This window comes from Calliphora vicina, chromosome 4, assembly GCF_958450345.1.
Source record: "Calliphora vicina chromosome 4, idCalVici1.1, whole genome shotgun sequence".
Classification (NCBI taxonomy): domain Eukaryota; kingdom Metazoa; phylum Arthropoda; class Insecta; order Diptera; family Calliphoridae; genus Calliphora; species Calliphora vicina.
This window is the reverse complement of record NC_088783.1, coordinates 29153004-29220292: the sequence shown is the minus strand read 5'-3', so window position 1 is coordinate 29220292 and position 67289 is coordinate 29153004. Positions and strand designations below refer to the sequence as shown.

Genomic DNA, 67289 nt, shown 5'->3' with positions numbered 1-67289 from the left:
ATTAAAATAATCTGTAGACCGTGAGGATTCTTATAAAAATAATTTTAGTTTTATTGGAGACCTATTTCTTATATTTTACAATTTTGAACTTATTTTCTTTTTCAATTTAAATGCAGTTTTGGGAATATAAGCTTTTTAAGATATGTTCGAAAATTCGAACTTAAGTTCGAAAAGTTTTTAAAGCTGCCAAAATAATCTCTGTCACTTAAGCATACTTAAAAAAATTATTTAAGTCTGATTTTACCACTTTTTAGAATTTCGAACTTATTTTATTTGTTAAAAATGCTCTAGAAAGAAGAAAATAAATTTTAAATTAAATCAAACCCATCAATTAATTGCATTATAAAATTTATGTATGTGTGAACATGATACAAAAACTTGACCTTAAATGAAAATATTGAAGATCGAAATAAAAAGAAAAATTAGTTTGAAAATTTATTTTTAGAAATAAAAATTTTATATTATTATTCGCGGAACATATTTCGTGTATTAGATAACAGAATTATTGTTAATTAAAATATGGAGTAATGGTGTAAGATTTTTTGTTATGAATTACATTCCGATTGAAAGGAGAATAAATAAAAAAAAATTATTTTTAAATCATTTCATAATCAGAAGGAATTTGAAGTAATTAAAAAAAACGAACGGAGTAATAACTTCGGGATTGAAACGATTCCGAACGGAATGTGTGTTATGCCTGATAAAATAAAACGCGATGTTTAATCGGTTGTTCAAAAAATATGTTAAAATTTTTGTACTCCTTCATCAGAGAAAGAGCTACGAAACTAAAATCATTCTTAATCATTTAGAAATTAATCAAATCAAACGGAATCTGAATTAGCTAAAACAAAATCGACCGAAATAACAACACGACATTGATATCATTCCGAACGGAAAGTGTTGCATGCCTGATAAATTGAAACGCCTGAAAGACATTCAAAACATCGTTTGTACAAAAACCAAGTTAATATATTTTTTACTATAACTAAACATTTTAAAACACTCACTACTTTAGGTAGTAATAAAAAGGATTTGAATTTGAAAAAAACATACTATATTTCCACAAATGTTTGAACATATACAAATATAATCTAATCAACTGAAAACGTTTTAAGATTGTGATTTATTTATTATACACATGTATACAAATAAAAAATTATAAAAATAAAAACCAATTTCATTAACATTTAAGCTAATCTTAAAGTATTTATTTACATATGTATATCAAATAAGTGAAAATTAATATTAAGTATGATTTCATTTATATTTAATAACCTTCAGTAGAACCTTAACTTTCACCTCGCTTTTAGCATATATTTACCAAGTTAAATCTCTTTTTAACTAATAATATTGGTTAGTATAAATTTCATGTTGTAAGAAATTACAAAAGCAACATTTTTAATGAAAAACTAATATATAATTTTTTTAAACAATCAACAAATTTACAAAATTTTTTTAATAATTTATGAGTGAATTTTAAAAGAATTGCTATGTATTTAAATATGTTATATATCATACGTATACGTATAAATAGCATTAGAGTGCTTCAAGATTGTATGACTGAACAAAAATATAAAGGCACAAATTTACACCCTCTTGAATTGTTCTATCGATTGTAGAAACACGTTTTGTAAAATATTAGGATAATATGTTACTTAGGCCCGGTAACTTATCAAAATTTTTAACATAGTTCAGGCTTAATCAATGTTCAAATACATATATTTTTTCAATACAAAAAAATATATGTATTTAAATGTTGATTTGCCTTAACTATGTTTAAAATTATAATAAGTTACCCGGCCTTAGTGGCTCAACGGTTTCATAAAAATAATTTTCTGAATAACTATTACATACATTTTAACAAATAGATATTCCGGTATGTTCTGACACTCGCATGATTGTGAAATCGTATGTGAGTTGTAAATCGCCAAAGTTGTTTCAGCATGTTCTGAAACTGACGCGATTGGCTTGTTTTCAAATTTCTAATATTTTTATAGATTTTTTTAGGAAAAATAACCCAGTACTTCTATTCACAGCACTTACAACATACATTTTTCGAATATCATTTAGATCAGCTTGTTATTTAATTCACCAGTACATAAAAATTCAAAGGACAGGCAAAATTAACAAAAAAAAAAGAAAATTTTTTAAATATTTTATTTTTTTGATTCAAATAAAAAGAAAACACATTTAGTTCAATTAATTCTTAATTTTATTGTTTATTTTAAGTTTGGTTTATTCTAAATACCACACTTCACCATACTCTTGCAATTTGAAATCGCCAAGAGTCTTGCGATTTACAGAACACCTCTCTTGCGAGTTCAAGTTAGAATCTCAAATGTTATGCTAAATGCGAGTGTCAGAACAAATACAATGACATCCTCAAAAAATCTCAAACAAAAAAAAACAGTTAAGAATGTTTGGTCGGTCAAGCCCGATAATACCCTACACTGAGTAAATGAGCCAAAACATTTTTTTTAAATTTCAATCATTTATTTGGCCTTATATGGGAGCTATGACTAATTATGGACCGATAGTCATGAAATTAGGTTGTGTGACTTATATCTATATGAAACTTATTTCTGTTGAATTTTTGAATGTGGATAACAACATTTTTAAGAGATTTATGCTCGTTAAAGTGATTTTCGGAAGCTGGCCTTATATGGGAGCTATGACTAATTATGTACGGATTATCAAAAAATTATCATAAAATTACCAAGACAAATCGAAGAGTATCGTTTAGGCATGTTTCCACTTTTTAAAACTTTTTGTTCAATCTTTATTTGTGTTTCCATACTAAAAGCATTACATTACGGTTTTGGCAGAAACAGCCATCTGAGTAAATAATTAAGTGATGGATTTCTGGCGATCGAGTTTGGATCTTCCTCAAGTGTTTAATAAATACATGGTGAAAACAAATCAAACAAATTCAAAAATTGACTTGGGGCTTTTTTTTGAAATCGTTTGAAATCTGTTACATATATGCAATTATATCCCCCATAATTTTGAAGCAAGGTGCATCTAAAAAAATTAATTACGCCTTTTTTATATTAAGCCATCGACATACAACTTATTTGGAGTAAAATTTGTGTAGATACCAATTTAAATACAACAGTTATGACTGATAAAGTCAAATTTCGGGGGGACATATGTATGTATGAGGGCAAGGTGAAATAATAGACCGATTTCAGTTAGTTTCAATAGGATCCGTTCTTGGGCTGAAACAAATATACATATGTACCAAATTTCTTCAAAATTTCGACCTGTTTTTTGTGCACAAGACTCAGAAAGTCGACATTTATTGACTATAATAGACGATAGGTTATATATTTTACAAGTCATTATATATGGAAATATTTAAAAATATGATAATTTGAAACAGACTGAGACACGTTAATGGCCTGGGGAATAATTGAGTACATTCAAATGCAAAAATAATTATTTAATGCCAACATTTTTGCAACAACTGAACAAATTAATTTTTCCTCTTGTTAACGAATCTACAAATATTTAATGTTATCCTACCATTCAAATATTTTACAGAACGTATTTCTCCAATACATACAATAATTCTAATGGGGGGCGTTTAAAATTCGCAATTTAATTTTTTTGGAGCACTCTAATGAACCTACATATACATATATGATTTATTATCATTGCAACATAATATTTAATTTTAGATCCTTTAAAATAAATATAACTGATAATAAAATGGTAAATTTGGGTTTTTGAAAGTCATATACTAATAACTAATGGAAAAAATCTATATTAATCAAGGTAATAGATTATAACGCCATGTCATGAAAAAAACATTTGACGCAAAGTTCTTGCATTGATAATCCCAATAATCTATAAATTACGTATTTCTTGTGTGCATGTATTCTTAAGGTTCTGTTATACAAATGAAACGTATTTCTGTCTCAGAAAGAAGTGCATTGTAAATTGGTTTACCCAAAATACATACACAATTTTCTGGAGGCATTACCAGTTTTTAATTTTTTTTTCATTCAATAATTCAAAATTTAATTTCGTCTTATATCAATCAAACTCTAAAGCTAAAGTATAAAATTATTCGTGTATTCAAATGTTATCGGGATAAAAATATACATATATAGTGGTACTTCCGAACAAAGTGTTTCATTTTTGAACATATTCATAAGTTAAATATTATTAATAACAATTTCTGTCAATTTTCTAGGTCTCCACGTTTAGATCCTATGGTGTTTTTTTTGCTTTTATTAGTGTTGTCCTTTTCCAATACCAAAAATTTCAGAAAATACTTGAAGAAAATTTCGTTCACCTAGGTCCTTTCCTCTAGGCCATATCGTGCGTATAACATACAGACGTATGGACATACATACATAACTAGAACGTCTGAGAATTTGTAAGTATCCTGAATATATACATACATTTATTTTTTCTTATAATATGTGCAATATATCGATGTATTACAAACGGTATAACAAAATCAGGAATAAAATCAAAACTTTTATATACAATATTAAATACAAGAATGAAAGGACCTTAATAATTATTTTTATTTGAAAAAAGAAAAAACAGCCGGATATAGATAAACAGTTATATGAGTTTATGAAATATATGAATTTATTACTTCTCCATATGATAACAAATATCTTTTTACCACCCAAGGCAAACGACATTTATTAGCATTATTTCTCTGCATTTTATATTTAAATATGTTTATTTAACCATTTCAGTTGATTTATTGATAAAATGTTATTTATTTTGGTTAAAAATACTACCTGGAATATTGGACTTTAAACGGAGTTTTTTTATTTTATTTTTTTGCCTATTGTTGTTTAAGATAAGTATTTTACTTTTATATTGGTTACTATACTAAAACCATTTCATTATCAATAAAATATAAACTTTTGGATTTAAAATTACAAAAACATTTTATATATTGTATGTATATCAGTGTTACTTTTTTATAAAGTTCATACGATTGTTTATTAGTTAATTTGATAACAACTGTATGCTACTTGATTTTATTATTGGCAAAATCTGAATTTTGTCGACGAAAAAGATAACTATAAATTATACAAGGAATTGAAGAGTTGTTATATCACTCATAATATAAAATGTGGTGAAAGTCATGAATTATTTAATTGCAACTAGGGATATAACCCCGAGTTGCAATTTTTAAAATAATCCTAAATTGTTTCTTATTTTTTTATTAATAAATTAAAAAAACAAGTTAGAGAGCTATATTCGGCTGTGCCGAATCTTATATACCCTTCACCAAATTATATTTCAAAATAAAAATTTTAATTTAAAAACAATCTTTTTGGAAAATTTTTTTTGCGAATTGTTTTTTTAAATTTAAATATTATTTTTTTTTAATATTTAGCGAAAAAAAATTCGACTTACAAAATATTTTTTCCGATTTTGACCACGATTAGGACCAACTTACTATGGTCTTATATACGTCGTTGCAAAGGTCTTTGAAATATCTATATCAGTATATATCCATATTGTCTATATTAATGACCAGGGCAACCAAAAATATGCTCTAAAAAAAGTGTTTTATGCGCATAAAATATGCACTTAAAAACGAAAAATATGCTATTAAAATATAAAAAATATGCACTTAAATATAGTTGGTTACTGTTTGAGTTCAAAATTTCATTAAAAAAATATATGTATATGAAGTAAATAAAATATTGAGCTCATAAATTAAAATTGGTTATTATAGGATTAAATTTCGATTTTAGTGAATTTGGCACTACATGAAAATAGTTTGATTCAATTCATTTTATTATATTTAGCAATAAATTATAAATAATTGTGTTTATTTAAGTTTTAAAATTTTTAAACTAAATCTTTGTTTTAGATTTCCGAGTTTCTTAGACAATCTTAATCAATTGATTTGTCTCATCTTTTAAACTGCCTAATACTTCAAACTTTTTTTTTGGTAATTAGTGGCATAATATTTTACTTTCTCAATCCATGTGTCCCAATGTTTATTGGATCCCTACTGAGGATGTACCCAATCAATTACTCGAAATGTTTCTATTCTATATAAAGCTTTAAAAACTTTTTTACCATTTAAATAATGTTTCAAAAACTCTATGAATAGCCTGTGTCATTTTATGGTAAAAATTGCAATGGATTTTGGAGCATTCATCATGTATCTAGATTAATATCTGAATACGGCTTCTAAAATTTAAATAGAATTGTAAAAAAAGCCATACAATAGTGGAATGACTGCAATTAAAAAAATATAAAAAACTTTTTATTCAAGTTTTATCATTGGGACTCAAAATTCCCATGTTTCTTCCTTTCTTATCCATTGTATCGTCTATCGATATCCACGTATATTGTTTTTTAATGATTTCTTAACTTTTTTACAAGTTATGTAAATACATATGTATATCAATGGGTTTTGAACGCGAAATTTTCGATGGATGTTAATATTCTGAACATCTGCTGAATACTTATTCAATTTTACATTAGTGGTAAACTATTAATGCCCAACCATAACTGTCTCAAGCTGACTTAAATTCCTTCTTTTGAATGTATCCAAAAATTTGTTATGAAGTTGCCCATAATAACATACAATTTTGGAATTTTCTTTTAATTTTTTACGTATTTTTACTATTTGTTAAATTTTAATATTTGTGTGTGTATATTTTTAATTTAATTGAAATATATGAAAACTAAGCACCCTTAATGCCCGTAATTTCAACAAATAGATATCTATTAGTGCTTAGTTACTTATGGAGTAAAAATATTTGGTAATTTTAACCCGTAGATATTGATTTGAAATCAATGTCAAGTTACCGATTAGGTAAATTTATCTACTGGTTATTTTACACCGTAGATACCTATTTGTTGAAATTACGGGCATAAGTCAACGAAAATTCTATGAAGATAAGTCGATTACGGGTACTCTATTTTTGTATTTAAGTAGCTTAGACCAATTATCATTGGAACAATAAAATTATATCAGGAAAATAAAATAATGAAAAATAAAAGGAAATATGCAACAAAAATATGCAGTTATGAGTTAAATATGCAAAAATATGCTATAAAACGCAAAATATGCTAAAATATGCAGTAAAGAGCAAAATATGCAAAAATATGCACTAACAAATCGATGCCAAAATTCTTAAAATTGTCTGAAACGGATATAAAACTAACTCATATGTTTATACGACGCACAGCAAAGAATATGATATTGCATATTTTTGGTTGCCCTGTTAATGACTTAGTAATACAGATATAGGTCAAAACTCGAGGTTGTCCTGGTTTTTTCCTTATATCTCAGCCATTTGTGGTGCGATTTTCTCGATTTTACTATGTAATTTCCACAATATAATTTTCCGACCCTATAAAGTATACAGCCCAATTATGAATAAAAAATTCCGCGGGAGTTTGTTCCCCGGGAGTTTTTTCTCATTGAAATTGAATAGGAAAAATGAGAAAAGGGAAAAAACTCCCGCGGAATTTTTATTCATAATTGGGCTGTATACTTTATAGGGTCGGAAAATTATATTGTGGAAATTACAAACGGAATGACAAACTTATATATATCCTTCTCATGAAGGTGAAGGGTATAATAAATGATGCAACAATTAATGTGGCAGTTTGTAGTTATACCACCATAGTGGGAAGGGGTAATAATGCATTTGTACTGATGTTTGTAACGCTTAAAAATATTACTGAATGTTTCTCTAAATGCGAACGAACATTTTATTTCGTATTTTAATTGAAAACCAAAAAATTTTAAATGTATAACACTCACCTTAAAGTATACCGATCGACTCAGAATCACTTTTTGAGTCGATTGAACGATATCCGTTCGTCTGGCTGGCTGTCCATGTAAACCTTGTGCGTGAAATACAGGTCGCAATTCTGAAAATATTTCGATCAAATTTGGTACATACATTTTTGTCAGCCGAAGGACGAATCCTATTGAAACTGGCAGAAATCTGTCCATTATTTCACCAAGCCCCCATAGAAATGTCCACCTGAAATAGGACTTTATCGGTCATTAGTGTTTAATTTATATATCGTTACCTTAACTCGTGTTTTTTGTTAACCCAGATTTTCGTTTATTTCCAAAATTTCACTCCAAATAATTTTATATGTATATACGAAAGTCATGTTACCTAATGTTATGATGATAGGTTCATAATTAGTCATAGCTTCCATATAAAGCCTGCTTCCAAAAATCATTCGCGAAAATAAATTATTGAAATTTTAAAAGAAAAATGTGCAATTATGATCACTTAAAGGCCCAATCACTCAACAAATATTTAAAAATCGTCTAGCTGATATTAAGAATTTATGCATAGATTTGTAATCGATTTTTACATTTACATCATTTTAATATCACTGACATAACTTTAATATCACTAAAACTACTTACAAGTAATGACTTCAATAACTCATTGATAGTTATCACAGTTACCAATAAAAAGATAATATGCATATTATGTAGTAGTCATTGAAAAGTAAGTTATCCAGGTATGTGATGAATTACGATCGTTTTCAAAACTGAATTTTGATTAATTTCATATTCCGTTTTTTGTTTGATACCGTATAATTTTTATAGCAAAAATCAACAAAATAAGCAATTTTGCATTTGTTTACCTTAATTAATGTGAAAATTTAATTTCGATAATTTCCCTTTGAAACAAATTAGAATTTAAAACTAATATGACAAAACGATTCAAACACACATAAACATATCACAAATTTTGTCGTTTGTAAATCGTTTTTGCATCTAAATCGTTTTTCACATACCTGATTGAGTTATTCCAATTTATTACCAAGTTTTTGCTGGGGTAAATTGTGATGAATTTATTACTTGTAGTTTTACGTGGTGTTAAAAATTCCAATTTGAAATAATAATACACGAGCTAAAAAAAATCATATTTGAAATCGAACGAAATTCATCAGACACTTTCAAATCGATCGTTTTGAAACCGACTGATTTCCATCTCATAACTGTATGATAAAAACTAGCCTGATTCCAAGTCGAAACTCACCACACAAAAATCATGTCTTCATGCTGCGATACAGCGGAAGCTGGAGAGCAATATGAATATGTATTTAATATTGAAACACGTAATACTTTTTTTTATTATTTTTTTTTTATTTTAAATTATTTTCATACGTATTTTTAAATTAATTTTTCTTGTACAGTATAATATTATTATCTTTTTTATTTTCTTTTTTTTAATTAAATATTATTTTATAAACGATTTTTTTAATTTTATTATATAATATACAAATAATGCTGTTTTTTTCTTACTAAAAGTGAATGCAATGCATTAACTTGATTATGATCTCTTATTACGTTTTGTTAATTTAATTATTCATCTACACATTACTAAAAATTACGTGAATTTTGTTTAACTTAAGTTTTTTTTATCCTTTATTGTTGTATACATACATACAATTATAAATAACGATGAAAATTATGTTTATGGATATTAATGTTAATGCAGATAGATTACATGCACATACATACACACACATACATTATTTAGTCAATCAATCGTGTATAAAAAATGTGATAGTATTCATTAAATTTAATTTAATTAAATTATTTTATTTTGCTTTTTGAGAATAGGGTTATGTTTGTTTTTGTAGACTAATAAATAAATGTGAGTATAGTTGATTTTTCACAATAAAACCAAACATATTTTTAAATTACTAAAGAAAAATAAAATCATTTTAAATTATCATAGATATTTTAAAAAATCTTGTTTTTTCTTTCTTATAAATATACATACATTTTGAAATGTTTATTAAAAATATCTACACATTCTCTCGGTGAATAATAAATATCAACTATTTTCTTCAAACAGTGGCGGCGGTTGCTTAAACAAAATTGTTAGATATTTAGTTTTCAATTCTTAAAATTTTAACACTTATTTTTTACAACTACATTTCTTATATAAATATCTATATTATATAGTTCAGTGACTTAAAAAAAACTAAAATTAATATTTTTATTGTATGTATTTTTTTTTAAATTTAAAAGTGCAACTATTTTAAAATTTAAACAGAAAAGACATAAAATAAACTAAGACTGCAACGATAAAAAAAATAACTGATTATAGATAGCGTTTAAATTACATTATATAAAAAAGTTTTATAAATATAATAATAAAAATAATTTAAACTTAAATTCATTTAAAATTTTTTGTTTTAAATTTGAATCACAAAACAGTTTTGGAATATTTTTTAAATTTATTTTATATTTAAATACTAATATTTACACATTCTTATGAAATGGATTTAAGGATTTATTTGACTTTTTTTTAAATTTAAAAACAAAAAATAAATTTAAAACAAATTCTTTAAAAGGCGGCGGTAAATTTTAAAGATATTTATTTTAATATTTCCTGTTATTTATTTACATTATTTGTAAGTGATCTTTAAAAGTTAAGGCAAATTTATTTTTATATTTATATCTATATTTTTTGTTGTCGTACTTAGTAAATATATATAAAAAAACTTTACACTAGAAACAAAGATTGGGCGGCTTTCTTTGTTTTTTTATATTTAATATGTCCGTAGAATGTAGTGTGTGTTTTTTTAAATTATTTTTATTTATAACTACTAATGTACAAAATTAAAACACGGCAGTTTTTTTATAAGGGTAAAATACACATTGATGGAGACATATGTATGTGGACAAATCAGTTGTGGATTTTTTGTAATTGTCATGCTTTAACATACTTTGTTCCCTGCTGAGAGCTTACTAATACAAAATAACAACACTACTCAAATTTTTGATATCAATTGGGACTTGGGTTTTTAAAGTAAATATATCTCACAAAAATATAAATAAAATGGAATAAACAAATTTTAGTTTCTATAGAACTGCAAATTCAAGTGAATATTTAATGATCAATGGGCTTTATCCTAGTGAATATCACTTTGAAGGTATTTTATTTAATAAAATTTGACATATACACACAGTTTTCTACTAGAGAATAAATTATTATTGGAATAAATTTGAATTAAATTAAAAAATAGAACTTTTGTAATTGGGGATTAGGAAATAATCATGTTTTAGAATCACATATGTGCAAAAATAGTTGTAAAAAATGATTTTTGTCTTGAATTTGTTCGAAACTCAGTAAGTCCTTAAAAACTTTGCAACAGAACTTGTAATGTAACATGGAATTACAATCGATTAGACACAAACTGTTTGTTTAAGTTTAATCTGCTTGATGAAATATGTAAACTATTTTATTTAGGTTGGTTGATTTTTATATGTTGGTATATGTAATATGGTTTTATCTCCTTTTTTTTTTTTTTTTTTTGATATTTTAGTAGGTAGTGTAATTTTTCAAACTTCTTAAGAGATTTCTATATGAAATTATTTTTGTCATTTTTTTGTTATATTTATATATATTTAACATTAAATTTTCTTAAATTAAAAAAATATATTTACAAAATAATTTTTAGTTTTTTTTTTCTTTTTTTTTTAACAAATCTATTAGGGGGAAGAAAAGTTTAATTAAATTACTTAAAAGCTGTTATATTAATCAATTTATTTTAAATACATGTATCTTATTATCATATTACATACTAGCATATTCTTCTCTATAATCATTAAATTATAATTATTACAAGCTATTTTCAAATTTTTTGTGATTTTTTTTCTTTTTTTTAGTTTTTAATATGTATAGCTCAAAGTGCTAAAAATAAACATTTTCGTCTTATGAATTATAAATAATATACTATATATAGAGAAAAGTATAAAATGCCTAGAATCTAAAACTTACATTTTAATTAATATTTTAGATTTTTAAAATTATTTTTGTTTTACTAAAGCTAGAGGCGTTTATGCATGTATATTGTTGTTTTATTTATATTGTATTGTATATAGATGAATAATGTGTTTAATTTTTAATATGTATAAGCCATTTAATTATTATTAATAATAGTATTCATTTGGTGAAAACTAAAGAAAACAATGTATAACTATTTATAAAATTACGTTTGGAAGGAAGATTTTTATCATTTAAATATTAAAAAAAAAACTCAAATTAATAAAAAACAAAAATATATATATATATTGTTTGGAAAAGCATGACAACTGAAACCTCTATTGAAAATATTATAATAAAACAAAAAATTACTTTTCCAACTTTTTAATTGTATTAAAAATTATTATAATCATAAAAACATTTTAAATGTTATTATATGAAACTTAAATTACGCAAACAAGAAAATATTGAACGAAATAGGAGGAAGTGAAACAAATAAAACTTTTCTTTGCGCAAACAAAGGTATAAAGTGAATTGATTGATGAAAATCTTAACGAAAGTATTGTTACTAATTTTTAAAAGAAAACTAGATTTGTTTTTAAATGTCATTGTATATGTTGAATTGTTTAGTTTTGTAAATTTTTTACAGAAATAAGTAGTAGTTAGTTGTTTCTAAAAATATCGGTGTTGTTGATGATTTATATTAAAGCGGCTGCTATGGGGAGATGGAGGAGGTTGAGGTTGGGGAGGTGATTGGAAGGCTTGAGCCGCTGCCATTAGCTAATTACACTAAAGTTGTTCTACAAATTTGGTCAGTTGATCGGAGGCATCGGAGACGGGGCCTCCGGGACCGCCCACCACTCCTCCAACACCACCTACGCCGACATCTTGCGGAACTCCTGGCAATGGTGATTGGTGTGGGTGCATACCTCCATGATTGTGCATACCGTCATGGGGTGCTTGTGGCGCGGGTGAATGGCTCATTACATGGTGTGGAGATGGTTGTGCTCTTGGCGAGGCTGAGGGACCAGCTCTAGGCGAGGGTGCGGAGCGGGGTGAGGGTGTTGGTTGTGGTGATCTTATGGGCGGCGATGATCTAGATGATTGCATAAGCTGTTGTTGCAGCGTGTGAGGTGTTGGCGGTCCCATAACATTTGGCCCGCCTACCATACCACCGGCTCCTTGCATCATTTGCTGTTGTTGAACTCCGGGCATACCACCACCCATCTGTTGCTGTGGTGAAGGTTTCAGACCCTGTTGCATGACAGCGTATTGATCGACAGGATTGCCAGTAGGACCACCCACGCCTCCTCCAGCTCCACCAAAGCCTCCGACACCACCAAACTGTTGACCACCAGCACCAACTCCACCCATTTGCTGAGGTGCACGCTGTCTATATGGTGGAGGATAGTTAGGCATTTGACGCATCTGCATTTTAAACCAAGGTGAGTTGGAGGCCTAGATTTATGAAAATAACAAAATATGAAATAATAAAAAAAAACTTTGAGACAAGGCAAAAATACTAAATTTTTAACTGCATGGTTGTGTTTTTTTTTGAAATTTACAAATATTATATATTAAAGTGAATTATTGTGTTAAATATCGTTAGCTAAGACTATTTTCACAAAATTTTACAGGAGACACAGAAAACTTTATAAAATACTTTTGTTTTAAGTGTTTTTAAAATCTGTTAATGCAGTTTTATTACTTATTTGGTATGATTTATAACGCAATTCTTTTAAAGTTCGTTAGCGACATATAAGTATTTTTTTGGACATAGCAGAAATCCTATTACTTATTTTACTATTTTAGTCGACTTAGAACATAGTCATATACCTTTTTTATTTTTATCGTTTTAGCTCTGCTATTTAATTTAAATTCTCTATTGTCAGTAAAGGGTAATATTTTTGATATTGGCAGTCGAGATGATAAAAAATTTAAAAATTGTCCAATATTTCCTTAACAAATTATGATTTACATTAAATGAATTAATTAATAATTAAAACATGTTATAATCAATTGCATTTGTCTGAGACAACAATTTTGCAACTTTGACTTAACTTAGCACTTTTGCACACACCAGTATAACAACGAGAAAAAAAATTAAATAACTGTTAACGTTTTTAAGAAAACAGTGTTTTACTACTAATTCTAATATTTTGTATTAAAATTTAAATTTTAATACAAATTGGACTTGGCACGTTCGCACAATATGCTAAGGATATTTAGAAAATAATTGGATACAAATTATTATTTGCTGCCTGATTTGTTAATCAGCTTATTTCAAAATCCATTATTTGTTTTTGTTTTGTTATACTCATGTAATTAACCAATTAGATCCCAACCATCTTAAAATTTTTGTATTTTTTATTATTAAATTTATCTTAAAAATGTTTGAAAAGGGGTTTTACGCTGTTGCCATACCAGTACAATGAGTATTTTATTAATTTTATAACTATCCCAGTCAAAAACAGCATACTAATCATTGGTAAATTCATTCACAACCTGAAGTATTTGCATTTTGGGTGAAACTCCAATGCATTTAACATGTGGTTGTCATAGGGGAAAGTGATTCTACAATACGTTATGAAAGGTTGTATTTGTTGGTGTACTAGTAGAGTTGTCAAACCGGTTTTCGAATTATTCGAAAAACCGGTTTATTTCCAATTTTCCGGTTTTTTTAAACCGGTTTTTACAAAAGGACGGTTTTCGAGTTATTCGACAAAATCGAATATTTTTTAAAATGTTATGCGATTCCACTTTTTAATTTTAAAAAAATTTTAATATAAAAATATTTTATTTAGATTAACAAACCAATGTTAGCAAACTTTAACAGATAGAAGTAGAAACATATCGAGCAAAAAATAATCAGATGGCTTTTTAACGTCATCTGTAATAAATTCGCCTTGTACAGTATGCAGTAAAACTTTTTAATTGACTTTTTGGTCAGAACTAAATGAATGTTCATCAAGCTCTGATTTAGAATATATTGAGTTTAACATTAAAAGAAGTTCAAAATGTACACAAAAGAACTAATATTGCAACAACGAGCGACTTAAAACAAGATTTTAATTATTTGGACAAATTTTGAAAAATATCCAATTAAATCTTTTATAAAATGCTATAATTTTAACAGTTGGTCTTTAATAAAAAATAATTTAAGGAAAAAAATACAATTAACTATTATTATTATATAAAATATCTAAATAAATTTATATCATAATTATTTAATTTATTTTATACTTAAATTTTTTAATGTAAACTATTTTTTAAGTAGAAATTTATAACCGGTTATGGCCAATAGGCTAGGTTGTTGAAAATAAATAATAATAATAAAAAAAAATATTTAATATACATCCTTTCTTTTGACTGAACGATTTTTTAATTTGTTTTAATAAAAAAATAATTTAATATACCTCAATTCTTAAATTGACAACAAAGGTTATTCGAACCGGTTTTTGATAGAAAAAACCGAAAACCGGTTTTTAAAAATTAAGCTTTTTCGAATTATTCGAAAACCGGTTTTTAGAATATGTCGAATATTTGACAACTCTATGTACTAGTGACAAATTACATCCAAATCATTTAATGCGTATTATAAATGATTACAGAATTTTAACACCTTTGTACGCTGTAGAATATTTGAAACATAAATGACTTGCGCGATAAACAAGTAAGAATGATGTAGTCCCGGTTTTTTGCTTATATTTCAGGCATTTGAGAGCCGATATTCTCAATTTTAAATAGCAATCTAAGTCCGATATATTGATGTATGTAAGTTATTTTGGGACTTTGTTACAGTTACTTCTTCACCTCGTCATAACAATATATTTATTTTATTCTCTAACCCCTTTTAACACGAAGTCTGGTTAGGCGCTAACTAATAGTTATACTATTGCTTAAAATTATTTTTGTATGAAAACTGTCAGTTTAACTATTAGTTAATATATAACCTGACTTCATGTTAATGAGGTTATTTAATTTAATTTTATTTTTAATATTATTGAAAATATACTTTAAAAAAATCAGTAATATATGTTATACAGTGCACTCCCGGTAACGTGAACACCGCCTAACGTGAACAAGCTTTTGTTTACATTGACTACTCCGTAACGTGAACAAACTCAGAAAGCTCTATAACGTGAACAATTTTTTTCACTGGATTTGTTTTCTAAGCATGTACAAAACACTGAAATACATACATTAAACACGATTTTTAAAGTTTAGGGAATCCCCTTATATAAAAAATGTGTTTTTATCCTCTAAATTATTTTTTTTTGTATGGCAGCGTATGAGTTATTTTATTAGCTATGTAATTTTATTTCAATGTATATTTTCTCGTGATCTAGTTTTTATATTTTTTCCATGAAATTCATCAGTCGCTAACGTGAACAATTTCACTAAAATGAACTCTCTTGGTTTTCATTAGTTCACGTTACCGCGAGTGCACTGTATAGCATTATATACCCAAGCGAGTAAAATGAGATCGAATGGGTTAATACCTGTTGGAGATATTAGGAATGAAACTTACTTGTCCTTGTTGCTGTTGTTGCATCATCATTGGATTTTGCATTCCTGGCATGCGTTGATGTTGTCCAGGATTTTGTTGCTGGGCTTGCATCATTACTTGTTGATTAGCTTGAGGCATTTGCTGTTGGTTCATCATATGTTGCATTTGCTGTTGTTGTTGTTGCTGCAAAACTTGTTGTTGTTGCTGCTGCTGTTGTTGTTGAGGGCCATTTCCGGCAGCACCACCACTACCACCTCCTTGTTGTCCAGCATTGTTATTTTGACTTTGTTGCCTTTGCTTAATAATAGCAGCCATTATTTGTGGATTTTGTTTTAAAACTTGTAGGATTTGTTGGTGACCTTCATTGGTGGGATTATTTTTAATTTTTTGCATGATTTGAGCAAGCTGTTGAGTATTTAATTGTGCGTTTAATGGTCCGTTGGGCATTTGACCCGAACCACCAACACCGCCTGCATTTGGATGTTGTCCTTGTGGGCGAATACCTCCAGGACCTCCCATAGGTCCTGAACCACCCATAGGAACCATGCCTCCATTTCCACTCATGCCGCCAACACCCTGTGCATTACCAGGCATATTACCAGCACCACCGGCCATTTGTTGCGAACCGCTAGCTCCCACCATACCACCCATCATACTCTGCAAGTGAAATAAAAATATCTAATTAAGAATACTGCGAGTAGTGGCTAAAAGTATTTAATGTACCTGTTGCTGCATTGCGTTTTGTTGCATAACTTGATTTTGATTAGGTTGGCGCATGCCTTGATTAGCATTGTTGGGATATCGATTTGCGCCCCATTGATCCATCGGTAACAGATTATTACCCATTACATTGCTTCCACCGGGACCCATCTGCCCGACATTGGCAACACCACTAACATTACCCACATTTCCTACCATTCCAGGATTTGCTTGACTTGGTAATCCAGCCATATGATGGCGCTGCATAACGGGCGGAGCCATTGCGCCACCCTTACCGAAACCGCCGCCATGAGGGACTTGTTGACGTGCAGCCTCTTCCTGAACCTGAAGATTAAAAATATATATAATAAAAGCTAATTAAACACCCATTTTTAAAATTATATTTTAAAAGATAATATTTACAATTCTATGAATATTACAATTAATACAAAAGATAAAACTTTAACAAAAACTTTTTTGAGTAATTTTTTTGTTTGAGTCTAATGTGCTGTTTTTCTATAGCGAATGAGCGTTTTGAGTGGACGTTTTACATGTATTTTGTTTTTGTTACAATAACAAAACACATGTTAAATTTCCACTCAAAGTAATCGTTCGCTATAGAAAAACAGCACATAAACTACAAAGTTAATAAAAAATGTGATATTTTAACAATTTCAAAACATCAGTTGCTGGTACATTCAATTTTATTTCAACAATGAAACAACACATTATGCTAAACTCACAGTTTTAGTGGAATTACAAAATTGAATCCTATGAAAATAAAAGCATTTTGTTCTTTATTGTGTCTAAATAAATTGTAGTGGTTATTTTACTTTCAATTTGGAAAATTGGATAAATACAAAATGATGAAACATAACAAAATAATACGAATATTTTAATGTCGGTTTTTGGTGATTTTGGTTCACGACCTGTTAGCCGCAGGGCTGGTCTTGGTAGGTATCGCCTTGCGAAAAAACACTAATTTGCCAAAGACCATTTAAAATGGTCGAGAAAAAATGTAATACCATACCCTTTTCGGATATATCCAAATACATTTATAAGATGACCGAAGGAAAAGAGACTGGACACCAAGTACGCAAACACTTCTCCAAGCCGTAGGCCAAAAGAAGCTGGTATTGGTTGCTATTGCCCAGCTATCCTCTTATTGGCAATTGTATAAAGCACACAAATAAGACAGTCAAGTTTGACAGTGGCAATATTATGGTAAGGAGCTGTTTTTAGGACAAGGTGTGGATGTAAATTATATCATAAAAGATACTATGGATGATATGGATCCATACGCTGATGAAAATATGCCTCTAGTTTGGAGATTTCATCGCTACAATGACTCCAACCGATTGGTACGTGTTTTAAAGTGACCTGCCTGATCATTCCCATAGAAACCTAATCGAATCGGTAATAAGGTAATGACAAACTATTTCAAAGAAGACGATTGAAATTTTAATTGGTTCAATGCATCGTCGCTGTGAAGCAGTAATAAAAAACAAGGAATATCCAACAAAATACTCAGTAACTAAAAGTTCCAGACAATGTTTGTAAAAATTAAACCAAATTTTGCATTGTTTTATCAATAACATAATAATGAATACTTTATAAATTTCTTAAGATTTTTTTTTTGTATTTTGACCTATTGTGCCAACCACTATATTTTCAAGTAAGTCGAATAAAATTTAGTTGGAGAACATTTTTATGATGTTGAGAAATATTTTTCTCAGATCTTTGAATTTTTCAAAAATATCTCGATACAATGTATATGTTCAATTGCATATTTAAAAAGCTAATAAATACAAATATGTATATTTAATTTATCACAATAAACTTACCTGTTTAACAACTTGCAGTACATTGGGTGAAGGTGAATGACCACCTCCAGGTTTCATACCAATACCAGGCTGATGTGGATGGGGAGATGTCATACCACCCCCTCCTCCTATTGGTGGAGCCACTGGTGAGGGTACCGGTACCGTAGAAGGGCTCATGGCACCTGCACCCGCTGGCATTATTGCCGGTTGTCCACCCATTACAGGTGGATTTACTCCAACACTTGGTAAGGCAACAGCAGCCACTGGTACACCGCCAGGACCTACAACAGGACCAGCTGGACCTGGTAGAGCTGCTGGCGCTGTAACAGTCCGAGACATAAGAGCCACGCGTCGCCGTAACAATTGCTGTTGTTGTAGCCTGAAAATTACAAATTCATTATTTACATGTACAAATATTGTTCTGAAAATGTGTTTTTATATAATAATATTTAGTGTGTACTTACTTTTGTTGTAATTGTTGTTGTTTGAGTTTGTGTTTGATGTTTGGACAGAAAGGCACTGGACACTTTTGCTCTTGACAATGTTTGGCATGATAGCAGCATAACGCAATCAACTGTTTGCATATAGGACAACCACCATTGGTTTTCCTCTTGCAGTTTTTGGTATGTTGTACTACTCTCTTCATCTTTTGACACGAAGGTAGACGACAATTAGCATCGCGACATTGACACGCATGTACCAATGATTGAATACAACGTTGTATTGATTGTTTGCGAGCTTCTTGGGGATTAGCTTGTTTAAGATCAGCTGGCGATGAACCGTCATCCAAATCGAAACCAAGTTTCTCCATTTTGTGTGGATGCCCAACTTTTTCGTTACACAGAGTACACAAATCGAAGTCCTAATTAAAAATAAAAAACAAAAACCAATTTAATTTAGTGATAAACAACAAATTATTCTTCATCAAACTTACATCACAAACTGTGCAATGGTATCGAGTTTCCACTGCAGTTTTACAATTGTTGCAAGTGTAAACAAATTTATCTTGCCCTTGATTATGTAACTCATATAACATGCATAAAGTGGAGAACTGAGCTCTGCGTAAAGATGAGAACTCATAGTGCTTGTCACGAGCCAAAGTAAGGAATGCATCACGGCCATCCATAAGGTCACACGCCAATAAAGGATCAGGATCTTGTATGGGCTAAAATAGTAATGATATATAATAAATTATTTCACAATTGCAACAAACAGTTATTCGAAGATTGTAACTTACCGCTAAACTAGCTGCAGATTGTGCAGAGTGAAGACGTATAACAAAGAATACTTCCTTGTGTTTCTCCATTGTGGCATAAATTTTAGCAGAGAGATCATTGCCAGCTTGTTGTTCATTCGATTTTTTATTGCTTTTACGTTGCGCAGCCTTAGATTTATTGGATTTTTTAGCCTTCTTTTGCCCTTTCTTTTTACCATCACCACTAACTTCAGTATCTTCCATTGAGAAAATCTAAACAAACAGAAAATCGATCAACTATAAAAAACATTCGATATAATCGATTTTTAAGACTTACATTTGCTGCCGCAGCTGCTGCTGCTTCAGCGGCTTCTGCTTGTTTTCTTTTTTCCTCTTCTTCTTGGTCCAATTCTTTTATGCTCTCCTCTAGAACATTCGGCCAAAAATCACCTTCAAAATAAGGTAATTCGGCAGCAGATGTTAATTTATCCTCAATGGCTTGTTTCAAAATATCTTTATAATCCTGTATAGTACGTTCAATCATGCCCTTATCCAACATCTTCTTATACCACTCCTGCAAGCGTTTGGGCTTAGGTATTCTTTGATCCGTAGGATGGCAATGGAATATGTAATCATCACCTTCCGACGGTGGACAAGCCCAGATGTGGGCCATTGTATAACCCAGTTGTTTAACATAGTCCATATAACCCAACAGAATTTCATGGTATACCGCAGTACGATACTGTCTCGGTCTAAAGAAGTGTACAGAATCCAAGTAGGCAATGTAAACTCGCCTTGTATTCGGAGCCGGGCATTCGGAACCATACTCTTGCACATGCATGCCAAAGAAACATACATCTATACCGTCCACCTCTTCGAAGGCAAATAGTGCTTTGGCTCTGTAAGGAAATTCCGAATTCATTTCAGCATTTTCAACAAATCGTCTGCGCATTCCAGGTTTCACTTCTACACATTTTTCTGATGAGGATACAACACGTATATGAACTTCACCGGCACCAGCTTCTTTTTTCTTAAGGAAGTTATTAACACGAGTTTCTATGTAAATACCCAGTTTTGTTGTGGGTAAACGTTTGGCGTTGAACTTGTTTTCTTTCCGTTTGGAATCTTTCTTCTGCAAACAATTGTCACAAACAAAACCACCTGGCCATATTGAATCCAGCCATAAAACACATATTTGATGTTGCTTTCGACCACACTCCATGCAATCGACAAATGGTTCTAGTTCAAGGTGATCATTTTTCATTTCTTTAAATTGATCCTTTTTAATTTGACTATTTTCGTGAAATGTTTGGTAAAATTTTAAAGAAAAACAATATAAATTACAAAATATTATTTAGTGTTATTTAAAAGCCTACATATCATTAATTTGCAAAAATAAAAATAAACAAAAAGGTTTTCCTGACTAAATTCCTCAAAATCCAATTGAACAATAATAGCACGGAAAAAAATAAAATTAACGATTCACTTCTTAAATCAAGTAAATTTTTTAATATTTGAAAATTCTTAAAAAAAATACTGAACAAAAATCATTTGTTTTAATGATTAGCTCACAAACGGTAATCACTAGACCCAAAATATTTTGGGAAACATTTTAACCTCTTTTTAAATTTTTACAGTATTGGTCTCATATCTTTATATACATATATAATTTTTCTGTACGTGTGTTAGTAACTGAACTCCTCCTTAACGGCTGGGCTGATTTCGATGAAATTTGTTGTGTGTGTTTGAGTGGGTCCCTGGATGGCTTAGATTCACAATTGACCTATATAGGTACAATGGGCATGGTACCTCCCATACAAAGTAAAAATTTATTATTGCATATCTGGAGTACTATTATAGTGGGAGTCTTCAAAGTTTGTGTGAGCTATGACAGAACAACGTTTTCCAGGACTAGTATACATATATATTTTCATACAGGATATTGTTTTGAACACAGGAATTGAACCAAAAAATTATCCTTGAACAATATATATCCCAAAAAATATATCTTCAATTTTCTAAAGATATTCAATTCAACACTCAGTGGGACCATGAAGGGATATTCTGAAAAAATTATCATTTCTCGCCAACATGTTAAATGTGTTAATTATGTGACCAAACCCATTAATTAATTGTTAGCTGTATTTTTTCTTACAAAGTTTTATTATGATATTTCGTCGTAAGTAAATTATTCACCTAAGCTTAAGATTTATAAAAAACTAGCTGTCCCGGCAAACGTTGTTCTGCCATAGCTCACACAAAGTTTGAAGACTCCCACTATAATATGCAATAATAAATTTGTATTTCGTATGGGAGGTACCACGCCAATTATACCTATATAGGTCAATTGCGAATCTAAACCATCCAGGGACCCACTCAAACACACACAAAAAATTTCAACGAAATCGGCCCAGCCGTTAAGGAGGATTTCAGTTACTAACACACGTACAGAAAAATTATATATATAAAGATAAAAATAGATTTCTTTCCTTTTTTAAATTAGAAAATAAAATAATTAGTTATTTATTTATTGATACTATAAATGGTTTACAACTGTATACCAAAAATCCTTTGTTCAAGGACAATTTTCTATGTATGTTATATAATGCTTTGATGAGAAATTAATTTCCAGAAGAAACTTTAAAATCTAATAGCCTGTTTCACAGTATCGAATGAAAGATTTCGTTAGCATTCTAGGCGAAAGAAAACTGAATTTGGTTTTCTAAATTTCATATTTATGTGAACGAATAAGTTTTCTTTCGCTTATAATGCGAACGAAATCTTTCTATCGATATTGTGAAACAGGCTATAAGATTCATTAGCTTTAATATGAGATAAAAAGCTATAAAATCTGAACTTTAAACTTACAGTTACGAACAAGAAAATAGCAGTACCACTAGGAATTTTTTTTGAAACGGCGTACAACGTCTTTAAAAATGTTAAACTTAAAATTTTGTTTATACCCATAATCGGTCAATCCTGTAAATTTTTTGTGATGTAATCTTTTTGTAAAAATAATGATAACTTTGGAAATAAAGGCTCATATATATGACAATATGTATTTTTTTATTAACATTGAAATAGCAGTGCCGGATTATTGAATTAATTTTTTTGAATTTTTTTTAAAGAAGTCAAATATTTTTTAAGATTAAAGTACAATTTAGTTAAATATGCTGAATTTATTGTATATTTAAGATTAAAAACAGTTCCTTTTTATATAATTCCTGTTTTAGTGGGTCGCGCAATACATTGCACTATTGCTTAGGGAAAATTAATTTTAAAGTTAAAAAAATAAGGAAAATCTTTTCCACATATTCAACTTTATATCAAACGCTACTGAATAGAAAGAAAAAAAATAAAAAAAGGGACTGCAAACGGAAAGCTACACCTCAGGACGATCGAAATATCGTCAGAATCATCAAATGATTCTGTCAAGCAAATAAAAACCGAATGAAATTTAGAAGTTATTGGTATGACAGTAAGGAGATGATTTCTAGATGCAAACTTCACAGAACGAAGGCCAAGGAAAAAGCCACTATTAACAAAAATACATAGTGTTACTCGTTTGGAGTACGCTGAATGCCGACTGGTTTGCAAGCAAATATCGCAATATTTTGTGAACTGGCGGGTCTAAACTGGTTTTATTTGGAAGCTCAGGCTGTAGTCAATATATTCGACGTCCATCCTCTTCTGTATGTCAAACACAGTACACTGTGAACAAAGTTAAAATATTTAAAAATTTCGTGGTACTGCTATTATCTTGTTCGCAACTGTATATAAAAATCAAAATAAAATTTAGCATATTTTTAGTATATATTTAGAATATGTATTTATATTTAGTCACTGCGTGTATGGATGTGAAGGATTTTTATAGCTTTTAATCAAGCCTTTAACGAAATACAATGTGTATGCAAATACTGTTGGCATATCTATCAAATTAATTGTATAACTATGTACCTTAAAAATATAAATACAGCTAAATTAAAATATTAAAAAAAAAAAAATACTTACGTTTGAGATTGCAATGGATCATCACCGAGTGTAACTGTGTCCCCTTGAATGTCATTGAAACATTTCTGGCAGAAGGTATATCTGTTTGAGGATACGCCATAATCCTTTAGACTATTATTGGTTCATTATAAGATTTAGATTGTTTTTATTTTTGTGTATGTTGTGTTTATTAAATTGATTAAATAATTTGTATTGATTATCAAGAGTGATCGCAATCCAAATTAATAAATACAAACAAGCAGAGCCGACCATACGTAAATAAATTTAGCGTCGTTTATTTGATTTTGTTGTAATTATGGTGAATGAATTATTTTGTTATATAGTGTTTTTGTGCGTGCGAACGATTTTTGTTGAGATTATATAAGAGATTTTTGTTGAAATGTGGTTTTTTGTTTTTGGAATTTATGTTTGGAGTAAAGAATTGTTTGTTAAAGATGATCAAATATGTGGGGAAATGAATGAAATGAAGTAAAGCAAAACAAAACAAAATACATTTTTGCATTTTTTTTAAATATTACAAATATATGTATGATTTGATAGTAAAAACAGAAATAGCAAAGCAAAATAAAATAAAGAAATAAACATTAATGACGAATAAAAAATATTATATGCAACATGTTTTTGTATATTTTTTATATTTAAAGATAAATTGATTTAAAAGGATTAAAAAGATTGATGGTTGTCAACATAGGGATTGTGGTTATTCGAGGAGTTCACAAAAAAAAGACGCACACAAAAACCATAACCAGGATGTGTTGATTCAAGTTTTTTAACATTTGCAAGTATAGAAAAGAAAATAAAAAAACAAGGTTGGCATTAGAATTTGATACAAAAAATATTAATGGTACATATTTTTAATTGGTTTATTTATATACAAGCTAATTGTTTTTATATTTATTTTTTGTTAATAGTTATTATGACTACATTAAATACCAATGATAACAATTGTTAATCTACACACAAAGGTCTATAGAATGTTCAAATTAATGGAATAAATGCTAAAAACCTTAAAATAAACTTAAAGGAAATAATGTATAACAACATACCTATTTTGATAACTGTAGTATTTGGCATCTCTAGGTATAGTACACAACTGTTTACCATAACAGCATAACACTTGAGGATTAAATGTGTATTTACGTCCACAACAATATCCCAAAGCCTGCATCACAGGGTCTACTTCTTGTTCAAATACTTCGGAAAGCTAAACATTGGGAATATATGTGTTGTAGAATTAATTGAGCCAGTTTGATGTAACTTTTTGAACATTTCTAGGAAATACACTTACCTTTGTACAATATTTGTAAACTTTTGATGATTTACGATTATATAACCATGCATTGTCAAACATTAACCAGACATCATCGACATATTCCCACGGATCATTGTATTTTCCATTCATAAGGTTGTTGCGTATCGTTCCCAAATCCATGGGCTTTTTAATAATCTCAAAGTAGTCGGGTATACCGAGTACTTGTGGATCAACTGGATAACGGAATGGCACTGATTCGGGCTCATGTCGAATGAGTTTTTCTAATGTCGGTAATAAAGCTTGCTTAAGCTCTTCTGGATCGAAAACTGTTAAAAAAAATTTGGTCTCAATATTTCTTCCTAATTGATTTAATGTTTGCCAACAAAAATATTCTTTATTTTATATAAAATATTGATTTTCAGTAAATAGCATGAAAAATTTGAGTATCTTAATAGATTCATTGGCAAAATGGAAATTTTCTCTTAAGACTGACTGATTAACTGAGTACTTACCACATTTCTTCTTTTTGTCACCAGCATTGGGCATAAGGGGCTCTGGTACAACAGGTTTCGTTTCAGTTTTTACTTTAACATCTCCACTAGCACTGCTGCCATCTGTCATCGGCTTAGCATCTTTACTATCTCCACTTGATGTACACATTGCAGTATCACCACCGGCACCGCCCGAGTTTGCATTCGAATCTTCGACTTCCATTGGTTCGGTTTTAATCTTCATATCGCCGTCTTCGGATTTTATTTCCAATTTGGCGGTGCCGTCGTTGTTTACATTTTTGCCAACACCAGCTGAAGACTCTTGTTGCGAGTTATCACCTCCACTTCCATCGTCCATGAACTCTTTCTTAATATCATCTTCTTGTTTAATTGAATCCAACTTGCCTTTGGAAGATTTTCCACCGCCTGCATTTTGGGAATCTCCATTGGGAGACGTTGGAGGATCATCATCATTGTCACGTGCCGCAGCCTCGAGAGCAGCCATTTGCGAAGAAAGGCTGTTACTGCTGCTAGCTGAGGGACGCGTCGACGACAAGGATGTACTGGTTGTTGAGGTAGAAGTTGTTCCAGCACTTCCTTTACCCATAGTTGACATTTGTTGTTGATTTTGTGCTAGGCCATTGCTAGAAACGCTAGCTTCTGCTGACGATGACAATGACAACGATGACGATGTGACGGTCACTGCGCCTGATGTTGCAGTTATAGAGGTAGTAGATGTTGATGATGATGAAGATGTTGTAGTTGTGGTGGTTGTTGAAGTTGAGCCAGTCGAACATGTTGATACAGACGTGGGTGTTGATGTGGCAGGTGGTTGTTGGATACCACTGCCAGAGCCAGCCGTAACAGAAACACCTGACGACACAGTATTTGCAGAGGCGGGAGATGTAGGATTTAATGGTGGCGTGCTTCCCCGATCACCAAGAGATTGCATGAGAGACGGAACGGATGGCGGATTATTTAGGGGCGTTCCTAGTGGTCCATTTGATGCAAAATTAGGCGAAGGACTTGGTGCCGCTACCATGCCGCCTGCGGCACCTACTGTTGCGGATGCTGTGCTATTTGTTACACCAGTTGGTCCCGCCGCACTAGCCGCTGTTAGCGATTCTATACTTGTTGGTGTTGGAGGCATATTTCCCATGCCTGCAGTCGACATCATATTTTGTTTCTGTTGCTGTTGTTGTTGCTGCTGCTGGGACATTGGTGATGTAAAGGTATTTTGTTGTTGTTGCATTTGAGAGTTGGTGTTATTGAAAGGTGATTGAGGCAAAAGCATTCCACTTTGTTGCTGATGCTGCTGTTGTTGTTGCTGCTGCTGTTGTTGTTGTTGCTGTTGCAGCATTCGTTGCTTCATTATCTCATTCAGTTGCTGTGTGGTATGTGCTCCAGTTCCTCCATTAGAATTCATGAACTGTTGCTGCTGGCCCGGTATGGGGCTGGTTAAAACTCCAGCAACACCACCTGTTCCCGGCTGTCCTTGCATTGCTTGACCAGTAAAGGGAGATAGCACCGGATTTGGCACCACCATGTTTTGCTGTGATGTTGGTATGCCACCACTACTCATACTATTACCGCCAGGACTAGGACCAGGAGGACCAACTAACATGCTGCCTTGTTGTTGAGGGAATTGCATTCGTTGTTGTTGTTGCTGTTGTAACGCCAGTATATTTCCACCAGGTGAGTGACTGCGCATGCCAGCCATATTCTGACCGGGCATCATGCCACCTACATTGCCAGGAGTTTGGCCTCTTAGTTGCTGCATCATACCTGCTGGCCCCATTGGCATTCCTTGGTTTGGACCAGGTCCACCTGGACCAACAGCTCCACCCATGGGGCTTACCATAGGTCTTATCTGTTGCTGCAGCTGTTGTTGCGCTTGTGGATGTCCTGGCGGTAATTGCTGTCCGCCAACGGCTAAACCCACACCACCAGCTCCACCTACATTACTGGGACCTGCACCACCAGCACCACCGCCCTGTTGCTGTTGCTGCATCTGAAGCATCTGTTGCTCCTTTCTTTTAAGACGCTTCTCTTCCAATTCTTTTTGGATTTTATAAATCTTTTCAGCCAAAAGATGATAATACTCCGATCGTGATTTTGCCATTTCATACATATCTCTTTCTACTTTTTCAGCATATGAAACGAGGTTATGCATGCGTTTGTCTAGCATTGTAGCTGGGTCAGATGTAGGAAATATTGCTTGAACTAGTTTGTGTACCAAATGTTTGCGAAGGTCATCAGTAACGAGTTCTCGCCAATCTTTATTTTCTTCACTGCCACCATTGTTACCACCACTGCCTCCAGGAGCTCCTGCATTCTGCGCATTCGCTGAAATACCGCCTGGTAAAGCATTATTTCCCGATACGTTTGACACTCCTCCTCCACTCATAACGCCTGGAACATTAGTATTTCCTGCTGCTGACACATTGTTTGGCGGAGTATTGTTTGGACCGCTACCCACACCACCAGCCTGGGCTTGCATTTTCATTTTAGCCATTTCTTGAGGTGTTAACTGCTTGTTAGGTGGTCCGCCGGTAACAGGGCCGCCCATATCACCAGAATTTCCACCTCCCAAAAGTGTGTTCAAATTTGAATTGTTAAAACTGTTATGTACATTAACCGACAAGGGAATGTTCGATTGTTGCTGTTGTTGATTAACTGCATTTTGTTGAACTTGACTGGGATCTGTCGGAAGCTTTGTCCCCGGTTTTAGTAAATCGGATAGTCGTGTTTGTGTGATTCGTGGTCCTGCACTCTGAAGCATCATTTGTTGCTGCTGCTGTTGTTGTTGTTGATTTTGTAGGGCATCCGGTACAGATCCATTGCCACTTCCACTTATTAGCAAATTGTTTACAACTTGCCGCATTGCAACTTGATCACTGTTACCTCCGGATGTTGGTCCAACAGGAACACCTCCGCCAGGAGCACCCACTTGAGCCGACATGACACGTACTGGCTGAGGTACTCCTGCCATGCGTATACCCTGCATTTGTTGTTGTTGTGGATTTACAGAATTACCCTGCAGCATGCTATTGGGACCACCGGCATTTCCTACAGCACTTTGCATACCCATGCTGTCAAATCTGCGTATTTCTTGATTTGGATTCTGGCCGGCATTTTGCATTTGTTGATTAATATCTGCATTAGGTTTCATATTCATTTGACCCTGATTAGGACCTACTCCCGGACCAGACATACCCGCCCCTCCCGTAACAACGTTTGGAGCACCACCGACTTGTTGCACACCTCCTGGCTGTTGTGGACCTCCCACGTGTTGAGGTCCAATGACTCCAGGACCTTGTTTGTCATTAGCGCCTTGTTGGCCTTGTTGTTGCTGCTGTTGTTGACTGGCATTGTTCGGGCCGGCATTTCCAGCACCACTCGCATTTGGATTATTGTTTTGGTAAGCGTGGCTTTGACGGAATGGGAAACAGATTACGCAATCCGGACGTGAGCATGTCTTGTAATGTAGCAGAATTTGACGAGACGATATACAGTGTTGTACAGTACAGTCTCGGCTTTGCTTGCAAGTAGCCATGTGCGTCAATACATCCTGCATTGGTTTACAGTACGGAACGTTACATTTCTCACGATTTGGGTTGATACTATCGCGTCGATTACATTTATGGGCATGAAGTAACAACATAAGTTGTTGTTGGATTTGTTTTTTGCGCTCGTCCGTGATATGTTGATTGCCTGTTCCTGCCGTACCGCTTCCTCCAGCTGCACCCCCACCAGAATTGCCACCCTGCTGCGAAGTTCCCGGACCCTGTTGCTGTTGTTGCTGCTGCTGCGGAATCATCATGGCGTTTTGTTGTGGACCGCCTGGCCCCACACCACCTTGAGGTGGTCGAATACCCATACCGCCAGGACCCATTAAGCCGCCTTGTGGGTTTTGCTGTTGGTTAGGATTCATTTGAGCGTTGTTCATTTGTTGCTGAGGACCACTGATTAAACCAGCACCACCGCCATCACCACCGACACCGCCCCCACCCATACCAATGGGAACACCCCCAGGTCCACGGTTGCCTTGTTGCATAGCAGCCGTCATATTTGGAGGTACACCTCCATGTTGTGCTGCCATTTGTTGTGCTAACATTTGCTGTTGTGGGTTATTAGCATTTACATTTATACCGCCCTGAGGACCTCCAGGTCCTCCATAGTTGCCAACGTTGCCGACACCGACTCCAACCCCACCGCCATAGGGTCCATTCGGGCCAACACCGCCACCAACCATATTATTCATTTGACCTGTACAATTTGAATTTTCAACAATCAATTTTTTAATTTAAAACTATATTTACTATATTGTTCTTAAATTAATTATGAGTATGTTGATTTGGGCATCGTAACATTACGTTTAATTCATTGATTTTAACATTTAATATCGATAAATTGTAAAACTGAATAGTTCAGATTATGAATTTAGACTTTTCAACTATTCTTTATATTTGAAATTTATTTAAGTATGAACCCAAATAACTTATAGCCAAGGACATTTTTTATATTACATACTATGAATTTCAATAAATAAATACATATGGTATTGAAATCAACTAGAAGAGATCTACCAAAATATTCTTTATTAGAATAGTAGATTTAAATCGGACCGAGAACAAAAATTTGTCATCGTTTTCAAATGTTCGTATACCCGAGGAACATCAAAATTCCCCCACTTGGTCTTCAAATTCCAAATTCAAAACTAAAACTCAATTATACCTCATCTATAGCCATGACAATTTTTTTTTAGAAAATACAGATTTATTTACACTTTCTTTTAATTACCCCACTGAAATAAGAAATACACTAAAAACTTACCCATTTGCATATTTGGATTCTGCATACGTGGACCTCCACCTCCAACACCGCCAGGCCCATTTCCACTCATTAGATGTGGATTTGGACCACGTATCATGTGCTGTTGTCCTACCATACGCATCATAGGTCCATTTTGCATAACTTGTGGGTGACCTGGTCCGCCCATATGCATTCCTTGATTGGGACCTCCCACACTGCCTGGACCCATGTTACCTGGACCAACAGGACCGACACCGGGGCCAGCATTCATCATACCACCAGGTCCGGAACCAATTTGTTGTTTTATCATACCTGATCCCATGCCACCCATTCCACTATTGGTTAGCACCATATTACCCATGTTACCTTGGGCAATTGTGTTCATTCCTTTAAAAGTCAAAATAAATTAAATGAATTAGAATTGTTACATGTTAAAAAAAAAATTAAAAACAAATATGTAATTGCAATAATGTTAAGGAAATACCTATTAATTAATATTTTCTTTGCATTACTTATTACCAATAATAATATTCGTTATTATGTAGATACCTACTAATACTCTAATAAATATGTGTAGTTTATCCTTTATAATTACCTGGCATTGAATTCATTTGTGAGCCATTATTAGATATAGACATTGGCATTGAGTTTACCATGCCACACATTTGGCCAACATTCACTTGCATGCCTCCAGTATTCGGTGATTGTAAATTGGGTGACTTGCTGCCTAACTGGTTCATGCCACCGGCACCCATGGGATTGCCAACCATACCCGGATTTTTATTACCCTGTAGAGAAATATATTCGAAAAACCATATTAAAATATTCTTCAATTAAAAGAAGTATGTATGTGTAAAACATTAACGTACCTGTTGCTGTAGCAAATGTTGTAAATGTTGATGATGTTGCATTTGTCTTAAAGGATTACCACCGCCTGGACCTTGATTACCAACACTGCCATCATCTACGGATCCATTTAATTGGGGACCAGGACCACCTGGTCCGGGTCCTTGTGCAGGAGGTTTATTAGGCCCACCGACCACATTTACACCCAGTCCATGATTGGGAGGACCATTGGGACCACCAGTACCTGGATCGCCCCACGATGATACTAACTCATCGGGCAAATTTTCTTCTAATAAGAACAATTCATCCATTTTGACCCGCTTCTGGGGCGGTTCTTCCATATGATCAGCCATCATTCAGAATGTATGTATTTTGCGATTTTAGATTTTGTTTAACAAATTTAGCTTTTAAGTTTTAAACACTTCTTTTTTGTGTTTTTTTTTTTGTTCTATTTCACTTTAGTTTATTATTTAAATGTTTATTTTGATGTAAGTTTTATTTTTAATTAAACGACGTAGACGTTTTGAACAACTTTTGCATAGAATTATTCAGAAAAAGAAGAGAGGAACTTCTTTGATGTTGTTTGGTAGTTTAACTCGATATTTTTTGTAAATTAAAAGTTGTACGTGTTGATACTGCTGCTACATGTATTGGCGATTTTATTTTTGCTGTTGAAGTTGTTGTTGTAGATCTAAATATCTGTGGGAGCAGGAATTGAATTTGCCAAGGTTGTAAACGTCGACGTCGTTCTTGTTGTTGTTTTATCAACAGAAGTCTACCCTTCTGCTGTTTTAGTTTGTTTTGTTGCGTTCTCTGTTGATTTTCTTTTTGTTGATGAAGATATTGTTCTTTTAGCAGTTTATTTAAGACAAAATTGAAGTCTATATTATCCAACAAGTATTCCAAAGCGTTATATATGAGTACGCTTGAGTGCATTTTGTGTCAAAAAATTCACTTTTATATTTATTTTATGCCGTACTTTGATGTAATCATTAATTTTTTTATTACGGCGTTTTTTTACATGTTCTTCTGTTAGAATTAACAAAATTGAAGAAACTGTTGATGACAATGGATGGTTCGCCAGTCAGTGCTGCAGCTGACAATGAACCACATCCTCTTTCACAGTAACATGATTTAAAGTTGATATTGGTTTTGTATATTTTATAAACATTATAAATTTTTTATTTTTTACTTTTAATTGTATTTTTTTTTATAATTTCATGTGATGTTTCATTCCTTTATTGATAAATTGTTTTAATTTAAAGCCTTTTCGACATTTAATACTTTGTCCATTTTATAAAATTTCTTTCTATTATCTTTTTTTTATTAAAAATTGCAGAAAAATCTAAAAGATCAAATAGGAAAACAAAAACAATGAAAACAAATGAAATTTCCAATTGTCTAGTTGTAGAAAAAAGTGTTGCGCGCTTTTTTTCTATCTTGTTTTTATTACTTCGTTTCGTTTGTTGAGTTAAAAGAGCACACGAATGTAAAACTATGAAAAAGAAATATTTTTTTAAGAAAGGTATTGAGCCGCTCGTTGATTATTATTGCATTTTAACTTTATAACAAATTTCGATGAAAACAAATATCTCTTTTCTTTTTCGTACTTTTTTCAGCTACTCTACACAACTCGTTACTTTTGTTTATAATATTCCTTTACTCGTTAATAAATTTCTCTTCTCTAACTTATTTTTTCACACACACACTAGCACATTTAATGCACTCACACAATCTCACACTTTTTCATACACAGCTCTTGGTCTTCTTTTCGACAAAAAAATCCACCATTTAAACATAACGAGTGCGAGCAGTATTGAAAAAAGAAAGAAAAACAGACTGGCGACTGTAAAATTTTTTGGTTGTTCGTTTTTCTTCACGTCGTATCTTAAAATTTCTAATGCACATACACCACACAAAATTTTTGTTTTATTTTTTTCTTTATTAAAAAAAATTTTTTAAATTAATTTACCAAAAACCGTAATTACAGAAAAAATCGGGAATTATTTCGTAATTTTTTTATTTAAATATTTTTTGTGTAAACTTTTTTATCAGGTTCATTTATTTGAGATGTTTTAATTTCGAATTAAAATTCACATTTTTCTTTAATTTTGATTTTTAATTTTATATTTTTAAGATTTTTTGTTGATTTTTAAGAATTTTTTTAAAGTTTTTTGCAACAATAAAACACAAATTTTCTGTCCGTTTATGTTGCAGTAGCGAAAAAGTCAACTGATTTTGCAAACGAGCAGCAACAGAACTAGGAAGAAGACTGAAGCCGAATGCGATTAAACATTAAAGAAGCCAGTGTTGCCATTATATTCTACAACGAAAAGGGGGTAAAAACGGGTTGAACTTTAACATACTTATTGGAAAATGGGGAACATAACAAAAACAATTTAAAAATTGTGGTTTGCTAACTAAATTAAATGTATTTTCGGATACATGTGAATATTGTGATATAAAAAATATTAAAATTCAATGTATATCTTTTACTTCAAGTAGTTAAGTACAGTAAAATGAATAAAAGCAAATTTTTAAAGAATTCCTTTACGTGTTTTCAATGTTTTTGCTTTCGTTGTAAAATTATGAAATATGCCAGATACTTTGTTTACATTTAAAACAATGATATTAGTATATATTTGTTCTATATAAATTGCAAATTGTTTTCCCACAAAATATTACCCAGATTTGGAACAAAAGCAAAAAAGGGCGTGAAAAACCATTACAATGGCAACACTTACTATATTTAAGCAAGTGTAGAAAAAAGAACTTCGGGTGTATTCGGCTTTCACACACAACAATGAGATATAGCGAGTGGGAGCACAAAAAGAAACGAGTACGGCAGCTCTTTGTGCCAAATAATGCAAGTTTTAATAAAATATGTCAATAAATATTCACATTTTTGTATAATTTTTAATTATATCAATGTTCTAAATATTCCGGACTAGAAAATACATAATTCCCTCTATAGAAAATCTGAAAAAACAAAAAGTTGAAAACGTTTTGTTTTGCCATCTCTAAAAATCGACATGTTATTTATTGTGGTAGCCATCTCTTTCACTCTCATACAAAACATGTAGACAAAAGAAACGAACACACAAACAACCCGCTGTATAGAAGAAAAACACACACTTGCATGTCACACTCGCCCGTTTTGTCCGTGAGCATCATAAAAAATATATAAGATACGAACGAACAACCATACATAGAAAAAATTTCAGCCATAGAGACGAGAGAAAATCTTTATGAAAAAATTATTTCTATCGAAATTCAGCCAAGCAGGCCCAAAACTTTTATAAAAAAATTCTTAATTCACAATTAAAATATGTATTAAATTAAATTTTTATTTTTTATTCATTTATTCTCTTATATCTTTAAAATTACATTCACTTTTATTTTAAAAATTGTTGGTTGTTTTTTTCACGTTATTGATTTTATTTAATTTTCTTCACTTGTAAAAAATATTTTTTTAATATGCTCTACCGAAACTGAGGTAAAAATTTATCCGTGCTGTTCTTTCCTACTTTTTGTATTTTTTTTGCCTCTTGGACCAATAGAAACCGTCTTTTTAGTTGTATTATTACATATATCTTTGAAGATGTTTAATTTATTTAATTAATATGTATTTTATGCGTTTATATTCAGTTTTTACCGCAAAATTTATTTTATAAAAAATTACAAAAATTTCATCAACTTTCAACACCGAAAATGAAAATGACGCTGAATATAAAAAAGCGAAAAAGAAACTCGACAAAACTCGTTGTGTATTTGTGAACATTAACTATTAACTCGTTGAAAATTTAGTAATCGGGTCAACTCGTTGCTTATTTCTTGCCATTGTGAATTATTTTTCATGTGCGAACAGAGTTGTTTTCTCACGTTTTTTTGTACAAAATAAAGAGGATTAAAAAAGTTTGTGTTTTTCGTGATATTGGCGAAATAACACAAATAAAAATATACATTTTTGGTCCATACATGTCAGCGAAGAGATAAAATTAATTTTTAATAACGAGAATTGTTTGGTTGTACAAGGATGAAAATTTAAATTATTGTTCAGTTTCAAAATAATTTAAAAATACAATTTTTCATTATTTTCTTATTAGCAAAAATCTTATTACAAAAAATACCATCGTAACAAGTTTTTTTTATTCCTAAATGGTTATATACTAATTGACAGTAAGTATGGGTTGCTAAAACAAATTATTTAGCACGAATAAAATAAAACACGTATTAGAAATTAATGCTAGGAACCAAATTAAATCGTAAGTATGGCATACTTATCTAAACAAATGGTGAATATTATTTTTTCTTGTGGATTTAGTGTTAAAATATTTAAAACACCAAAAACGGCCGTATTTGACAAATAGGGTTCTATATAGAGTATCCAAACCAGAAACCGGTTTTTTCATCTTTGTAAACTCCACCGGTTTCGGTTTTTTTAACTTTTCGGTTTTTTGACAAACCGGTTTTTGTAAGACGGTTAACCGGTTATAATCTATATATATAAAAATGAAATGGTCCATACATGTAATGGCATCACGTGAGAACGGCTGGAGCGATTTCTTTTATTCGATTCGAAATTTTTCAGGAGATGGTTTGTAAAGGAAAAAAATTCGGAAATTTTAATTTTTAATATATTGCTTTAATTTCACTTCTCACTGTTCTTAATAAGAGACATTTTTGGAGAAACTTTTTACATTAGTAAATAGCTACCGGGTGAAGCCGGGGCGGTCATATAGTGATATATATTTTCTAAAGCTCATTCAAACATATTTATGAAAAACTTTGATACCATTTTTAAAATAATTGCATAAAGAATTCAATAATGCTAAATTTCCATTAAATAAAAATTTTATAGAAACCAGTTAACCTGTTTTTTTTAAGACAAAGGCCGAAACCGCTTAACCGGTTTTTTAAAAGACAATAATCGAAACCGGTTTTTTCAAAAACACATTTTTTCGGTTAAACCGGAAACCGGTTTTTTAATTTTCCGCTTTTTTGAACACTCTAGTTCTATAGTTAAACGATTTTTTAAATGTATTGTCAATTTATTGATCAGACTTGTCTGTCGATTTAGAGAAATATATATCGCTCATTTGCTGCAACAAAGTCATAATTCAAAAAAAGTCGTTTCGAGAAAAACGTCTATGAATGTTTTATGACATTTTACTATTTCTTAAATAAATTTTCAACAAATCATGAGATTTCAGAAATAAAACCAAATTTAAATAGTAGATTTTAATATCTTTCTAATCTGTATTTAACTCAAATTTTTAATTGTAAAATATACGAGAAAACATGAATTTTAATTTTGATGTTTACAACAAAAAACCACTCTCACACAAAAAATAATTGACTTTTTTGAAAACTGATAAAACTATATGAAAAACTATAGAATGGCGCATATTTTGTATTAGTCAGTTAAAAAACAAGGATTTTGAGTTATGACGCTGTTGCAGCAAATGAGCGATATGTAGTTAAACAACAATCTAATTTGCGCTCAATGAATATATGATTTCGACTTTTTGGTGTAATACGATTTGGTGTAAGTCGATTGTTCGAACCCTTTTTACGTTTACGCTTTTACGTTCGTTCGTTCATACGACTGAATTCTTTCTAGTCATACGGTAAGTTCTCAATTATTACATTCTAAAATGTCAAACAAAAGAAAATAAAAAATATTAAACAAAATGTCGAAAAAAATATAATTGGATTTAAAATTTTGTAAAAAAATAAGTTTTCATTCAATCTTTGGTTAATTCTTTAATAATTGAAAAAAATTATATTTTATTAAATGTGTGCTACAATAGAAAGAAACAAAAGTTTAATAAAAATTGTTAAAATATGGCGGTAACAAATTAAAAAGTGAAGTGATTAAAAAATATTAATTAATAACATGTAATAAATTCCACATTTTATTTAATAATGAAAACTTATGTTTCCACAAAAAGTGATTTTCATATGAATCTTTGGATTTATGACTTCTTTTTGACCTCTTCCTGAGCAGGATTTTGACATCCCCCTTAAAACTTAAATTTCACTACGAACATCGGATTCTCTACTCTACTTTCATTTAAATCTTATTCAACTTCTTTTATTTACATTACCTACCCACTGGTGTCGCTGGTAAGTAAACAACCATATCCGATAGCTATTACATCTCAAGGCTGCATAACGTTTCAATCATCGATTCGAATTTATCTCGTCTTTCAGTGCTAAATTGTAAAATTGTTTGCGTTGGCGCTGTGGAGCTTGCGATTTGTGTATATTTTCGTTGGGTCCTTCAACAAGCCTAGAAAGCCTAGATTTTATTTAGCTCTGTTCTTCTGTAAATCGAAAAATGCACTATTTTTTTATTTTTTCATTTATATACCCAAGCCCTCTTAGGACCTTATAAAATATGTTTAATAAAAATCGTTCTTTCATATCTTTTCAATTGTATCAATTCAAACAGCATATCGAATGATTCATACATCTATTCAATCCATATAACTTAGATTTTCATGAAAATGAGTTTTTGATGGCAAAATATTCAGCAAATAAGCCCAACCATACATATATCTATGATAAAAAAATTCAAAGAAAATACAAATAATATTCGTTTAAAGTTTTATTGATTTTTGAATAATTATTTCTTAATTTGTCGAATTTTCACTTATAAAATATATTTTTTACCAAAAAAAATTTTGAATTTTTTTTTTTTGCAAAATCAAAAACTTGTTGAATTTTTTTTTTAAATGGGCCATTGAATAGATCTTTTTTCGCTTAGTTAATTTGAATATCATCTATAAAAATAATTTTTTGCAAAATCTAAAATTTTGTTGATTTTTTCCAAAATGGACCGACGACGCTTTTTTCTGGTAGCCAATTTGGCAACAGAAATAATGATAGCTGCCTGTTGCCATCCGTAATGTAATTTAAACTGACTAAGTTATATTTTTATCTCCAAAATGTACCTACATAACTTATATGTAACTCAAGAAAATAACAATAAAAATATTAAAGTATTTATTTTGCTTGGTAAAATAGTCATTCAATATTGTTTGTCGAGAATTTTTCAAACTTTTTTTTTCCAATGTTTGTATACATTCCGGATTATTATAAAGTTATAAAAATGCAATCAATCCGGATTATAGAGCACACAATGTAATGAAAACTTATGTCCGGATTACCGAATAATCCGGATTAACGCCCTTCGGATTGTCAAGTTTTTACTGTATTTTCATCTTCAAAATCAAATTAAATATGTTTGTTCTCATAACAAGTATTTAAATTTTGACATAAATATAATATAACGAGGGAATATATTTAAACCCCTTTTTATACCGTTCACCTTCGTGAGAAGTGTTTGTCATTCCGTTTGTAATTTCCACAATACATATAATTTTCCGACCCTATAAAGTATATATATTCTGGATCCTTATAGATTGCGGTCTGAATACCCCAGAAAAAAAATTTTTAAATTTAAAAAAAAAAATTGAATAAAACAACTTTGGAAAAAAAAAATAAATTTTGTTTACCTAAAAATATTTAAAATTTGTATTTTGAAGTATAATTTGGTGAAGGGTATATACACATCTGCTCAAAATAATAGATACACCAAAATTTATTTTTTAAAAACGAAAAAAAATAATGGTATATTGTAAAATTATAAAAAAAATTCAGTCGATTTTTATTTATAGTTAAAAGGAGAGTAAAAAACAAAAACAAAATATTTCATAATTAATAATAAATATTATAAAGTAAATTAAATTTCTTAAATTTCGAAAAATTTGGTGCTCATAATAATAGATACATTTTTAAAAATTCTTATTAAACAAAAGCTAATAAATTTTATCTTAAAAAAATTAGTTTATTATTAAAGTAAAGCTAGTATCCAGTATATCCACCTTTGTTTTGTAAAACTTTCTCCACTCTTCTGGGCATATTGGATATCAAGTTCTGACACTTCTCCAATGGAATCTCGTACCATATTTTTTGCGTTTTCTCCCATAAATCGTCTTTATTTTTGAAAACTTCCTTCGAAAGCCTTATCTTTAATTCACTCCACAAGTTTTCTATTGGGGTTAAATCAGGGGATTGGCTGGGCCAGCTTAAAACAGGTACGTTATTCTCCAAGAACCAGTTTTTAACTAATCTTGAACTATGTTTTGGGTCGTTGTCCTGCTGGAATGTCCATATTAATGGCATATTTTCCGATGCATATGGAAGCATTACGTTTTCCAATATGTCTCTATACCCACTAGCATTCATGGTATCTTCTATTCGGAATATCGGACCAACACCATTCCATGAAAAGCAACCCCAAACCATTATGTTTCCCCCGCCATGTTTTACCGTTTTTTTTGTAAATTTAACGTGGAATTCTTTTCCTTTTGGTCGGCGTACATTTCTTTGGCAGTCGTTTCCAAACAAATTTATTTTTTGTTTCGTCGCTCCATAAAATATTTCTCCATTTTTTTTCGCCTTCACACCTTGTGTGAAGTAAGTGCTCTTTAGCAAATTCTAATCTTGTCTTGATATTTTTTTGGCGCATTAGTGGCACTTTTCTGGCAATTCTTCCCGGCAATTTAGCTTGTAAAAGACGACGACGAACTGTTTGTGGACTGATTTCGTTACATAGCTCCGCAGAAATAGCTTTCGATGATATGAAAGGGTCTTTTTTAATCATAAGGACGATCCGCCTATCTGTTTCTGGACTGGTTTTCTTTGGTCTACCGCGAGTTTCTCTTTTTTGTTTTTTAGATAAAGCATTTTGGACAAAATGTAAAGATCTTCCTATGCTCTTTGCTATTTCCCGTAATGATTTTCCTTGATTTCTCATCGTTTGAACAATTTTTTTCTCATCTTCGGTACAATGATGATTTCGTCCCATTTTCTTCAAAAGAGTCCTATTTTTTATAAAATTGTTGCTAAAATTTAAATTATACTTACTGTTTCACGTAAATAGGAACAAAAAATTGCACAAAAAAAAAATTGTATATAAACAAATTACAAATTACTGATGTGTATCTATTTTTATGAGCAAATAATTTTTTGTAATTCAAATAAATTCGTTTTTAAAAATCAACATGACATTGCCAGATAGAAATTTTAATAATATGATGTATTCTTAACGCTTGCGAGGAAATTTTCAATGTTACCGCCATTTAAATTTTTTCCAATTAGGTGTATCTATTATTTTGAGCAGATGTGTATATACATTTATATTTATTTATTTACTACGGTTCAATATTACTTTTTTGACAACTGTCATTTGTGAAGGTGAATAAAATTCAGTATATTCATAGGGATTACACAAAATTTTGACAAATGGGTGAAATACTTGATAAACTTAAAATAATTAAAATAATTAAAAAATACAAATCTACTAACATGAATTTTTCTTCTAATTTCATTTGAATTTTATTTCAAATCTTCAAAAAAATCAAATCACGCTAGTTTCTTATTTGTCAGTTAAACTCAGCTTAACACGCTGTTATATTAAACCTGAAATATATTTTGCCGGGATTTAACCAATGATTGTGTTTCTCATTAATGGAATAATTTTGTAAGCATTGCCATACTTTTCAGTCAAATCACATGTGCATTCCTCAAAACTTTTCATATAAATACATAACTTTTTTGTAAATTTTAATTTAGTAAAAGAAAAAATTACATTAAAGTATATTAAAAATTATATTGATGTTAATAAAGCAAATCAAAACAAAGAGCTGCTGAAATAAATGTTTATTTTATTTTTCATCTGTTTGTGCTTTGCCATTTTATACCTAGGTTTAACTCACCAATGATGCTCAGTTAAACCGAAATTATATAGTAAATAAACAATAAACAATTTATCTCAGAAAATAGCTCTAAGTATGGAAACAAATAATTTTGTTCTTAAGAATTTTAAATTTTCTATACAAAATAAGTAGGTGGTAGGTAAACTTAATATAATTAACATCTGAGATCAATAAAAAACAAACAGTAAAAGTAAAAAACAAAGCCATAATGAATGTTGAATAAGATTTTTCTTTATTTATTGTTTTTCTTTGCTTTACAAACAGTTAGTTCAAAATATTTGATATTTAAAATAATTTTCCTAAATATATTTTACGCGTTAAGATTACATGCGATCCTTCCTGCATGTTCTAATATTTTTGATTTAAATTGAGAAAGTGTGTGTTCTCTCTGTAAGGCATTCCAATCGAACCAACCCATTGAGCACATGCTATTTTTTATTAAACATTTCTAACAATGAGATGAATTTAATTTAAATCTTAAGTTACATTTTTTTTAAACTTATTATTTTTTTATAAATTTATATTTTGAATTTTTTTATACCGCATTTTTTAGCTGATGTTTTTTTATTTTCATATTTTTTGCTTTTGTATTGCATAACAGAATCACAGCCTTAGTAAATAAAATAATAAGTTCGGGTAACTTATCAAAATAACATACTGACATGAAATTTTTGTACTAATAGTACTATTTGATATTGTCAAAATAATAGCCCTATTCACAATATTGTGCAAATGGTTTTGCATAGGAAAATTGCATTTTAAAAGTGGAAGAAAGTACAGATATTTTTACACTACACTATTTAATAACATGTATTATTTACAGTTTTATAAATATGCAGGCAGTACTTAAAACCAATAGTTTTGTTTATTTATACACTCTGCGTAATGCATTAAAACTTGCAACTAACTGATAGCCAGCTGACTAAGAAAACAATGCCAATAAAAAAAAACAAAATAACTATGTTGACTACCGTTACCCCTACAATAATAAATACTCTTTTAGACTAATTTAGTTTTTAAAATTTAATAATAATACCATTTATGATTTCATTTTAATTTAGATCGTAATTATTACAATTACATTACAATTATAAAATAAGTAAAAACAAATAATAAAAACAGCCTAATTAATAACAGTTCTTTCTACGCACCGGAATGACCCGAGTTTACTCAGCTAAAATCACTGCTGAACATACAACAAGAAAAACCAAAATAATCCAAATTAGCGTTACCGTTATCTTTTAACCATTTCGAACGTTGCAAAATATCGAAAATAAAAAAAAACCTACTATAAAAAGTCATAAACCGAGGACTTCATAACAAAAATGTTAAAAAATACTGGTCGGGTAGGTAATAAATAGACAACAAGTTAGGATAAACAAACCCATATTTATTCGGTTTGTATTATAACAAACGCAAAAATAACAATCATCATGATGATTCGAAGGTTCCCCCGCCAGATCATAGGTGTTTGTTTTTCATACTTCAAATGGGACGTTTCTTGTTTGCTCATAATTAAACAATGTATATCTATCCAAGCAGCTCTAGAATAATGTGAATCCATCCATAACTCAAAAGAAAAACTCATTTATAACGCAAATTGTCCTGGAAGCCATATTTATCCAACAATTCAATATACCAAAATTTCCGTCGAATTGCAGAAATAAATAATAATGTGTTGTTGGGATCTCCAAAATTGTTGTTTTTGAGCACATGAATACTTTTAATTCAATTATGAAATAATTGAAACCAGTTCAATATGTGATAAACATTTGAATTGAAATATTTGGGGTATTCACATGGTCTGCTATTATTGTCATAATGTCCTAATATATTATAATAGTTGTTGCTGTATTTTAACCAAAAAAAGTATTATTTTATGACAAATAAGTAAAACGAAAATTTCTTTCGGAATGAAACCACTTTTTCAGTTTTCAAAGTGGAATTGATATTTTTTTGTAATTATATTATGTTTTTATAAAATGTTTACAATTTCTGTACCAAAAGCTTCCCTTTTGTTTTAATATAAAAAACTCTGTCAAATTTAAATCAGAAATATAAATTACACGGAATCTGAAGAACCTAAAACGAAATCGATCGGAATAAAAACCATGGAATTGAAACCATTCCGAACAAAATATGTGACAGGCTTGAATATTGATGAAACATATACGGTTTAAAAGGCTTTTTTCCTAGATCTGCGCAATATAAAAAATATTTAAAAATTCTTTCCATAAAAGAGGTAGTAAAAAAAGCGTTTTAAAAGTGGTCGAATTTTGGACAACAGGCGATTCTAGTTTTAATAATAATAACTATTTTTTTAAGTAGAAATTTATAACCGATTATGGCCAATAGCCTAGGTTGTTTAAAATAAATAATAAAAAAAAACGAACTATTTGAAAGTGGTATATTTTTACATTTTAATAGCATATTTCTCGTTTTTAAGTGCATATTTATTTTATGCGCATAAAAAACACATTTTTTAGAGCATATTTTTGGTTGCCCTGATAAATACTTTATTTGGCTAGTGTAATTAATTAATAACCGTTTAAGTTGTTGTTGTTTTAGCAGCAGTGTTTGCTGAGTTGAAAACTCTTGGCCAAGTGAACTCGGGTCATACCGGTGCGTAGAACACGCTGTCGAACCATTTAAGTTCACCTAGCTGCTATTTTATAGTATAACTTTAATCACTCTAAAAATATATTTTATTTCTTTACTCAAGAATTCAAATGTGATGAGTATTTTTACCAAGGTTGCCAACTCTTTAGCTCTGAAAATGGCTAGATTTTGAATTAAAAATGGCTAGAAATGGCTAAAACCCAAAAATAACTGAATACAAATTCATAAATATTACATTCCTTGCCTCAATTACCACGAAGTCTGGTTATGTATTACTGACAGTTTTCAAAAATAATTTTTGCCGACTTCGTGTTAATGGGATTTAGCAGATTAACCCCCATTTTCTCAATCTCCGGTTATCGTTTTTCGTAACGATATACTTCCAATTAATAGAATTTTTGTATGAGAACTGTCAGGATGTCGTCACGATAAAAAATAATCAGAGATTGAAAAAATGGGGATAAATATTGTAATATCAATAATTTTTTATTCCTTTTTGATAAATTAAACAAATTTCTGGGCACTTACATTCAAAATGGGATCCATTGAGGAAATGCAAAATTGATTTTTGAATATGCCTGATGTGTTTGCTTTGGAAACAATTTCGAAGCCTGTTTTCAAAAAACCAATAATAATATTCTCATCAAATCTTTGTCATTTGAAAAAAAAAAAATTTTTATTTTTAAAAAATTCCAAAAATGTTCAAGAAAAGTATAAAATAAAAAAGGCTAAGACAAAATAAAATGGCTAGATCTTCCGGCTAGATAAAATCTAGCCATTTTTTTATGGCTAAATGAAAATAAAATCGGTAGATCTAGCCGGAAAATGGCTAAATTGGCAACCTTGATTTTTACTGGAAAAGCGTTCATTTACTTTTTACTATTTTTGAGAATTTAAGAGAGTAATTTTGTAAATTTTGATTTTCGTTGCAAGTATTTACTGGGAAAGTAAATGAACAGACCTAATATTAGTTATTCGGTTATTTTAATATGTAACATAAGTTATGTTGGTTGGTCCTTTTTATATTACTATGAATTTCAATTATTAAATATGGTTATGGTATTGCAATCTACTAAAAGAGGTATACAAAAATACTCCATATCTATATATTTTCTCTTATAATAAAAATAATTTCAAAAATATACGTATTTTTTAGTTAGATTCATACATAAATAAACAATTTATGCGTTATATAACAATTTTAATTTTGACTGGCATTGTTCGGGCCGCAATTTCCAACATCACTCGCATTTGGATTTAGTAAGCGGGCCTTTGACGGAATGGGAAACAAACAGACTTCGCAATCCGGACGTGAGCATGTCTTGTAATGTTGCAGAGTTTGAAGAGACGATATACAGTGGTGTACAGTACAGTCTCGGCTTTGCTTGCAAGTAAGTAGCCATGTGCGTCAATACATCCTGCATTGGTTTACAGTACGGAACGTTACATTTCTCACGATTTGGGTTGATACTATCGCGTCGAGTACATTTATGGGCATGAAGTAACAACATAAGTTGTTGTTGGATTTGTTTTTTGCGCTCGTCTGTGATATGTTGATTGCCTGTTCCTGCCGTACCGCTTCCTCCAGCTGCACCGCCACCCTGCTGTGAAGTCCCCGGACCCTGTTGCTGCGGAATCATCATGGCGTTTTGTTGTGGACCGCCTGGCCCCACACCACCTTTTGAAGTGGTGTGGCCATATCGCCAGGACCCATTAAGCCGCCTTGTGGGTTTTGCTGTTGGTTAGAATTCATTTGAGCGTTGTTTATTTGTTGCTGAGGACCACTGATTAAACCAGCAAAACCACCTACGCCGCCCATACCAATGTGAACATCCCCAGGTCCACGGTTGCCTTGTTGCATAGCAGCCGTCATATTTGGAGGCACACCTCCATGTTGAGCTGCCATTTGTTGGGCTAACATTTGCTGTTGTGGGTTATTAGCATTTACATTTATACCGTCCTGAGGAGCTCCAGGTCCACCATAGTTGCCATTTGAGCCTGCAGCACCGCCCTGTTGCTGTTGTTGCATCTGACGCTTCTCTTCCAATTCTTTTTGGATTTTATAAATCTTTTCAGCCAAAAGATGATAATACTCCGATCGTGATTTTGCCATTTCATACATATCTCTTTCTACTTTTTGAGCATATGAAATGAGGTTATGCATGCGTTTGTCTAGCATTGCTGGGTCAGATGTTGGAAATATTGCTTGAACTAGTTTGTGTACCAAATGTTTGCGAAGGTCATCAGTAACGAGTTCTCGCCAATCTTTATTTTCTTCACTGCCACCATTGTTACCACCACTACCTCCAGGAGCTCCCGCATTCTGCGCGTTCGCTGAAATACAGCCTGATATCATTATTTATTAATAAATTAGATGACTGACGTAGCCTGCAAAATAAATGCAAATAAAAAGAAATAAAGTACAAAAAAAATACTATTATTTCTTTTATTGAGTCATTTTTTCTTCCATTATGTTTGTTTATTTCGTATTTATTTATTATTACTTTTACATCTCGTCGTGTATGTATGAGAGAAGTTAGGGTTCTTCTAATAAGTCGATTGTTCCTGAAAAAAGTCGAAATCGATTTTTTGGTTGGAAAAAAGTCGAACAATCTCAAAAGTCGAATAATAAATAAATAGTCGATAAAAGTCGAGTTAATAATAAAAAGTCGAAAGAAAGTTCGAAAAGATTATGTCAATACCACCTAGCTCTTTTACAGTTTTTCCGTACCTGCGATTTAAATTTTGCGATTTTCAAGAAAAACTAATTTTTTGTCCATATTTTATTTATCTTCCACTGTTATAAATTTTAAGTAAATATTAATATATTATAATAGTCCTGGTATTTTTTAAATATGGTCTGAAAGAAAAATAACAAAAATCTAGAATTTAAAAAAATAACAGCGCAAAAATGGAAATTAACCCTAGAAGCACCACTGCTAGTCCAATGAAACTTTTATAATCACAAAAAACACAGCTCTTTTTATTATATATCTACTATAATAATATTATTTATCTATCTTCTTTTCATATCAGAAAAATATTCCAAAGTTAACAAAAAAACCCATATTTGTTTGTGTTTTTTACTTAAAAAATAAAATAATTATATTTTTAATTTTAAATTTTATAAATTTTATTATTATTATTTATATATTTTTTAAATTGGCTTATTTTTTTATTTATTGTAAAAAGTCATCTACTCTACTTACTAACTACTACTGAAACAAAAAGCGACTTTTCGACTTTTCGAACTTTCGACTTTTTTCGTGTTTTAAAAAGTCGAATTTTCGAACATTCGACTTTTTTAGACTATTCCGACTTTTTCAACCATTTTTGTAAAAAAAATAGAATTTATATTTTTTATTGATGTGGATGGCATGCAATTTTAGCAATAAAAATAAAATTTATCAAGGCGATGATGGATAAATAAAAAAATAGTTAGAAAGAAGAATTTTTATTAAAAACTTTATTTTATTTATTTGCAAATTGCATAATAATTATTATATATGTTGAATTTTTTTAACAATCAATGTCGACTGACTGACTGACTATTCGATTTTTTTCCGACCAAAGTCGATTTCGACTTTTCTTCGACTTTTTTCAGCAAAAAGTCGATTGTCGAAAAATCGAACAATCGACTTTTATAAAGGTAAAAAAAAATCACACTTTTTTGTCGTGTGCACCCTGTGTATGAGAGAAGAAAGAGTTGGTTGGCAACGCGATGTTTTTTGTTTTCAGAGTTGCCGACAAAAAACGGACGAAAAATTAAAAAAATTCCCAAATTCTTTTTTTTTTTTAAATTCGCATAAATATAAATACCACGAACCCGGTTTCTTTCCAGAAACAAAAAAAAACAACACACAAAGAAGAAAAAAAAAGAAAGAAGAAAAAAAAAGAAAGAGACAAAAAAAACCCAACACACACGGAAGAAGAAAAAAAGAGAAAGAAAAAAAAAAAAAAGAGAAAGAAATTGAAAAAAAAGGACGGACGGGGACGGAAAAAACAAAAAAAAAAAACAACAAAAAAAACACAAACAAAAAATTAAAAAGAAGAGAAAAAAAAAATTTTTTTTTTTATTTTTTGTGGTGAATAAAAAAAATCGTGGTGGATATAAAATTTGTGGTGAATATAAAATTCGTGGTGAAAAAAATCGTGGTGAATTTTTACAATTCACCTCAAATACCGTTATGTCAAATTTTTCAAGGTCATTGCAAATTTGTCATCCTAAAAGTAGGCAGCAGTTTTTTTAGTTTTTACTTCGTTAGGGGTTGTTGAATTTGCTAGCTTTCATTCACTACACACCACTTAAGTTAAATCACACACCTTTTGAGTGCATGAGTGCATATTTTTTTGAAAAACCAACCGTTTTTGAGGGCATCTTTTTAAGAGGAAAAATTTAAATTTAACCTTTGACGTTTAGATTTTGAATTTTTGCCAGATATTAAAATTATTTACCAATTTATTAAAAGAATGTAATTTAAATTTTAAGGAATGTAAATTTAAAAGAATGTAATTTAAATTTTAAGGAAATAAAATTGTAATTGAAACGCGTGTCCAAAAACCAACAACAATGCTTAATGAATTTCTGAAAAAATGAGGCATTTGTTTCTCTTTTAAAGAGAATAAGAAGAATATGTGTGTTGTTCGTCTGCACAATTGTGCTATGAAATGACAATCCCTGCTTTAAAAATGAAAATATAATTATTTATAATGTAAAATGTTAAAAAAGTTGACTGAAAAATAAGTACAAAAAATTAATTGACGGGGAATCCCAAAATTTGTTGGCTGTTTTTTTAGTATTTTTTTCATAATATATTAATTAAGTGAGTATAGAAGTGTAAAAAAAATATTAAAAAGTTAAAAATTAAATGTTTTGAAATTACACGGGAATTCCATGGGAAGGAACCACAAGTGAAATTTTTAGTGGTACTACTATATTATTACTTTTTAATTATTATTTATTTTGAATTCTTGTTTCTAAAAAAGATTAGTTTATATTATAGTTATTATGGCTAGAAAACGATGCAGAGAAATTCAATTTACATGAACAACAATTAATTATTTATGCCAAACAATAGTAATGGAGAAGATGAAATCCTTTTGGATGAAGAGGATCGATCGATCAACAACAATTCATTGAAGAGGATATTGAAAATGATGCAGTTGTGGTGGAAATCGAGGATACTCATCAAGAAATTGAAAATAATGTAGCTTTGGATACATGCAGGGACACTCCTATGGAATTGGAACCTATTTTCAGATGGAGAAAAACTCGTATTTTGTACCTCATGTACACCATGAACTCGATCACATAAACATTTTTTTCACCGTTATGATATGTTGACACCAATGGAGCTTTTTTTGGAAGTTATAAGCCAATAATAAGTGACGTAATAATATCAGAAAGTATAGGTCTGCGGAACAGCACGGAAGAGCATTTACTATTGAACGAAATTAAATGAAAGCGTTTTTAGGAATGAATTTTGTAATGAGTTACCACCAAACTTTACGAAACTAATTGGTCTACTGATAAAGATATGGGTGTCGCCTTTGTTGCTAACGTTATGCCTAGATCGAGATTTCGAGCAAAACACCAATTAATTAGTGATAAAGCGTACAAAGTGAGACTAGTTATGGATCACTTAAATTTTTATTTTCAGAATGCTATAAACAACTCAAAGAGGCATTGACGAGGATATGATTAAATTCAAAGGAAACAATATATTATATGGATGGGGTTTCAAAATGTGGTGCAGGGCTGGCTGATTCTTCGACAGGATAACTTTTTGAGTTTGTCTTATTATATACCGGAAAAAATATGAATGCCGAAGTCGGCTTAGTCGAATTTGTTGTACAATTAAAGGGGATCTTGGATGTGAAGTTTATTTTTATAATTTTTTTTAATTCTCCTAGTTTACAATACAATATGGTCCAAATTTACAATTTGGACCATATTTGTATTACTGGTGTAGTGGTTTAAAAAGCCTCTAAAATTTTGTCGTTTTTGTTGCCCTGTGTAATAAGTAAGTAAATTCAGTTAACCAAGAATAAAAATGCAAAAAAAGATAATGCACATATCGAGCCCTTAGCGCCAAATTATCATAAGCGACATTTTTAAAATTTTTGTTTTATTCCAGAAATTAAAATTTTATGGACCGACTGATTGATGTTTTAGCGTTCTCAGAATATTAAAATTGTTAATAACATCAAAAATATAAGGGGTACGATTTTATCGTAAGTCAATGTTTATATTTTACAGTAAACTAATTTTATCGTAAGCGACACACAGTGGTATAGAAAAAAAACAGGGAAATAAATCTGTAACTTCTACATGGTTAGATTGGTTTGAATGAAATTTCACATGCGCAAAGAAGAAGTGTTGTCGAGTTTAAGTTTTGAACGTGGACATCATGGGCCCACCAGTTTTTTGATAACAGCGTATCCAAATATTTCCCGATTTTCTCCAGTTTTCCTTTGTTGGACTAACAACACATGTATGTGTCAAATGGAAAAGAATTGTTTAAAAATAATGAATAACTAACTAAGCCCAAAGTTATATGCATTTGAATTTAAAAATCGATTTTTCGCTAATTTTTTGGGAAAAAGAACTTTCTTTCTTTTTAAGTTATCCCAAAAAAATTTCTAAGAGATGTACAAGGTATTTCTACTTTCTGAAAGCTAAGTTTTCTTAAAATATTTTCAAGGAAAACTAATTTCAAAATTGTTGTTACCGAGTGGACCAGGCAGGTCCTTTCAAAAAACACCTATTTTTTATATAAAATAAAATTTTAGGGCAAAAATTCTCAAATCGCGTATTCGATATCAAAATATAGTAACCGATTATAGGTGGCTCAATATTAGGGTATTCAATTAATCGGGATTCTGGTTTAATCGGTTAATCGAGCAAATAATTAATCGGGGTTTAGATTTATTCGGTTAATAATCGGTTAATTTGAAATTATTCGATTAACCGAATAATTTCTACTTTAATTTTAAATTCAAAATACAACACCGAATTTTGTGTACAAAAACATAAAAAACAGCAAATATGGTATTTGAGATAATTTTTGTATGTATATATATATCGCTCATTTCCTGCAACAACGTCATAACTCAAAATCCGTGTTTTTCATATAGTTTTATCAGTTTTCAAAAAAGTCAATTAGTTTTTGTGTGAGAGTGTTTTTTTATTGTAAACATCAAAATTAAAATTTATAATTTCTCGTATATTTCACAAGTAAAAATTTGGGTTAAATACAGATTAAAAAGATATTCTCACCCATGTTCTGGAAAACGCAGCGTTTTCAAATCGCTTTACGGTTTGAAAAACGCAAAACGCATTTCTGTATGTTCTGAAAAACACGCGATTTGCTATTGGTTTCAGTATACACTATCGGTTTGAAAACGCCATATTCAAAAGCAAGATAAAGAATATTCAATATCTCAGTTCTTTTTTTAGTTTTTTCTAAGCTTATAAAATCCTTAGTTATACCATTGAAATCTTTTTTGGATTGTTTTAGATTTTGAATACTTTTAATAGTTTCGTGTAGTTCTGATAAAAGACTCATTTAAAAAAAATTTGGTCTATATATTATTTCAAATACATGTAAATTAAATATGCCAGTTGTTATACTTAGTAAACATGTTTATCGGATGTTCAAAATAAATATCTAATTTTAATTTGAAATTTTAATTTGAAAAAATGGTTTAAAGTGCAATAAAAGGAATTTCGGTTAATCGGTTAATCGACACAAATTAATCGGTTTATTTGTTATTTGAAAATCGGCAATTTTAAATTATTCGAACAGTTAACTAACCGTCCAAAATTAATCGGTTAACCGATTAACGGTTAATCGATTGAATACCCTACTCAATATGTTTCTAATTATTTTGTAAAGGGTCCCGATAACCCCGACCCTGGTATGGATATTATAGCCAAAAAACTAAAAATTACCATTTTTGGGATTGCTGATAATAAATTTCAAAATTCGTTTTTATTTTTCCATTTTAAATAGAAAAATCTACATAACTGTGAAATTTCATTAAAAACTATTTATAAATAAATAAAAATTTAATTTCAATTCGAAAAATTTTTATCTATGCAAAAATTCAATAAAAAAACATTTTTTGTCATATTTTTCTATAAAGTATTTATTATCCATGAATTTTTATTGTCAAAAGTTATCAATATTTTTGAAAAATAGACAAATAGCTTGAACGAAATTATATTATATCGCATCATATAACATTTTTAATTCTATGTATAAATTTCAAAATAATCAAAAAAAACCTTCTTCTCCTGTAAAATTTGTGTTTTGTCGCTTACGATAATTTGGCGCTAAGGGCTCGATATATTTGAATGGCTTCCCAACGTTGCAACGTTCGTCGTTTAGTTTTGCATAATTATTTATTTATGAAATCTTCATTCAATCTTAAGAGAACTTTTTATAATGTAAAAAATAAGGGCCTGTAAAATATAAAGATCTGCGGTTGTTAGTAATTTTTCAACTACAGTTTAAGGATTCATTTTTGATATTAAACTTCACGCAATAGCATTCCTACATACAACAACCGGAATTAAAATTTCATGGCACAGATCGTTTTTGTGCAAAAAAAGGATGTTTCAATAAACATACCAGCAAATATTAACACCTCTCTGATAAAAGGAAACAAACTGTGAGAATTTTGCATCAACAAAAGATAAATAAATATAATTTGCCAAAAGGTTTTTTTACGTATGGAGTTTTTTTGTGCAATTTTTCAATTCTATTTATCTATTTAGTACAATTATTAATATGATGTTTTTTTCCCAGCCTCCAGCAGAGCGTGGACACTGAAGAAAAAAAGGCAAATAAGTAGAAGTTGAAAAACAGCAGGACAAAAAAAAAAAAGAAACAACAAAAGAAATGAACAACCAAGTGCCGACTCAGCAGGATAGCCAGTGTAAGTAGATTTCAACACCCCATCTTAAAGTATCAAGTGTAACACAAATCATCATCACTGTTTTTACTACTGACAGACACACTGGATGGATCAGGTCTACTACTGCACAACGAACAAAAAATAATGAAATATAAGATGAAGAAAGTAAAGAAATTGTTGACAAAATTCTTAGAAAATATTTGGTTATGGTTCACCAACAGGCTGATGTTGAAACTGCTCGTATTACATAAATGTCACAGAAGTAATTAATTTGAATTGTAACGATGTTTAAACTGAAAAATTATCGAAAGATGCATTCAACACTCTTACTTACTACATATTATTTGTAAACTAAAATTCTTTTGCCCCATAGTTTCAACTTAATTATCAAATAGAAATTCGGTGGCTATTAAAATTTGTATGTATATACATATAATCATACTCCCTCCCGAAAGAATCATTCAATTATGTTAGAAATTTCTCAAATTAGCGACCAGCTAAATTAAGACAAAGCAGCTATAACATCTTCTCCATGATAAAGGATTTTGTGAACTGTTGCAGACATATTTCCTTCCCATAATCACCAAATTTTCTAGCATCAATTTGTTCATTACTAACAAGTACAACGATAATTGTTTTAAATCTGGAAATAAGATTTATATCAACACCTGTTATTTCAGATGCTCTTTCGGGATCTTCTTGTTGTGTTTCCATCATTCGTATTGCCTGATTCTTGTTTTAATTGATCTATAATCAACATATTTTTGAAAAATTCGTCCTGAACATGTTACTTTCTTTAATGCTGTTTTTTAGCTCCAAAATCCAATTCATAACTGATTTTTAGTATATGTTCCATGTATGAAGCGGTGATAATCCAAATTCATATGCATCATTTTTCTGGGCCTTGGTTTAAGTGGCTTAATTCGGTTTGAATTATAATACAGCTGGATGATGGTTTTGTGTAAGTAAAAGCATGGCCTACTTTTCCATTTATCATCGTTAGCACTAAATTGGAAGCTTACTTCAATTATCTGGCTGTCAATCTCTAATTTGAATGAATATCTGTAGTATTGAAATATGGGCTCTAATATACTGTCTTTTTGAGTTTCCTTTTTAAATTCAAATTAAATTTAATAAAAAAATAATCTAAATATCCTTTGGTCGAAGTATTTTCACATACGTATTGCTTGTATTGTTTTTGTCCAGAGGATTTCCTTTATATTGATAGTTTATTTATTTAATTCATTTAGTCTATGGATACAAAAATCCTTACAGACTAGAAACTTAAAACATTTATAATAAATTATTTAATTGGGATTTAAAAATATTATTGGATTGACTTATATCTAAATATTGGCAAAAGGTATTAAATAACCTAATTGATTTATTAAGACGTTCATTTCTGGCATAATCAGTTCTATGCAATATACAGTGAATGTCACTTAAAATCGTACACCATCGTAGTCAAATTTTATTCATTAGTTTTAGAAAGTTGATATTTTGGAAATATTTTAAAATGCTATTTTTATATTGTGTGTGCTATTACCTATCAGAAAATTGGGTATAATTTTAATTGCCCTTATCCACAAATAAAAAAATTGGGTAAGACTGTCAGTGCCCAGAATATCAACGCTTCATTTAAAATCGTAAAGGCACTAAAAAATAGAAAATGATACCCTACAAAGTATTAGGATTATTTAATATTAACATTTTTTTTAATTTTTAAAGTTTTAATTATAATTTAATATAATTGTACGAATTTAAGTGAAATATGAATTTTGTGATGTTCTTTAATTTTCATCAATATTTTTTTAAACGAATTGAGGTTTTGTTAACTTTTTTGTTGAAATACATATTTTTTGTTCCAATTAATAAAATTACTTTTAATTTTGTATATAATCACCTATTATTGCCTGTATAATTTCATAATATTTAAAAAAATATGTTGTACGATTTTGAGTGACACTCACTGTAGTTCTAGAAGTTGTACCTCTGCCGAAATCGGTGTGATTGTAATAGAGTCCCTCGGTTGCAAACAGTCCTAAAAATAGATAAAATACACTAAAAAAATATTAGTAATAAAATAATAATTATATTAATATACTTAAGATACCTATCACAACTTATAATGAACAGGTAAAATAATAATAGAAAAATATTTCGGGAGTAATTTCATTCAATTGGAAAAAGTGTTCAGATGGGTCTAGACAGGTACAAAAGTATATATGGGGTTAAAGAGGACACTTTCGCCTTTCTTCTGGTAGTAAAGTTTGTTTAACCCCTTTTAATCCTCAAAAGTTCTATTCCACTAAAATTATAGTTGGAGTCAATGATTTTTTTAAATGAAACACGGTTTTTTACCTAATTTCAAATCGAATATTCGATCGAATTTCACTAATATGCCAAATTTGTTATGAAAATCTAGTTTGGAAACAAACATCTCTGGTTCCATCGCTGTATTTCTAGTTAAAATAATGTTATAAAATATTTACAAGTGAAATGATTATTCTAGTTTGAGATTTAGTTCTATTATAAACAACAAGAACGTTTTAAAAATCGATGTGTCTTCTTTCCATGATTTATTGTCAAACAATACTGAATAAAAATATGATGTGATTATTTACATTATCACCACCCACGCGTGATCTGTGAAAAAACGATATAAATCACAGACCGAAATTCTTATTATCATTTAAAGGCCCCCATCCAAAATAAAAAAAGCATTTCGAATCGGTAGCAAACCTTGTTTGCGAATCAAAAAGTCTTACTAAAAAAAGATTCATTTTGAAAAAATGTTTTATATTTTGCAAAAAAAGTAAAAAATGTTATTTATGTCTTGAGTTACAAAACATTTATTTTGATAGATATCCCACTCATTGACAAAAAAAAGCTCTTAAAGGAAAAGTCCTAAGCGTTCTTTTGAGCAAAAAGGGGGTCCATTTTGAAAAAAAATAAACAAAGTTTTTGATTTTGCATAAAAAGTAAAAATTGTATATCTTGAGTTAGTTATAAAACATTTATTTTGATAGATATTCAACACGCATCCCACTAAGCGACAAAAATGTCTTCAAGAAAAAGACCTAAGCTTTCTTTTGAGAAAAAAGGCCGCATTTTGAAAAAAACTAAAAAAAGTTTTAGATTTTGGAAAAAAAAAAATTTAAAAAATTTATTTTTAAGATGGAAGAAATAGCATTCTAACCTATTTGGGACACATTTGACTCCTTTTGCGAATTCTTTTGAAGAACGAAAAAGTACTCCTTAGTTTGGTTTAGTTCTCCTTTTTCGGTATCATAATACCATTGAGTCCCCTATACTTGAGTATTTCTTTACTGAAAATTAGTCAACTTTAATGTATATACGCCAACTAATTTAATATATAAAATAATTTTGTCTTTATCCTCATGAACACCCCACAGTGGTTTAGAAACTATTTTTTTTGGAAATAATTCGATATCTTGGGAACTATTGGAGATATTGTTACGAAATTTCACATGGTTTGAGCTGAGGTTGATTTACGTTTGTTCAGCTTCCTAGCGCTAATGGGGGCCCCTCAAAGTTGGTCACCTCGGGTCTCAATTTTTTTTAAAAAATCGCCAAAAATCCATTTATGTTCCGAATGAGCTGAGCTTAGAAAATTAAATAATTATAAAATTTTGTGACTTCATTTACCTTAAAAACTAAAAAAAAATTTTATATGGTGATTTTCCACGAATAAAAATATTAAATTTTAACAATTAAAGATAAGTCCTTTAATCAATGATTAGAAATTTTTGAAATTTTATATTTTCAAATACCGAAATTCTTAAAACTGGGAAAATAATGTGTTCCAAAAACTTAGTTTTTTTTTAGAAAAGTGCCTACTGTGACGTTATTTACCATATGATAGTAAAAATACTTAGTAGGTATTTAAGATATGGGGTTATACAAATATGGAGCTTTTTCGTAGATCGGTGCTTTGCCTTTTTAGAATTTTTTACTCAAACCGATATTTTTTTTTAAATTGGCCAAGTTTGGATAGGACTGGGGGGGGGTGATTTGTCAGCTTAAGTGAGCCAAATTTTTATTTACACGCTTTTACATTAAGTTATCTTTCCGGATCATATAAAAATTCTATATAGTCCCGAAGAAATTTTTTTCTACAAAAGAAAAAATATATGGGCTTTTTTGGGAAAAACGTAAAAAATACGGCCCTTTTGGATGCGTATAACTTTTTATAGGGAAGAGATAACTGTTAGCAAGTTATTTTATTTAGAATTTTATCGCCAATATAGCAAATATTTTAAAAATAAATTTCGACCCTCCGTAGGCCCACCATATCTAAAAATCCATAAAAAGATCAAGCAAAATTAAAAATAATAAATCAATAAACATGAATATCTCTTCAACTAATAGAGATCAGAACTAATAGAGATCGGATCAGAAATTGATTTCAGGCGATTTTTTTTTAAAAAATTTTAGACCTGAGGTGACCAACTTTGAAGGGCTTCGTACTTGCCCCCATTAGCACTAGGAAGCTGAACTGAATCAACTCGAAAACACTTCAGCTCAAATCATGTGAAATTTCGTAACAATATCTCCAATAGTTCCCAAAATACCGAATTATTTCCAAAAAAATTTTAAAACCACTGTGTACCCGTCAAGTTTGATTTTTAAATTATTATAGCATTTCCTATATTATCAACTGATTTTGTTTCTATAACACTTAATATTTAATAAATTATCCGAAACCGATCGGTTTTTAATTTTTTAAAACCGAAACCGCCGTTTTGAAATTCTTCGTTTTTTTGGAAACTCTAGGACTAACCTTGATGCAAATTTCATCCCGATCGGAGGACATCGATTTCTTATAAAATTCTATGGCGATCTACCTATGTTCATACATTTATATAGAAGGACCTAGGGGGATGCATTTTTCCCTAAATATTATCGGCTTAACTTACCAAACTTAAAAAATATATTTGATACAAACATTGTTTTTCTTCAAAAGATAAAAGAATAGATTTTTTTTTTAATTAAAAAAATGTTTTATACAAATTCTTAAAAGATTTTTTTCGTCAAATAGTTTGCCATAAACATTTTTTTTAAAACCCAAATATTAAAAAAAAAAATTTCCAAAAATTTTTCAAATTTGAAATAAAATTTTAATAATGTAAAAAAATTTGGTTTTTTCCGAACTTAATTTAAAATTTTCCAATATCCATAATATACAAAATATATAAACATTTCTGTTTTTGGATAAATGTTTTTAAATATTCTTCAAAATTGTCCAGAAATCGTTTGCCTACTTTTATTACAAACTAGTTGACCGCCCCGGCTTCGCCCGGTAGCATTTACTAATTCTAGTTCTTATTTATTTGCAAATAAAATATCTAAATTTGTAGGGGATCTTTTTATATTACAGTTGACTGGACTCAAAAAAAAATTCGAGTTTTACCCGGAATTTTTTAATTTTTTTCTTTACCATCTCCTGAAAATTTTGAATCGAATAAAAAAAAAAATCAGCCAAATCGCTCCAGCCGTTCTCACGTGATGCCATTACATACATGGACCATTTCATTTTTATATATATAGATAAGAAAATTAATATTAGGGCTCTTATATTTTTCACTTGAATTGAAAAAACATTAAACAAAATAATTTTTTACTACATATTATGTACATACGAAATATTTGAAATATGTATGTATGTAATTGTTGTAAATCACTTTCGAGAATCAAAACTATACAAATTTGTACATGTGATTGTGTATACGTACCTTTACCAAATTAAACAAGTGTTTTCATACCCAGTTAAAAAGGGAGCAGGAGCGCAAGCAACAGCGGTGAAGCGGCATTTTTAAAAAGACATGCTTGTTTTTTTTACCGTACTGTTTGTGTGTGTAGCAGGACATTTATGTTTGTGCTACAAGTGGAAACAATAACAATGAAGAAAAGTAAAAAATTATGTCATTTCTTCAGCCTTTTTATTGTTGGTTCCCTAAAAGAAAGTCCTTTTTGTTATGGGGGTTGCACATGCTCATGAGACACAAGTGCGGCACAAGTGACATAATAAGGTTGGGTCACACACACAAAAATAAAAAAAGAGAAAATGCGGCATTTGCTAAAAGTACAAAAATAAAATAAACCAAAATTTAAGGAGTGCATTTAGAGTATCTATGTAGTTATGTAAGTAATTCTTAGTAATTCTTATTTGATAAATTTTGATACTGCCGCAAAAAATCGTAGAAATTCAGAATCCTACATAAGGCAGGATAAAAATAATAACATTTGGAATACATTTTTATGATACAATACATAAAAAATGTACGCACTTTATGGTTGATTTGAGGCTGATGTAATCTTGAAACAAAATACACGAGTAAAAAATTCATGCTGATGTTGTATTTTTCTTCATGATTTTCACTCATAAATTAAAGGGGCTTTTGTTTCATTTTAATAGTTTAAAACAATTGATTGTTGTTATTTGAATTTATTGCACGCCCCTTCAATCTCTTGCAGTAGTATGCTTCATATGCTGTGTTAACTGATTTCTAGTCTCTGGATTAGAATTCTTTAGAATTGTTTTTATTTTTTGTTGGCTGACCTCATATGTGTGGCACAAATAAATAAGTTTCGTATTGACTTTGAAATATAATAAAAAAGGAGTTATATTAGCATTAATTGTTTTTAATTGTTTGTACAAGAAAGAAAATAGATTACGCTGACATATGGCTACTGTTTGCTAATTTTATATAGTAACATACGAACAAAATTTATTTTTATGATTTTCATGTTTTTATACTCAATACATATATTTTTAAACGAGCCAGATTAATTTCATTATTAGACGATCTTCCTATCTTAGAAACACACAAGTTTTCGAGAGAGAAACAAATATTTATTTCGCTTATTTATAAGGAATATTAAATTATTATACCCTTCACCTTCGTGAGAAGGGTATATATAAGTTTGTCATTCCGTTTGTAATTTCTACATTTTTCATTTCCGACCCTATAAAGTATATATATTCTGGATCCTTATAGAAAGCGGAGTCGATTAAGCCATGTCCGTCTGTCTGTTGAAATCAATTTTCTGAAGACCCCAGATATCTTCGGGATCCAAATCTTCAATAATTCTGTCAGACATGCTTTCGAGAATTTTGCTATTTAAAATCAGCAAAATCGGTCCACAAATGGCTGAGATATGAGGAAAAAACCAAGACAACCTCGATTTTGACCTAGATCTGGATTACTAAGACATTAATATGGATATCTAATGATAGATATTTCAAAGACATTTGCAACGACGTATATAAGACCATAGTAAGATAGACCTACAATGGGTCAAAATCGGAAAAATAAATTTTTAACCCTCTTACTTGTTCTTTCTACAATATACTTTTAAGGAATTTCTACATCTAATTTATTTTTAAAATTTAGCATCATAATTGACAAGAAGTTTTACACAAGAATTAATTTTAAATAAATAAAACTAATAGATAAAGGGTTTTACATTGTGCAAAAACATTTTAAATTGGATTTAATTTGTGACTCCAGTGAACTCTATCATGTTTTATTTATATTAATTACTTAAGGGTAATTAATATAAACAATTAGTATTTTAAAAAAATATTTTCTGGAAATAATTTTAACAAAAAATTTTGGTATCCACATAAATAAAATTCAACTCGTTTTTTAGTTGTTAGCCTTAGTATTTGACGTGACGCTACATTATGTTACGTTACTTGAATTTTTTTTTAATTTCAATAATTTATTTTTGATGTTGGCGTTATATGAGAGCTATGACTAATTATGGACCGATCGACATGAAATTAGGTCGTGTAATTTATGTTTATATGAAAGTTATTTGTGTTGAATTTTAACATTTTTAAGAGGTTTATGCTCGTTAAATAGATTTTCGGAAATGAGCCTTGACTAATTATGGATCGATCGCCATGAAATTCGGTTAAGTTATTTATGTGTATATGAAAGTTATTTGTGTTGAATTTTATGTGTATACCAAAATTTTTAAGAGATTATTTATACTCCTAAAAGTGATTTTCGTGAATTATGGACCGATCATCATAAAATTAGGTGACATGATTTCCCTATATATAAAACTTATTTGGAGAGAAATTTGTGTAGATACATATATAATTAAATATTAATGACGGATAAAGTCAAATTTTGGGAGGACATTTGTATGGGGGCTAGGTGAAATAATGGACCGATTTCAGACAGTTTCAATAGGCTTCGTTATTGGGCCGAAATAATTGTATGTACCAAATTTTATAGAAGTATCTTCCAAATTTCGACATGTACTTTGCGCACAAGTTTTACATGGACGGACGGACATCGTTTAATTGACTCAGAAAGCGTACATGACCATTCTAAAGGTACATGACCAATATTTGACGAAAAAGACGTAACCACTAAATAAAATACATTTGAATTCTTTTATTTATTTCAAAAACTTATTTTACTTAGGATGATTCAAAACAAAAAAATTTAGTTTTATTTTATTTGATGCTGTTTTTGATCTTACAAAACACTTGCAAGAGTAAACACGTCAAACAAATTTGTGTTAAAAAAAGTGGTTACGCTTTTTTGAGCAAATATTTGCCGTGTGTGACCCTACCTTAAGTCGATCGGTATATTTTAAGGTGGGTGTAAACAGTAATTTTGATATATATCCCACTAAGCGACCAAAAAACTCTTAAAATAATAGATCTAAGCTTTATTTTGAACAACAAAAACAATTCAAAAAAAGGTCCATTTTGAAAAACAGTCAAAAAAGTTTTGGATTTTGCAAAAAAACGTCAAAAATTTTATGTTTTGAGTAGCAGAACATTTATTTGGATAGATATCCCAGTCGCATCCCACTCAGCGTCAAAAAGCTCTCAAAGGAAAAGACAAAGACCTAATCTTTCTTTTGAGCAAAAAATTAAAAAAGGGTCCATTTTGAAAAAAGTCAACAAAGTTTTTGAATTTGCAAAACAAGTCAAAAATTGTATTTTTAGAGTTACAGAACATTTATTTTGATAGATATCCCACTCGCATCCCACTAAGCAACCAAAAAGCTCTTCAAGTAGTATACCTCAGCTTTCGTTTGGGGGAAAAAAGAGGACTCATTTTGAAAAAATCATAAAAGTGTGAGAGTTAGGACGGCTTGTCTTCAAAATAAGTGCTCGAGTGATAGATATTTCAAAGACCATTGAAACGGCGTATATAAGATCATAGTAAGTCAGACATACAATGGGTCAAAATCGAGAAAAATATTTTAACCCGAATTTTTTTTACCATAAAAATAAAAAAAAATAAAAATTGTCTCAAAAAACATAAAAAAATAAAAAAAGAAATTTAAACCAAATTATTTGGTCATTAAATTTTTTCACTAATAAATTAAAAAAAAAAATAATTACATTTTGTTTATCTAAAGATATTGAAAATTTGTAATATTGTTTTTAATAAATTTGACTTATATCAGGGTTGGAAAACATGGTACAATTATTCTTTTCTTTGTACAATTAAGACCTACTTGGTACATTGGTACTACCACCACAATTCAAAATCTTTAAGTTTTTTTAATGTACATGACAGTCAACGTTTATCGATAGGTGGAAATAGAATTCCCATTAAAATTACAGATAACACTATGCAACAAATGAAGACTTTTGGAAAAACACAAGATCATGACAGTATAGGTTCGACTCTACTACCAAAGGGTAGTAAAACCCTATACTCAGTTTGTCCATTTTGGTGACCGATTTTTTTTTATGGGCCCCCAAAGTTTCTGAAAATCAGTGGGGCCTCTAAAAAAGATGGCATCAGTTTTTGCTTAACAGCTAATTCAGACTTTGTGATACGACTTAACTTTATATGGCAATAATATAGCTAAGAGTCCGCCAAATAAATTTTGTTAAAATTGTTTACCAAAAAATAGCTTTTTCGTGCACTTTTGTTGAAAAAATATAGGAAGAAAAATTTTTTTTTACTTTTTTTAGAATAACTTCCAGGGACTCCTAATTTTTCAATAATAATATTTAGCAAAGTTGTAGCTACGGTAAAGTTGAACAACTCTTGTGAACATATCAATGCAATCCGCACATATCTAGGCATTCTAAATAGCTGTCAAAAATCACTTTGTAGCATACAAATTTTAGTTTTTTACTATTTTTTGACTCTAAAACAAAATTTTTTTGTTAAAAATGTATGTTAGAGTGTATACTTCTCTATTGTGATGGAATAACGAAGAATGGGCAAACCATTATCGTTATGATCCGGGCGCATCACTTTATCCAATCTTGATCACGCAAAACCGGTTTGATGCAATATATGAAAAAACATTAAAATTTTTGAAAGTGGGCATGGTATGTGAAGCTTCTGAAGAGTAAATATAAGCTTTTTATATAAGTTTTTGATATCGGTGGAAACCTTGTGACTTGTAGATTGACATTTTAGTGAAATGAATTAATTTTGTGTTTTTTCGGACTTATTTTACCTTAAAAACTAACAATATTATAAAATATTGATTTTCCATCAAGAAAAATAAAAACTTTGAATTAATGTAAAATTTGAACAGTTACAGATATCACAATAAAATTTGGAAATAATATAGATCTAAATGTTCTTAAGTCAATGGCATCATTTGCCAATGCCATTCTTTGTTCTCAAACATCGAAATTCCTAAAACGGGGAAAATGTGTTTCAAAAACTGAGTTTTTTTTGAGAAAATAGCCCACTTTGACGTTATTTACAGTATGATAGTAAAAACGTTTTGTATGTGTATAAACAATATATAGAGCTATACAAATATGACGAGCTTTTGAGGATCGGTGCTTTGCGTTTTTAGAATTTTTTACTCAAACCTAAAATTTTGTTTCAAAATTGGCCAAGTTTGGATAGGGCTGGGGGCTACAATATCTGCTTAAGTTAGTCATATTTTACTTTATACGTTTTTGCATTAAGTTCTCTTTCCAGATCATAGAAAAGTGTATATAGCCACGAAGAAAATTAGTTTTTTATAAAAGAAAAAATATGGGGATTTTTTGGGAAAAAACTTAAAAAACACACGCATACAAATTCGAAATATATAAAAAGATGCTTCAACTTTGGATGCGTGTAACTTTTTATAGGGACGAAATAATTGTTATCAGGTTTGTTTTATTTTCTTTAGAATTATATCGCAAATATACGTCATATATTAAAAACAAATTTCGACCTTTCGTAGGCCCATCATATATAAAATACAAAAAAAAGATCAAGCAAAATTTAAAAAAAAAAATTAAACCTAAATATCTCTTGAACTAAAAGAGATAACCTACAGATAAAAGCATATTTTGACCTTCTCAAGGACTATCTATATTTTTAATTTCAGCTCATTCGGATTACAAATGGCTTTTTGGCGATGTTTTGTTTAAATGTGTGACATTGAGGGTCCACTCACTGATCCCCATTCCGAACACCTCACCACATAGAAGTGTGGACTTGATCATACTATTTTAACAAAAACCTTAGTTTTAGAGTCAAAAAATAGTAAAAACGAAAATTGTTAAGCTATAAAGTAGTCTTTATGTGCTATTTAGAGTGACTAGACACGTTCAGAATGCATTGATATGTTCTCAAGAGTTGTTCAACTTTACCGTAGCTACAACTTTGCTAAATATTGTTAGTGAAAAATTAGGAGACCCTGGAAATTATTCTAAAAAAAGTAAAAAAAAAAATTTTCTTCCTATATTTTTTCAACATAAGTGCACGAAAAAGCTATTTTTTGGAAAAAAATTTATTTGGCGGACTCTTAGCTATATTATTGCCATATAAAGTTAAGCCGTATCACAAAGTCTGAATTAGCTGTTAACCAAAAACTTATGACACCTTTTTTAGAGGCCCCACTGATTTTCAGAAATTTTGGGGGCCCATAAAAAAAAATCGGTCACCAAAATGGACAAACTGAGTATAGGGTTTTACTACCCTTTGGTAGTAGAGTCGAACCTATATAGTCATGATCTTGTGTTTTTTTCACTGTTGCACTGTGTAATTTTTATATTTTTAATTTTTATACAAAATTACATAATTTTATTTAGTTTATGAATTTGGGATGTAACAAAATTTGTCCTCCAAATATGTTCATGGATTTAGAAAGTGCCGTTGGTGTGTGATGTTTTTTTAATGACCTGAAATAATGATTTTCGATGTTAATACAACATTGTCCAGCCCCTGGTTTTTTATATTATTTAATAAATGTATAAAAATTGGTCATACAATTTCTATAGTTGATACAAAATCCAAAAGTCTTCTTTTCATCCCATTTTTCAAAACTGAGATAGGAGTCAAAATAACAGTTTTTTATATCATGATTTTTGACGACATTCACACAAACGAGAGATTATTTTTAAATAATTATTTGGATACGAACCTTATATAAATTCTTTGCTCTTACTCATTATCAGCCTCAGAGATTTAGAAATTAGGAATCATCGCTATCCTATAGAGATTTGTTACCTATATTTCTTTATTAAATATGTTTTTGGGCTGTTATCTTTAATTACAATAAAAATTACTGTTAAACTATCTACTCACTTCACTTAATAATTTAACTTAAATTTCGATAAAATTCTTTCTATTTTTAATCATTTTAATCGAACTTAATTACTAAGCACACAATTCCATTAATATCCTGCATGACATGTACTAGGCTAGGTACAATATATTTTGAATTATTTTATTGTAATAATAAAAAAAAAATACGGTCAGTTCAAAACTCACATTTTTATTATAAAAGATTTAGTCTTTCTTTTGTTTCATTACAATGGAAATCCAAGAAAAAAAGTCAAATTCATTTGAATTCACTAACAACCGACTTTACAATAGTTTTGCAAAAAGTTAACTCTTTAAAAAAGGCAATATATTGTTAAACAGCATGACTTCTGCGAGTCAATTGCCGAAAACCCCCAGATTAGAAAAGGCTTAAGACGATTAATCGCCAACCAAAACCGTTGTCGATAGAAAAAGATCACAAAATATTTGCTTACACAGCGAGGATTACAGCGCGACTAGCAGCAGTAATCCAATTAACAAATCTGCATATATGTATGCATGAAGGGAATATTTATTTGTATGTATGTAGACCGTGGCATGCACAAACCGAACTCTGGTTTAACTCTTTCAATTGTCGCACACAAATTCAAACAAATTCGAAAGAACAGTGTAAATTAAATGATTTCTTTTCATTCCTTTCAGTGGTCATTCCCACAACATTTTCCATAAAACATGTGTGGAAAGTTGTTGTTATTGTGTATAACCTGATGAATATTTTAAAGGAAGCTATGAAAGACTCAAAATGTATGTATTTACATGTGAATATGTAAGTGTGTGAGTGATCTTGTGGATTACCGCAAATGTATCCTTTGACTTTTCCTGTTAATCACAATTTTATGACAAGCTTATCAATGATTTTGTACAAATTCGTACTCATACAACGACACTACTTTTCACTACCTGTGTTTATGGTGGAGTGTGTGTGTGTGTATGAGTTGTGTATTTACCCCTAAGAGAGGGTGATTATGACCTGTGGTTTAATCCGATACCACCACGTTTAACTATGCTCTTGTGTTGAAAGGATTAAAACATGTTTGTCCATTTACACTTTACACTGAAAACATTAGTATTCACATTTCTCTCTCTCTCTCTCTTTTTAACCTATTGTGTTCTCTTTAGTGTACTGGTAGATAGCTAGAGTTAAGAACCTTTTCTTGTGATAAAGATCAAGCCTTCTTTAAATCCTTGCAAATGTAGGCTTAACTTTTCGGATTTATCCCTACAAATTGATGATCAAGCGTAACGCTTACTGGAGATTTTCAGCGAGTGTAAATGTTTTGGTGATTATTTGAAACATGCGTACACATCGCGCACAAGTCCCCAGCTTACCAGCGTATAATCCACAGCTCAAGCTGCAATATATGCTGCGATTAGTTATAGATCCTTGCCTGAGCATAAGCTTAGCAGCTAGATCGCTGGCTTTACAGCTAAGCACTGAGTTGATCTTGGTGGATTGTTATGGAGAATCAGCGATCACGTTTGTGTTGTGTTGATTAAACATTTCAATCTATCTGATTAAGAGTTAGGAAGTGGGAATTAAATTGGGAAACAGGAACTTTTGATTAGGGTGGGTGGGATTAGGAAAGGATTGAGTGAGAGATTTAAATTTGATCTTGATCATGGATTAGATTAATTTAAAGTCGTATTCATTCATAGGTTTCATGTAACATCTATGAATGAACAAACAGTTGGATATGTTAAGATTATATTTTATTTTATATTAACTTATTAATTTATTTATGTCTTTATTCATAACAAACAAATTTAACTCTTAACAACTAATTAAGTTTTTTTTGCATAAATTCTCATAAGAAACATTTTTACACCCATTGTTGGCAGGTTTTTTTATGAAGTCTGGCATTTGAAAGCGATAAATCATAAATGAAATTTCCATAAGGAAGGGCGGCTTTTCTACTCTAATATGATATCCTAGTTGTAGTACAAATTCCAATACCCGATAATTTTGGGTGTATGGACCTTTTTG

General features: G+C 30.2%; 1 protein-coding gene across 7 annotated transcripts; it reads right to left on the bottom strand.

Moving 5' to 3' along the window:
* Positions 1-9103: 9103 nt before the first annotated feature.
* Positions 9104-35119, bottom strand: nej (nejire). Of its 7 annotated transcripts, none has more exons than XM_065506627.1 (16): positions 34989-35119; positions 31425-32746; positions 31151-31343; positions 30577-30942; positions 25762-30009; positions 25286-25575; positions 25044-25201; positions 23998-24108; positions 20324-21278; positions 20029-20259; positions 19726-19956; positions 19256-19653; positions 18813-19170; positions 16993-17313; positions 16291-16926; positions 9104-13217 (listed from the first exon to the last, which is right to left on the bottom strand). In XM_065506627.1, exons 2-16 carry the CDS (start codon positions 31755-31757, stop codon positions 12549-12551), a joined length of 9498 nt encoding a protein of 3165 aa, XP_065362699.1. In that variant the 5' UTR covers positions 31758-32746; positions 34989-35119; the 3' UTR covers positions 9104-12548. The 7 variants fall into 7 exon arrangements, with proteins under 7 accessions (XP_065362699.1, XP_065362698.1, XP_065362702.1 ...); XM_065506626.1 differs by having other exon boundaries at positions 34789-35117; XM_065506630.1 differs by having other exon boundaries at positions 35057-35082.
* Positions 35120-67289: the final 32170 nt, after the last annotated feature.

Coding starts and splice junctions, on each gene's coding strand:
- nej (XM_065506627.1), bottom strand. CDS start 31,757: ATGATGGCTGATCATATGGAAGAACCGCCCCAGAAGCGGGTCAAAATG. Junction 19,957..20,028: donor AATCTGCAGCTAGTTTAGCG/GTAAGTTACAAT, acceptor TTACTATTTTAG/CCCATACAAGATCCTGATCC. Junction 13,218..16,290: donor AACAACAGCAACAAGGACAA/GTAAGTTTCATT, acceptor TCATAAATCTAG/GCCTCCAACTCACCTTGGTT.